General features: G+C 41.5%; 1 protein-coding gene across 1 annotated transcript; it reads right to left on the bottom strand.

The window, feature by feature from the left end:
* Positions 1 to 2,876: 2,876 nt before the first annotated feature.
* On the bottom strand, positions 2,877 to 45,479 carry TMPRSS7 (transmembrane serine protease 7). Its single transcript, XM_065423198.1, has 15 exons — positions 45,412 to 45,479; positions 43,252 to 43,445; positions 42,053 to 42,091; positions 39,354 to 39,582; positions 35,730 to 35,860; positions 33,445 to 33,557; positions 28,882 to 28,988; positions 15,963 to 16,099; positions 14,882 to 14,989; positions 10,849 to 10,959; positions 9,701 to 9,817; positions 7,499 to 7,676; positions 6,131 to 6,399; positions 5,348 to 5,484; positions 2,877 to 3,047 (listed from the first exon to the last, which is right to left on the bottom strand). Exons 1-15 carry the CDS (start codon positions 45,477 to 45,479, stop codon positions 2,877 to 2,879), a joined length of 2,109 nt encoding a protein of 702 aa, XP_065279270.1.
* Between the last annotated feature and the right edge of the window lie 7,438 nt (positions 45,480 to 52,917).

Below are 52,917 nucleotides of genomic sequence, written 5' to 3'. Positions count from 1 at the left end.
TCCCCTGGAATGATGGCTGAAGCATGAAGTGAACATATGAATCTTTAGTGCATCTGGAATGTAAATATCTTGACACCGGCTACAATAGTACCATGAGAATTCCTGTTCTCACTTTCAGTTGTCGTTGTAAACAAGAAGCAGGCAGCAGCATCTCATGCAAATGTAAACAAACCTGTTTGTCTGAGCGATTGGCTGAACAAGAAGTAGGATTGCGTGGACCTGCAGACTCTAAAATTTTACATTGTTTTATTTTTGAATGCCTTTTTTTGTACATCATTTTACATTTGTAAGTTCAACTTTCACGATAAAGAGATTGCACTACAGTACTTGTATTAGGTGAATTGAAAAATACTATTTCTTTTGTTTTTTTACAGTGCAAATACTTGTAATCAATAATAAATATAGAGTGATCACTGTACACTTTGTATTCTGTGTTGTAATTGAAATAAATATATTTGAAAATGTAGAAAACATCCAAAAATATGTAAATAAATGGTGTTCTATTATTGTTTAACAGTACGATTAATCACAATTATTTTTTTAATCGCACAATTAATTTTTTTAATCACTTGACAGCCCTAGTATTTATGTCTTTGCAGGACTAGAACCTTAGATTTCAAGTTGAACGCTGGAGCTAGTTGCAATTTATCCTCAATGAAATTGCTCAAAATTCAGCCTTTTCAAAAATGGACTCAAATGTTTTAAACTTTTTTTTAAAAAAATTATTTATTTTACAGTTTTTCAACAAACTTTACGTGAAATGTTTTTTTCTGGCAGCTGTCCCAAAAATATTTCTCCCTGCCCCCATTTTTTCAAGTTTGAGTTTTTTCCTTCTATTTTTATATTGCCTGTTTTGATCCGTCAGCTTAGTGAAATTTTCCTCTCCTCACCCCAAAGCTAACAAGTTTAATTTTAGAAAGTTTCCCCACTTACCAACCCCTTCCTTCTCCCCCTTCAGTCATTTAAAAATATTCTGTGAGAAATTTGGACCATTATGGGAAACAGAATAAACATAGTTTCAAATTTGCCACAACATTTATTTTTCATTCTGCAGCCAGGTCTAGTAACTATGCCCCATATCAGAATATATAAAACTTGTTTTGACAAAGACAATTATTATTATTATTATTAATAAATAATAATATATACTTTATTATTAATTATTATTAAGCACTGCAATAGTGTCTAGAGGCCAGGGCTCATTAGTGCTAAGCACTGTACAAATACATAACAATTCATCACTGATGAAAATATTGGCCTATAGATTAGTATCAAATGTAACCAATCCATATATAAATTGGTACAAGCATATTTTGAGATCTAAACCTTCAGACTGTCTTAACTGGTAATACTCACAGTAGTAATCATTATTTCGTATGGTGGTAGTATCATCCTCTAAGTAGACTATCTACAAATTAAGTATTGGTGTCAGAATCCAACCTAAAGTCAAAATGATGAGCAGTAGATTTTAGCAGGTCTAAAATGGTTCTAGGATTTGAGTCTTCACCCTCAATATTTTAAACATCTTTTTAGTACATGCTACATCTAGATGTCTGACACTTGCAGTGTAAATTCAGGATAAAACCCTCAGATTCCATTAGATTGTATCCATAACACTTTTTATTCATTCTTGACAAATATTTGTAGTAGCAATTGTGTTCTCAAGAGCTTTTAGAGAGAGAAAAAGTGTCAGATACATGTACAAACACAGGCACACGAGCATTTTTGCAGGGTGGGTTTTTCAGCTGTTTTGAAACTGCAGTTCTCAGCCAGCAGAGCAGAAGGACCTATTTCTCCAAATCAATTAGTATACTTGTTCCGTCGATAGGTAGTCACCAGTAGATGGCCAATGAGAACCCTGGAAAGTGGAGGAAAGTGGCTTTTGGAATTCAGACTCCTGACAGAAGGCACCCTTACTGCTGATTGTTTAGACTATTACCAGGTAATATTGGAGAAGTGGGATGAACAAGGAAAAGACTCACAGGTCACAAGAAAGGCTGGATTGATTTCCTTAGGCTGCTTATTGGCCTGGTTTTTGTTTTTGCATTCTTGAAGAGAAATACAGCTGCTGCCATGGGACCCAAATCTTCCGCTTGTTTGCACGAGGGCTGGTTCTTGCTCACCCGCTCAGAGTCAAACTGATTGCCACCTGTGGGATCAGGAAGGAGTTTTCCTCCAGGTCAGACTGGAAATGACCTTGGGTTGTCTTTTTTTTTTTTTTTTTTTTTGCCTTCCTCTGCAGTGTGTGGTCCTGGGTCACTTGCCAGGATTATCTGGTTATATCTCACTTAATCATTTCCCTGCCATTGCAGGGGCCTCAAGCACTGGTGCACCTTGGTCCCTCCTAGTCTCTGCCTGTGGCACATAATAGTCTAGTCTCCTGTGGGCTGTAATACTTCCATCTCATTTTGGTTGCTGAGTTAGCGGCTGGGTGCTGTTGGTGGCCTGTGATACACAGGAAGTCAGAGTAGATGATCTGGTGGCTCCCTTCTGGCCTTCAACTGTATGACTCTTCTGCCAAAACTGCACAATTGTTGTGACTTGCATGGTCATTTCCCATTGCAGTCATTGCTCTGTCCATAATTGTTTTGAAAAGTTGACAGTTATTTGTCCTAGCATACCTGTGGTCTACCTTAAACATCCCTTGCACTAGGCTTTCCAGACATGCAAAATACAATCTCACCCTCCATCTGAACAGATGCCCTGTATTCTCTATTTCAGTAAATAGAATGTGTGGACATTTTGAAGCTAAGGCATCTGTGTGATCTCTGATGCATGCAAAAAAATTGAACATCCACCAACTGTTTATTAATATGATTTTAATGGAGATAATCCAGATACAATATACTTTTTGTTGCCATTTGACCATTTCCAGATTACAAAACCAAAGGCACATATCTGTGAATCCACGGAGAAAACTTTGACACCCTTGTGTATACACCAGGGAAATTTGGTCTTCCACAGCCATAACCCCAGCTAACAATGCCAGTCAAAAACCACTTTCCATCACCGTTGCTTCGACATGACAGGGGTCCTCCAGAATCACCCTAAGAAAATAATATTTTAGTTTAGATATTCTATGGTAAAGAGTAATAAAACCTGGGCAAAATTCCACAGTATATACTTGGGCAACACTCCATGGAGCTCAGTGTAAGTTTTGCTTAATGACAGAAAAACTTGGCCCATTAGGTCTGATTAGGAATAAAAAAAATAAATTCAATTAAATACAGTGTAGATCATACTTATCCATTTGTATCACCTATACTATTATGTGTTTAATATTGCTGTCATCTAACATGCACTGGATATGATTTTAGAGTTCTATAGAGGCTTTTTTTTTTATTTTATTTTTTTGCCAAAACTAGGGGTACCTACATTTGCTATTGGAAAGTATTATCTTTATTAATGGATTTAATGCAATACATTTTAGAATTCAATATCATCCTTGCTACTTAGAACAAAGACCAAATTCTGCCCTCTAATATATGCACATGTCCCATTATCTTCTATCATACCAGCAGCTACATGCATGCATCTGAGGAGCAAAAATCAGGCCCTACACGAATAGTTCAACAATAACATTCCACAAATAGCTTGTTTAGCTCCAAAATAAAATATGAAAAAGCATTTAAATGGGAACAGGACTGGACCTTTAAGTCAAATACAAATAGAAAAAATGTGGAGCTCCTGAGTGAGAGATAGCCAAGCATATTTGTTTTAAATTGTGTTTCTCCCTTTCTATGACACTGTACAGTTTAACAGGCTTCAGAATGAAGAAAATGTGTATGGACAAATAATAAAGCATTTGAAAATAGGGGAGTATAATAAAGAAATTTGCTGTGAACTATAGTAACCCTTATAAAGCACAAGGCAACTATGATGCTATAAAAGACAACCCAGTAGCAGTATTCTCTTCATCACTAGGATACTCTGGTAACAGTACTATTTGCAAAATTTCATAGAAATAAATGATCCGTGGTATAGTTCCCCCACATTCATGATACAAATCTAAAGTCAACATTATGATTCAAGTCTCTTCTGCTTTGAGAATTTACCCCACATCGGGCAACTGGGAGCTAATCAACAAAGCTCCATCAGGGTAATTACTAGAGCTGGTAAAAAACTGTCCAAGAGAAAAGCTGATTTGGCTAAATCAATATGTTTCACAGACGTGTACTGAATTCATCCAATATTTTGAAGGAAACAATTTAAATGTTGTGTTTCAACTTCACTGTTTGGAATTTTTTCTTATACAATACACTAATAAAAAAGAAGTCAAAATCAAAGATTTTGATAAGGTCATTTCAATGTTACCAAAACAAAAGTTCAGAAATTTCAACCTTTTTTTTTGTCCCAATTTGGAAATTCCAAGTTTTGACTAGATCTAAGAATCACAAAAACCAGACAGCTACAATTTGCACCAGTGGTGCTTACTCCAGTTTTCAATAGGACAAGGCATCAATGCTGCAACTTGTGGCTTTCCTTGAGTATGTTTGATCACCCACCCACACACATAGCTGCAGTAGTGTTAACTCCTGATTGGTGGATTGGGGCAAATTCCTTATGTAAGCAAGGCCTTAAATAATTTTTTTTTCTATCACTTTCCAACACTAGCAAAAGGACAGGACAGGATTATGGATCAGTCCCACTTCCATCCTGGCCAGGACAGGATTTAAAAACACTCAGATTCTGGCCCTCAAGTTTTAAAAGAGCAGATATACTCAGCTTAGTGACCGAGCAAAGTGATTGTACAAATGGCATTACTGAATTCCATGTTTATTGCCTCTCAGTGACTCCACATCAAGTATGCTATTCACTTGTAAAATTATGCTTGCTTGCTTGCTTGCTAGCACTTCAGCTGTCAACCTTGTAATCTCAACCTGGCATCCAAGAGTCAGGCCAGGTTCACGCTTTCTTTTAAGTCTTCATCTGTTTGAAGGCAGTATTTATCCTGAGACTCTGTGATCCTGACTTGCATTTGTGTGGCCCATTGGCCCTGTAACTGAAACTTAGTAAACAGTGCTATTGATGCACACAAAGAAGTAGGTCTCAGCTTCTTCTTTGCTGTGTTGGTTTTGTAGTACTAACCAGAGTAATAATATTTCCTTTCCCACCACTGCCAACACATTTAATGCTAGTGAAGTCAGCACACAGATGGCAGATCTGCTGATAAAGAGGTTTTTTGCACAGCTGTTTTTCAGAGCAGAACTATACATACATCAAGACAGTTAACCATTGATAAAATGTTAGCCTGTAGTTCTTTACCACTTATAATGCAACAATGAAAGATCAAAGATAATGATTTAATTTGAGCTGTATATAAAAAACAAAACAAAACACCACCTACTTTGCAGCCATCTTTCATCCCAGACATTACCCCCGCACATAGCATCCGGGCTGTGATAATCCCATATGTGGAATGACACAATGTTTGGTCAACAATTTCTACCTCCGCTTTCTGCAGAATTGCTGAACCCTGGTTATCTGGAAAACATATTGAAAGAAAGCCAACCTGATTTAATAGACTTGAAAAATACTGCTCATGTATTTGACAGTTAGTGCGTCTGTTCCCTGCCTAACAGTTTAACTTCTGTTGCTCCAGATCTAGACAATTATTTCAATGCAACCCATGAAGATAATGTGTTGTTCAATACAAATGTAAGTTCAATACAACTTGTGTTAAACAATTAAGTTCCTTTCTTTTAAAATGTACATTCTCCTAACACCATACAAAGATTAGTTCCATGCGAGTTTAATCCAAACTACATGAGCACATGAGATTTTTAGTTCTACCTGGGTCTATAGAAACTCTAGCCAATTGAGTTCTCCAAGCAGGATGTCAAGTTACCATCAGAACTAACCATCTTAGGGTCTGGAGTTAACCTCCCTAGCAGCTTAACCCCTTGAGACAGGAAGAACAGAACAAACACACTACAGGGCAGTAGGCAATAAGGAATCCTGCCCCATCCCCCCATTTGAGTGTAGTCCTTCTTAATGCAGGAAAGAGTGAAGACTAACTAGACACAAGTCAAATTCAACCTTGGAGTGAGCCAGTACAATGTCACTCGAGTCAATGGAGATACGACAGAACTTAGTTTGGCCCTATGAGTGAATGAAAGTAGGAGCTCACTTGCTTCTTGCCTTTGACCCCAGCCTGTTATCCAGCACTTCTCGCCACTGTGTGTTTTATGTGAAAGTGGAGGTATGCAGATCGGCTGAATGACGTGTTTCATTGTGTCAGGCCATGGCATGCTTAGCTGTAGCAGTGCAACATCATAGTCATAGTTTCTGCTGTTATAGTATTCGTGAACGATGATTCTTCTCACCGCAGACACAAACTTGGCATTCCCTTGAGTGCGCATGCCTAAGTGCGCAGTCCAAGTTCGAGGATCGGATAGCCTAATTGACAATGGATTAATGTACAATCAATCTTCAAGATAAACTCTTGGAAACATCTTCAGGACACAATGCCCAGGAAAACCCTGGTGTTGAATTATAAAATGGCAATTTTTAAACCCAAAAGAAGAAAACCAAAACCACAAAATATGGAACTAATAGAATACATGCTGGTATCACGTTTTACCCAAAATGCTTTTGCTGCAGCTTCCAATTCCCTTTTTAAGTTTCCTTGTTGTCTTACCTACACAGTAATTCTTTGGGACAAGGACCTTGTTCTCACACCTCCCTGTAAAGGCGTCTAACTTGCTGTTAGCAGCACATTGTTAGTAATACTACCTTGTGGATACCTGCATCTAAGGCCTTTTCTACACTGGTGGCACCATATAGGGTATGTGTACTTACACACTACAGTGAAAAGCGGGCTGTGTCCACACTGTGGTGTGTAGGTAGCTACATGTGGCTCTGATAGTGGGGAGGCAGCAAGACACTAGACTGCTAAAGGTTGGACAGTGGACAGGAGAGGCCCTGCTTGGGCGTGTAGAAAGCTGCATAGGGTATATAGCACAAGGTTCTGGCATGGCTTTTCCCGCCTAAGCAGAGCCTCACCGTCTACGCTATTATTTATAATCATGCTGTGAGGGCACGCGGTGTACGTACCCAACACGCCACCAAAACTTAATTTAGACTATATGAAATGAAAGGTAAATTTGAAAACTGAACACCCCCCCCACACACACATCATTAGGATTTCTGTATATGTGAAGTGCAGGGGATACTGGTTAAAGCCCCTCATTATTTAATTCATAGTATTAAATGAACTGAAATCAAGTGACAGTGTTCAGTTAACTCACCCTGTGCCATATCTACCAGAAACCACCACATTCAGAGGTACTGAAAATGCTTCAGGTGCATTAAGTGCAGGGCCGCCCAGAGGATTCAGGGGGCCTGGGGCAAAGCAATTTTGGGGGCCCCTTCCATAAAAAAAAAAGGTGAAATACTATAGAATACTATATTCTCGTGGGGGCCCCTGTGGGGCCCGGGGCAAATTGCGACACCCCCCCCCCCGGGCAGCCCTGATTAAGTGGATGTCATTGTTTACCTGTTTCCTTGAAAACAATGAGCTGCCGACAGAAGCCATTCCCTAGAGATCACCGATGCCCCACAATAAGCAACTCCAACAAAATGGAGGCTGACTTGCCAGGGCCATTCACCTTCTTGTGCATCAGAGCCTCCTATGATTCGATGGTAGATATCGCTGATTTTACTGCTGCCGCAGCCTTTAAAAGAAGATTGGTAAATGTATTATTTCTATGACACTAGCACCCATCATGTGCAAGGATGCTTCCCAAATGGAGGAAGAAAGAATCCTTCTCCCCACTATCTTCTTCAACAAAGGCATTTTGAAATGCATTTCACTGAAAGGCTCTGAACTGAAAACCCTGGAGACAGGAGGTCCTAGATTTATCTTGCCTATTCATGGAAAGAAAAGATGGTCTTGTGGTTACTGCACCAGACTGGGGAGTTCTGGGGTCTCTTCCTAGCTTTGCCACAGACTTCCGGAGCAATTGTGAGCCAGTCACTCACTCTCTGTGCCTCAATTCACCATCTGCAAAGCGGAGATAACCCTTCCTTACCTCGCAGAGATGTTGGGAGAATAAATTTACTGTGGGTGGGTTTCAATATATAAACTAGACGGGGGGGGGGGACAGATACCATTCCTACCCCCCTCTCGTGTGCCTGAACCTGAGCTGGAGGCATCCCTTGTGGAGGAGCTACACTGCATTACTGAACTACTCTAATTGTTGCCCTTCTCTTGAAACTGTGAAGAAAGCAGCAGTTGAGTGGCAGCCACAGTGTGGGGTTTATGACTTGAATACCTATCCACTCAGGAATGGATTGGGGCCGAAAAAGTTTGTTTATTTCACACAGACTACACATGGAGTGGTCAATAACCTGGAGTCTGAAATCACTGTTGCCAGCTCCTGTAAATTTATGAATACAACAATTTTGGCCCCTGCTACTGGCAGTCTCACAATGACATGAAAAGCTCCACACATCATGTGACTTAGGATACAAGGGAGAAAGATCTCCCCCCAAGGCCCTGTTATCTAGAAGACGTTGCACTAAACTACAAATCCATATACCATGAGCTCTCATCCCAGTTCTTCCATTGACGACTGTTAATGTTTCTAAGCATTTCACCACCTCTATTATGAGCCAAGATTCTACCTTCTCATCATGCCAACATAAGATTTTTATTATTATTGATTACATGTATTGCAGTAGCACCTCGGATCCCAATCACAGCACTGTTGTAGGCACAGTACTAACCTAACATGGAACGTTCCCTGCCAAAGAAAGGGAGCCTACACTAAGTAATGGAAGAGCAATACAATAAATGAAATAAACAGATGTCACTTAGATGGCACAGATCTTCAGTATAGAGCATCTCTTTTTTCATGCTTTGATCCGCATTAAAATAGTTCATGTTGCCACTTAAGTTCCAAATGGTGCTGATTAACACTTGACCTTAAAAGCGGCAGGTTACACTTCTCAGAGCGATTTGTCTAATACCAGCTGCAAATTCAGGCAGATATTATTCCATTGGTTTAATCACTATATTCCATGCTGTACTTTTTTCTGTGCATAGAGGACTGTTATCCTGTGATGTCAGCCATGCATCTTTCATTAGCACACAGCTCATAGTAAAAAAGTTAGATTTTAAGTTATCTTGAAAAGTTACAGTTTATCCTTGGCGGCTATCCCTTCTTCTTCCGAATCTACCATGATCCTCAGGAAAATACAAATCACCGATGGTTTGCTGAAGCATCCTTCCTCTTAATAGGATTTGATCATCATGTAACAGGAACAATATCCTCTAAATAAGTGACTGAGGAAGCTGGGGCACCAATTAAAAAACTCTGTGCAGTCTTGACAAAATTTTAACTAGAATAGATCTGATTCTTTGACTGGCTACCCAACTTCACTCTGCAACTCGCCCTGCTCTCTAGCCCCACAGACAAGAATCTATTTTAAACCTGAACATTAAAAGCACACGCACACAAAAGTTTGTGTTGTGAGGAGCCTTAACTCTAACGCTAAAAAAACAAGGAAATTCCATAACAACACAAATCAGATCCAATATCACCTGATTTCCAAGCTTCAACTTATTATCAATGTATTAAACACATTCTGAACACACTTACCACTGAGTAGAAAGTGTATGTACTTTAAATAGGAAAAAATTTAATTTAAATATAAAAAGCTAAAATTTGAAGATTAATATTTGAGAGAGACTTACTGCAATTACTTTCATCACTTCCATCAAGACAGTCCGCTGTCCCATCACACTTTGCATTTTGCTTTCTAATGCAAATATTATCTCTGCACTTGAAAGTATGGTTGGCACAAGGAATACCTGAAACAGGAAACAAAAAGGAACCATATACTTCTGGACTGTCAATCCAGCAGCTTGGACTAAGAAATTGTCTCCACTTAAAGGGTTGGCCGAACCCCCACTACCAGGCCGGCTCTAGGCACTTTTCAAGGGGCCCCTTTTTTTTTTTTTTTTTGCTTGGGGTGGCAAAAAACCTGGAGCCGGCCCTGCCCACTACAAAAAAACCCTATTAGATATTCAGCTTGTACTGGCAAAAACTGAACAGAGTAAGCTATACTAGCAAAAGAAATTTTTTCTGGTATAAGCAGCATCTCCAATAAGGCTTTTGGAGACATAGCTACATTGGGAGGTGTGGGGTTTTTTGGGTTTTTTCCCCATGCTCCTAACCAGCAGTTATGCTGTAAGTATAGGCAAGGCCTAAGTGTAGACTGGAAAAAAATGAAAGTCATTAGCAAAGACGTCAATGCTTTTATTACAACAGCGTAAGTTAACCATAGCAACTCAATAAGGGAAGCTTTAATAATCATATTTTAGATAAGGAGTATTCCAACCTCTGTGTCCTTCATATCTTTTCCTATTCCTTCTTGGGTCACATTAAATAAACAAAATACTTGTTTCTTGCCAACTCAGAAATATCCTATGAAATTTCACATGGCTAGAATAAAAGTTAAATAGGCCTAAAACATGGCTAGCCTGAAAAAAACATTTTTGTAGCATTTCCTCCATTTTGGTCTTTTGGTGTCTTGCTGTTCTGCGAAATATCTGTTCCTCAAACAAAACTATGCACGTCTGATTCCTAATAAGACTTATCTCTTACATAGCTCTTTACAGGCATTTAGTCCTAAGAGCAGCCTCAGAGGTTTGTTGGGCTTTTTTACAAGCATCTCAAGAAGCTAAGCATCGTTTCAGGCCTACACAAGAACAATTGTCTAAGGATATTCATGTTAGAGCTTGACTATGCCCCTTTAGAGTAACTCATTTGGGCCAGATATTCCAACTAGAGTTGGGTAAGTGATGGAGAGGAAACATACTTGACCAAAAAGTAACCATACTTTTGGTGCAGTTCTGCTCATCTCTGCCATCCTCACAGTCATGTATTCCATTGCAGGCAAGTGAAGTATACTGCATCAAGAAGCTGGCATTACAGTTCTCTTTGGGCACAGCTAGAGTAGGAAGAAAGCAGGAGATCAGCAATGCAAATATCGTGGCTAAATTTGGAGGGCTGTGTATAGTTCTATTAATACCACCGCTGCCACCATCTAAAAGATTTATACATCTTCCTCTATCACCAGGTACTTTACAAAGGTAAGTATTATTACTGTCTTATGCATGAGGAAACCAAAGAGAAGAACACTAAGTAAATTACCCAAGGTCACAAAACTAGTCAGTGACAGATTCAGAAATTAAATCCACATCTGTTGTAATTATTGAGCCCACAAATGTATCCTAATTGTGATCTCACCTGTAAAAATTGAGTGTAAATTCATAAGATGTCACAATAACCTCTAACAACAAATGGTGATACGAAAAGATACAAAAGGGAAACAGAAAGACTGAATTAGTCCAACCAAAAAGGCCTCCTGAGATAACTCAAGGACTGTGTTATGATCATGCCTGTACAACAAGGAAAGTATGGAACAGGATATTAGTGAATCAATATTAGTGTGTTGGAAACTAAGCCTAGTTGGTGGCCAAAACAACGAGAGGATGGGCTATTCCATCCATTGCTGCTTTGGGGCTCCTTAAAGGAGACGACTTTGGGGAGAAGTCATCATGGTTGCCACCCCACCATCTCCTGGGACACCAGACCTTTGTCAACCTAATCTGAAAAATGTCCTGACCAGACTGGGCCAGAGAGAGGAACCTAGATAACATTGCCACCTCCTCTGGCTCCACCTGAATCCCAATCACCACTTGAGATGAAATGAGATTGGATTTTAACAAGAACAAACAGCTCCAGCCAATCACAACTAATTTCTTCTCTTTCCCCCCAAAAGGACAGATATTAACATCGTTAATACCATCTAAGAGACTGTCAAATAAGAGCATTTTCCTTCTAAAGCCTCTCTCTAGCTAGAGAGAAAGGGAACAAGCAATATTATTAAAATTAAAGTCTTAATACTTTACATTTCAAATGCTGTAACTATTTTTCCTTCTTTTCTTTCTCTTTAATAAAAAAGTTTAAAGGATTTTTAATCATGTGTTATCATGGCACTAAGCAGGCTGAGGTCTCGATATACCAAACCCCAAACCTTGTTTAACACTGTTTAAAGCTGCACGGTTTCAGAAGCATAGTCAACTCTTTGGGCCTGTATATTCCATCTCAATTAATACAGTACACATAAGAACATAAGAACATAAGAAAGGCCGTACTGGGTCAGACCAAAGGTCCATCTAGCCCAGTATCTGTCTACCGACAGTGGCCAATGCCAGGTGCCCCAGAGGGAGTGAACCTAACAGGCAATGATCAAGTGATCTCTCTCCTGCCATCCATCTCCATCCTCTGACGAACAGAGGCTAGGGACACCATTCTTACCCATCCTGGCTAATAGCCATTTATGGACTTAGCCACCATGAATTTATCCAGTCCCCTTCTAAACATTGTTATAGTCCTAGCCTTCACAACCTCCTCAGTAAGGAGTTCCACAAGTTGACTGTGCGCTGCGTGAAGAAGAACTTCCTTTTATTTGTTTTAAACCTGCTGCCTATTAATTTCTTTTGGTGACCCCTAGTTCTTGTATTATGGGAATAAGTAAATAACTTTTCCTTATCCACTTTCTCAACATCACTCATGATTTTATATACCTCTATCATGTCCCCCCTTAGTCTTCTCTTTTCCAAACTGAAGAGTCCTAGCCTCTTTAATCTTTCCTCATATGGGACCCTCTCTAAACCCTTAATAATTTTAGTTGCTCTTTTCTGAACCTTTTCTAGTGCTAGAATATCTTTTTTGAGGTGAGGAGACCACATCTGTACACAGTATTCGAGATGTGGGCGAACCATGGATTTATATAAGGGCAATAATATATTCTCAGTCTTATTCTCTATCCCCTTTTTAATGATTCCTAACATCCTGTTTGCTTTTTTGACCGCCTCTGCACACTGCGTGGACATCTTTAGAGAACTATCCACGATGACGCCAAGATCTTTTTCCTGACTCGTTGTAGCTAAATTAGCCCCCATCATGTTGTATGTATAGTTGGGGTTATTTTTTCCAATGTGCATTACTTTACATTTATCCACATTAAATTTCATTTGCCATTTTGTTGCCCAATCACTTAGTTTTGTGAGATCTTTTTGAAGTTCTTCACAATCTGCTTTGGTCTTAACTATCTTGAGTAGTTTAGTATCATCTGCAAACTTTGCCACCTCACTGTTTACCCCTTTCTCCAGATCATTTATGAATAAATTGAATAGGATAGGTCCTAGGACTGACCCTTGGGGAACACCACTAGTTACCCCTCTCCATTCTGAGAATTTACCATTAATTCCTACCCTTTGTTCCCTGTCCTTTAACCAGTTCTCAATCCATGAAAGGACCTTCCCTTTTATCCCATGACAGCTTAATTTACGTAAGAGCCTTTGGTGAGGGACCTTGTCAAAGGCTTTCTGGAAATCTAAGTACACTATGTCCACCGGATCCCCCTTGTCCACATGTTTGTTGACCCCTTCAAAGAACTCTAATAGATTAGTAAGACACGATTTCCCTTTACAGAAACCATGTTGACTATTGCTCAAGAGTTTATGTTTTTCTATGTGTCTGACAATTTTGTTCTTTACTATTGTTTCAACTAATTTGCCCGGTACCGACGTTAGACTTACCGGTCTGTAATTGCCGGGATCACCCCTAGAGCCCTTTTTAAATATTGGCGTTACATTAGCTAACTTCCAGTCATTGGGTACCGAAGCCGATTTAAAGGACAGGTTACAAACCTTAGTTAATAGTTCCGCAACTTCACATTTGAGTTCTTTCAGAACTCTTGGGTGAATGCCATCTGGTCCCGGTGACTTGTTAATGTTGAGTTTATCAATTAATTCCAAAACCTCCTCTAGTGATACTTCAATCTGTGACAGTTCCTCAGATTTGTCACCTACAAAAGCCAGCTCAGGTTTGGGAATCTCCCTAACATCCTCAGCCGTGAAGACTGAAGCAAAGAATCCATTTAGTTTCTCCGCAATGACTTTATCATCTTTAAGCGCTCCTTTTGTATTTTCATCATCAAGGGGCCCCACTGGTTGTTTAGCAGGCTTCCTGCTTCTGATGTACTTAAAAAACATTTTGTTATTACCTTTGGAGTTTTTGGCTAGCCGTTCTTCAAACTCCTCTTTGGCTTTTCTTATTACACTCTTGCACTTAAGTTGGCAGTGTTTGTGCTCCTTTCTATTTGCCTCACTAGGATTTGACTTCCACTTTTTAAAGGAAGTCTTTTTATCTCTCACTGCTTCTTTTACATGGTTGTTAAGCCACGGTGGCTCTTTTTTAGTTCTTTTACTGTTTTTCTTAATTTGGGGTATACATTGAAGTTGAGCCTCTATTATGGTGTCTTTAAAAAGGGCCCACGCAATTTACACCCTATTGATTTTAACTGTAACTGGTTATTTCCAATCTGATGTTCAGCCATCCCTTCCACTATAGTCTTCAGATAATGGATCCTTAATGCCTGAAGGTTAGTGCACTAACCCACTATATAGCCTGTCCCCATCAGCACCCATTAATATGCATTTAGAATAAAGTTGCATTGCTAAAATGAAGAGAATGAGGAAGCAGGTAGGACATAGAATGTTTTAATTTAACAACGTCATCCTCCGGAGGAAAATAAACATGACTTGTTTCAGTTATTTTTGGATAACTGATTGACCTTTATCCCCTGGCTCTTTAGTATCACCATCTTGTCTGTAGCAAATAAATCAAGGCTCACAAATTTTTCACATTTGTTTAAGCAACCAAATCTGAATTTATCTTAGGCCTACAAAAACAGGCTGGAAATCTCAAGTTTTCTAGTACTCTCTTCTTTAAATTCCAACAGAAAAAATATTAACACATTCTTTGGGTTTCCATTTGCAAAATGATAAGCAAATACTAACCACAAAAGAGTTCATCGCTTTCATCAAAGCAGTCATTTATGCCATCACAACGCTGAGCCTGCTCAATGCATAGGCCAGTGGAACATTTGAAGTACTCGGCTGGACACGCTGAAGGCAAAATGGATAATCTATAAATTCTCTGCTTCCAAATATTTGTAATTCACAACATGAACGTAACGCCATTAAAATATTGTAAGGAAACAAAGTAAAATATGTTAAAAAATATTGTTAGCTGTGTTATTACTGCCATCTTAACTTATTGGAAAGCATTTAATGTTAGCCATACTCTTACACCCTACTCTTCACTCAACTTTCACCACAGAATCAAGAATGGCCTGATTCTTTTTTTTAAAATTCAATTCCTTTCTGACTCCCATTTCTGTTTATGCATTTCAAATGCAAATGTCACTGCAGTATGGACCAGTCCAGTTCCAATGTAGAAGATGGGCATAAGAAAGTGTAGAGTATAAGATTTATACACACAGTCCCCCTCAATTAAACATATCTCAGTTAGGATTTTTTCCTATTATATCCTCATGTATTTCCCCCTCCCCCAAATACATATTTTCTTGTTATGCTGCCCAATAAATATTCCTTATGTTTTCACACCAACTACCTACAACTTCTGCTGTTCATAGCTGGCTCTTTAGTTATGATTGCTGCATGGCAGAGTATGTAAACTCATAGAAAAAACTGTATGGGCAGAGTTTGTTAATTGGTGCACTGTTTGACTGGAGCAGCAGCAGCAAAGTAACATAGCAGAGACATGCATTAACAATGGGTTTGGGTGGGGGTGGGGAAGTGACAGAATGGCAAATTTAACTGACATTTTAGATCACTGAACCAGTTAACAAATTTCAGAGTAGGTCATTGACTTAATTTAGGTTTAAAGTCTTTTACTTAAGGTTAGTGAATAAACCGGATTTCCTTGAAATATTTATTCTCAAGTTAATTCACAGTTTCTCACGAAATCCAAAACTCATTTGTCATGAATCTTAATAAAACTAAACTTGTGGTAAATATTTTAATTCAAAAAGGGATTTTATAAACATGCACAGAAAAAAATTGAAAACCATCTTACGTTGGCTGATGTTGTAGCTGCCATATTCCACCAGAAGCGGCTGCTCTGAAAGCTTGGAACTACACTGAAGCTCAATGTTAACTACAGAGCTTGCAACGTGGAAAACTGTTTGGTGATCAATGTAGTAACCACAGTACCTAAAAATGAGTGATGATAACGTTAGTTAAAAAGCTGCTTTTCCACTAAAGTGCTTCACATACTATTTAAGTACAACATCGCCGAAGTGCAGCCACCTGGTATACAGTGTAATTGCCTAACATATTTTAGCCTAGGAGACAAGGGCAAATGAGAAGTGTGATGTTATCCCTCAGATCAGATGAGGCTTTTTTTTTTAGGGGAGGGGGGAGAATAGGTCTCATCTGAAAAACAATTGCACAATAAGCTACATAAATCAATTTACTTCCCACTGAACTACAAAGGGGGAAAATCGAACCTACTGCACTATTGCCAACCTCAAGCATTCAAAAAAATTATGGGACTGACTTAAAAATTATGAGACTTTATTTAAATAACACATTCAGGATTTTTGCATTATAGGTTCTGAGCCCTTAGGCTCTCACTGCATGCCTTCAAGCTGTTTCCTGCAGGAGTGAGAGCTAGAAACTTAATTTTCTTTAATGAATACTGAGATTTTTGCCTGTAGTCTCTTGACTCCAGGAGCTGGGGCTTGAACATATACACCAAAAATCCCAAGACTCATGATAAAATCATGAGAGTTGGCAACACTGCTACTGGGATTTGAACCTAAGATTTCAGTAAGCCCATGATTTCAGACAGGGTACGGTGATTCGGTGTGCAGCCAAAGTGCTCAGGCACCAAGGGGACAATGGAGGGAAACGGAAATCATCATAAACCATCTACACAAAGCTCCCATCACTGCAGGAACAGGCTTTAATGGATAAAGTGAACTAAAAATGTTAACACTCCAGATTTAAGGAGTCTCTATGCATCTGAAGAAGTGAGGTTTTTACCCACGAAAGCTTATGCACAAATAAATCTGTTAGTCTTTAAGGTGCCACCAGACTCCTTGTTGTTTTTGTAGATACAGACTAACACGGCTACCCCCTGATACTTGACTCCAAATTTAAGGTAGAAATGAGGAAACTATGGCAACTGTGTTAAACTGCTGACCCAGAAGATACATGGAAGCATTCATCTTCATTGGAACATAATTCTTAACATGGAATACAGCACTCTCACTGCATTTGTTGCTATGTCCAGAAGCATCGCCACCTGGCAATTAGGTTTTTACGTTCCAGAAATATTTTTTTCCCTATTGAAACTGCTGGGGGGAAATGAAAAGCTCAGCATCATGGGTTGACTGGGGTAGGGAGAGAGAGCTGCTTTCTCAAATCTTAGTATAATTTTACTACGCCTAGCCTTCTCCTTGTCAGTTTGACTAGTACCATTTGCAAAAGAAAACTTAATAGCAACAGGCGGCTCCCTAAGTCCCCAATGTATTGATCATAGAATCATAGGACTGGAAGGGACCTCGAGAGGTCATCTAGTCCAGTCCCCTGCACTCATGGCAGGACTAAGGGTATGTCTACACTACGAGAGTAGTTCGATTTTACTTAAATCGAATATGTGGAATCGATATTACCAAGTCGAACGTGTGTGTCCACACTAAGGACAGTAATTCGACTTTGTGAGTCCACACTAACGGGGCAAGCGTCGACATTGGAAGCGGTGCACTGTGGGCAGCTATCCCACAGTTCCCGCAGTCCCCGCTGCCCATTGGAATTCTGGGTCGAGCCCCCAATGCCTTCTGGGGAAAAAAATGTGTCAAGGGTGGTTTTGGGTAACTGTCGTCATCCAACCGTCACTCCCGCCCTCCCTCCCTGAAAGCGCCGGCAGGAAATCAGTTCGCGCACTTTTCTGGTCAGTGACAGCGCGGACGCCACAGCACTACGAGCATGGAGCCCGCTGCGACCATCGCTGCAGTTATGGCCGTTATCAACACCTTGCACCTTATCATCCACCTTTCCCAGAGGCAGATGCTGAGAAATCGGGCGAGGAGGCTACAGCAGCGCGGTGAGGACCTGAATTCTGAGAGTGGCACAGACCTGTAACAAAGCACAGGACCCCGCGCCGAGGACATCATGGTGGCAATGGGTCATGTTGATGTTGTGGAACGGCGATTCTGGGCCCGGGAAACAAGCACGGACTGGTGGGACCGCATAGTGCTGCAGGTCTGGGATGAATCACAGTGGCTGCGAAACTTTCGCATGCGGAAGGGGACTTTCCTGGAACTTTATGAGTTGCTGTCCCCTGCCCTGAAGCGCAAGGACACCCGGATGCGAGCAGCCCTGAGTGTCCAGAAGCGAGTGGCCATAGCCCTCTGGAAGCTTGCAACGCCGGACAGCTACCGGTCAGTCACGAACCACTTTGGCGTGGGCAAATCTACCGTGGGGGTTGTTGTGATGCAAGTAGCCAACGCAATCGTTGAGCTACTGCTCTCAAAGGTAGTGACCCTGGGAAACGTGGAGGTCATCATAGATGGCTTCGCCGCGAGGGATTCCCAAACTGCGGTGGGGCTATAGATGGAACTCACATCCCTATCCTGGGACCGGACCACCAGGCCAGCCAGTACATTAACCGAAAGGGCTACTTTTCAATGGTGCTGCAAGCACTGGTGGACCATAGGGGACATTTTACAAACATCAACGTCGGATGGCCGGGCAAGGTTCATGACGCTCGTGTTTTCAGGAACTCTGGTCTGTTTAGACGGCTGCAGGAAGGTATTTACTTCCCGGACCACAAAATAACTCTTGGGGATGTGGAGATGCCTATAGTCATCCTCGGGGACCCAGCCTACCCGCTAATGCCCTGGCTCATGAAGCCCTATACAGGCGCCCTGGACACTGAAAAAGAACTCTTCAACTACCGGCTGAGCAAGTGCAGAATGGTGGTGGAGTGTGCTTTTGGACGTCTCAAGGGGAGATGGAGAACCTTACTGACTTGCTCTGATCTCAGCGAAACCAATATCCCCATTGTTATAGCAGCTTGCTGTGTGCTCCACAATCTGTGTGAGAGCAAGGGGGAGACCTTTATGGCGGAGTGGGAGGTTGAGGCAAATAGCCTGGCTGCTGATTACGCCCAGCCAGACAGCCGGGCGATTAGAAGAGCCCAGCGAGACGCGCTGTGCATCCGGGAGGCTTTGAAAGCTAGGTTCCTGAGTGAGCAGGGTAACCTGTGACTATTAAGTTTGTTTACAGAGAAGCTGAACCTGCCCCCGTTTCTTTACCCAGTAAATGTTCACTATCCTCTCCAGTTACATACCCCGTTCACCCCGTTCCCCCCCTTCCAACACACGTTTAAAAATAAAATCACTTGAAATTTGTTAATGAACACCGTTTTCTTTATTACTGTTTTCGCGGTAAAGTGTTGAACCTGGGACGCAGACTGTGGTGGGGAGCGGGTGTAGTGTAGTGATGCAAAGGACGCTTCTAAACTCGAGGAATGACAGGCTCCGCACTGGTGGACTGGTTGTTTCAACGGAGCCTGCCACCCCTCCTGTTCGGGACTCTGTGTGTGGGGGCTATGTGACTTTGTGGCAGTGGGAGGACGGTTACAGATCCCCTGCTGCGTGGCTCTGTGATCCAGGATAAGGACCGCTGCATAAGATCTCTAACTGCCCTCCCCCGCCACAAAGTCACATAGCCCCCCCCACCCCACAGAACATGAAAACCACCTCCCAGACTGACCAGGGTAACTAGTGAATGCAATGTGTGTGTGCCCTGCTGTTGAACCTGCCCCCGCGTCTGTACCCTGGTAAAGGTGACTGTCCTGCCCAATTACCAACCCCCTTCCCCCCCTTCAAACAGACTCTCCTCTAAAAGAACATGATGGAAACAGTAATTAACAGAAACGTATTTTTTATTAGCAACTACCCATGAAACTGGGGGATGAAACTGGGACGGGGGCTTGGGTGAGGCGGGAAGGAAAGGACTTATCAAATTTTGGGGAATGAGAGCCTTCTGGTACTTGAGCAGTCTGCAGGGGTGGAGTGAGAGTTTTCACGGACTCTGCCGCCCCTCCTTCTTGGGACTTTGGGTGAGGGGGGTATGGGACTTTGTGGCGGGGGAGGGCGGTTAGAGATAGACTGCAGCGGGGCTCTGTCCTCCTGCCTCCAGTCCTGCAGAACATCCACAAGGCGCCGGATCATGTCCGTTTGCTCCCTTATTAGTCCAAGCAGCGTTTGAGTCGCCTGCTGGTCTTCCTGCCGCCACCTCTCCTCCCGTTCCATGTGTGATCAGTGGATTTGGGACAAAGTTCTCCTTCCACTGGGTCTGCTGGGCTGCCTGGGCTCAGGAGCAGCCCATAAGTTCCAAGAACATGTCCTCCCGTGTCCTCTTCTTCCTACGCCTAATCTGCGCTAGCCTCTGGGAGTGTGAGGCCAGGGTAGTTCGGGAGACAGTCGCAGCTGTGGGATGGGGAAAAGGGAGTGAATTCCTCAGAAAGATAAATTTTTGGGTGAACAAAGAACATAGTCTTTCTCTGTGAACAAGACCATGCACAGCACCGATCACATGCGCACTCAGGACAAGGTCGAATTTTCGGCCTTCGCATTCAGTGCCTGGGGTCTTGCAGTGCAGATCAGACAAGCGGGACAGGACAGCGGAATTTGGGTAACAGGCTGACATGGTAAGCCGTAGACTTGTGGCTGCTTAAAACTTTAATAATAGCAATGGCCTCCTTTCACATTCAAAGCAATGCCAGTCCCTGCTGCCAGCAATCCGTCAAGCATGAACTCTGCCCCTGTCCCACCCCCTCGCGGCTGTCCCAGGGAAAGATCCCTGTATGCTGCTCCTCTCCCGCCTCCACCACGTGGCTGTAAACCGCCGGTTACAGTTCTGTAAAGGAACAGGCAAGCAGTCCCAATACTAACATTCCCCTACCTAATTCAAAGCAGGTCACCATGAGCGACATCACTCTGATGAGGATTTCAGAGACCGAGAAAGAAAGGATGCTTCGGGAAAGCCTGCAAAAACCAGGGCCGTATGCCGCCATGCTCTGCAAGGCAATGATCCCAGAGTACTTGATTGTCTCCTGGCGCGGAAACGTTTCCTACCACGGAGGACCCAATAAGGCCGCTCTCCCCAGGAACCTGATGCAAAGGCTTTCCAATTACCTCCAGGAGAGCTTCGTGGAGATGTCCCAGGAGGATATCTGCTCTATCCCCGGACATATAGACCGGATTTTACTGTAGCTGCACTGGCAGGGACTAAACAGTAGAGCGCCTAGGGCAAAACAATCATGCTAAACCGGACATTGTTAGATTTTTTTTCAGTAGTTGCACTGCCAAGGACTGAAACGTTAAGCGCCAAGGCAAAGTAATCATGAAAAACCCATTGTTAATATTGTTAATATTCCTTTTCTGTTAAAAATAAATGTTTACATGTTTAAAACACTTACTGACTGATCCTTCCCCTGATTCTGTGTCCGGGTTAACGCCTGGGGATGGTTGGTAGGGGATCTCTGTAAGGGTGATGAAGAGATCCTGGCTGTCGGGGAAATCAGCGTTGTAAGCGCTGTCGACTGCCTCGTCCTCCTCATCTCCTTCCTCATCTAACACGTCCGAGGAACCGGCCGTCGACAATATCCCATCCTCAGAGTCCACGGTCAGTGGTGGGGTAGTGGTGGCGGCCGCACCTAGGATGGAATGCAGTGCCTCGTAGAAACGGGATTTCTGGGGCTGGGATCCGGAGCGTCCGTTTGCCTCTTTGGTCTTCTGGTAGCCTTGTCTCAGCTCCTTGATTTTCACGCAGCACTGCGTTGCATCCCGGCTGTATCCTCTCTCTGCCATGGCTTTAGAGATCTTCTCGTAGATCTTTGCATTCCGTCTTTTCAATCGCAGCTCGGAAAGCACGGACTCATCGCCCCACACAGCGATCAGATCCAAGACTTCCCGATCAGTCCATGCTGGGGCCCTCTTTCTATTCTGAGATTGCATGGCCATCTCTGCTGGAGAGCTCTGCATCGTTGCCAGTGCTGCTGAGCTCGCCACGATGTCCAAACAGGAAATGAGATTCAAACTGCCCAGACAGGAAAAGGAATTCAAATTTTCCCGGGGCTTTTCCTGTGTGGCTGGTCAGAGCATCCGAGCTCGGACTGCTGTCCAGAGCGTCAACAGAGTGGTGCACTGTGGGATAGCTCCCGGAGCTATTACCGTTGATTTCCATCCACACCTAGCCTAATTCGACATGGCCATGTCGAATTTAGCGCTACTCCCCTCGTTGGGGAGGAGTACAGAAGTCGAATTTAAGAGACCTCTATGTCGAACTAAATAGCTTTGTGGTGTGGACGGGTGCAGAGTTAATCCGATGTAACGGTGCTAAATTCGACATAAACTCCTAGTGTAGACCAGGCCTTAGTATTATCTAGACCAGGGATAGGCAACTTATGGCACTGGCACTCACACTGCCCAGGTCTTGGCCACCAGTCCGGGGGGCTCTACATTCTAATTTAATTTTAAATGAAGCTTCTTAAATATTTTTAAAACCTTATTTACTTTACATACAATAGTTTAGTTATATATTATAGAAAGAGGCCTTCTAAAAACGTTAAAATATTATCTAGACCATCCCTGACAGGTGTTTGTCCAACCTGCTCTTAAAAATCTCCAATGATGGAGATTCCACAACCTCCCTAGGCAATTTATTCCAGTGCTTAACCACTCTGACGGTTAGGAAGGTTTTCCTAATGTCCAACCTAAACCTCCCTTGCTGCAATTTAAGCCCATTGCTTGTTGTCCTATCCTCAGAGGTTAAGAACAACAATTCTTCTCCCTCGTGATAGCATCTGAAACATTCCACTGCATGTACAGTAGAAGGGTTTGGAAAATATAACAGGACCAAAATCTGAAACAGAATCTAACCATTTAGGGAGATTTTTTATGAGCTGGGTGTAGTGCAGGTAGCTATGAGAGGTGACTAGTTTGTATTGCACCTTTAACTTTCTAGCAGTCTTCCTGCCAGCAAGGGCAGATGCCATTCTGAGAGGTAGAGCTGATGCAGTGCGTTACATGTGCTGTCTCGTGGAGACTTACTCTGTTTTGCTCTTTCTGTTAGTGTGAAATAATTCAAACTGGAACTAGATTATAGTTCTGTTCGTGGCAAAATAAATACTGGAACCCAAAAACTTCACCATGAAAAGTTTTTGAAAATATTAAGGAAATGTTACATTGAAAGTATGTTTGGTATAGACACGACAAGCGAACTGGTGGAAAGAAGTTCTCCAAATGGTCTTCTGGTGACCAGCCTAAGTGGTCCCCATGTCCTCATAAAAATGTAGCATTCCAGCTGCCCTCTGATTCCTAAGGAGAAGGCAGCAAACAGTCAGAAGGATAAAGGAGGAACTGGATGTTTTGAGAGAAAGGGTACCAGGGAAAAAATAAGTTACCTGGCAAGCAAACACCAAGCCCACATCAACTATTAATATTCAAGGGCTTTTCCCTTTGAAAGCAAAGTCTTTAAACAAGTGGACTGAATGAAAGGTGGAGAACTGCCTTGGGTGCACATCTAGTTTAAGCTGCCATCTTGGCAAACAGCTTCTCTGGATTTCTGCCTAGATGCCACTTACTGAATCTGAGAAAGCTAAATTGCCCATAGATGCCAAGAAACACTTAAGCCAGCCCATCCACCTGCATTTCTATGGCATCTTTCATCAAAAGATGCCACAGAGACTGCACATGATCTGTAGACACTGCCATAAAACAATATTTATATTTAGTGTGTATATTTAAAAATATAAATAATAAAAGAATGCCATCCATCAGCCTTTTAGACTCATTTTAAAAATAGAGTAAGCTTTTGAAAGTGGAAAAAATTCTGAGCAACATTTAAGCACTGAGGCTGGTCTAGAATTTGACAGTAATAAAGGAAAAGTTCCCCAAACTAACAGTTTATCATGAGGAATAATCTGTCAGCTTTAAGGCCTTATCTACACTGGCAAAATACCCATCATTATCAAGAGATGATAGCAATGGAAGCAGTTGAATTGATGCTGAACACCTTTATTTTGCAAGCATAGCCAAGAGCAGAACTGTTTCAAAAACAACTTTGGTTAACACCTACTAAACTCGAGGAAGGATCAGATGAATTATTGGATTTGAGGCACTGTCTGATAAGGACTGATTTGTAGGCTGGAACTAGAAGTTACATTTTATTCATTCTGTTTATTATGATAGTTCTGTTGTATTAATTTAGATTTAATATCTGGGCCACAGGTGTTTAATGTTGGACAGTGACTGGGTTATGTAAACACTTTTAAACAAGGTTTGGTATTTAGAGACCTCAGCCGGCTTAATACGATGTCATACACACCGTTAATAATTTTAACCTTTTATTAAAGATACAGAAAAAAGAAAGACTGGTGTTAACATTCACTTGCAACCCCACTGCTTGAAAAATGCCAGGACAGGACATAGTCTTACTTTGAGACCTGGCAAACTTCTAACAGCATTGGGCCTTTTAGGGCACTGCTTTTAGTTGTCACTTTCTAATCACAGGCTTACAGCAGTGTTACAGAATACACAGTTTGGCCAGCTAAGCCAGACACTTATTAGACAGAAGGAAAAGGGAGAGAGATAGTCAAGAGATGAAAGAAGGTAGGGAAGGAAAAGGACATATTTAGGTGGGAAGGTGGAGGAAAGGGGGCAAAGTCTCACATCTCAGGTAGTGTTTGGGATTTAGCTAAAGCCAGTATTGATGGGGATGTCATGGGGGTCCCCCTCTGGCCAGGATATTTCTCAGGATGACGAAGGTCCAGGAGGTGTCAAGAGATGGTGGGATGGCAGCCATAATGGCAAAGTTTGCTCTAGTAGCCAAAGTCTCTTTAAGAACCTCAAAAGGGAGCGATGGGTAGAATTCCCCATCCTTATTATTTTGTCCACCAATTAGGCCTAGTTTCTGACACACCAATTTTTATTCACTGATCTCCAGTCCCTCAACTCCAGGTATGATCTTAACACTGTCCTTGAGTTATATCAGTCGGCCTTTTTGTTTGACACAATTCAGTCAGTCTCTGTTTCGTACCTTTTCCCCTGCATCACCATTTATCATTACAAGTTACTGTGACATCTTATGAACTTACACCTCACTTTTTACATTTGAGCTTACAATTAGGGTAAATTTCTAGGCCCCGTTATCACAACAGGACCGGAACCCCATTGTGCTAGATGCTGTACAAACAGATAAGAGTATATTCAATACAGAAGGTAGCAGAGAAGTTAATCAGTCCACTTCTCATGAGAATTCAAGGAACTAATGGACATTAACTGATGTCTGTGTGCACCACAACCATCTGCTGTAAAGAATGGGAAAACTTGTTCCTGTGTTTCTGTGAGGGACTTTGGTGCAATAAAGCTACCATGCAAAGCAAAATTAAAGTACTTCTGACAGATGAAGGAGATTCTGCTCCAGCAGCACATGGAGAGAGGTGTATGGCTTTTTAAATGGCATAAGAACAGCTATGCAAAGCGTTCGTTGTAAAACCCCAAACCATGTTCACACAGGTAAGTGGAAGGGAGCTTGTGCAAGTGCATTGTTGACCAAGCTCCCCAGTTCTGTTCCCCTACTACTAGGAGCAGAGACTTCCTGCATTTTGTCAGGGCCAATAGGAGTGCATGTGGTTCATTTGCCACATGCCTGCTAACACTCCCACAGCAAGAAAGGGCCTGCCAGAGTGCGCACACAGCAGGAGGTTTATTAGACATCTGATTCCCCCCTACTAGCTAGCAGAGACCTGCTCCATACCTCAGCTTCCTTCAACACAAGGGAGCCCCACTCCGCACCCAACACACCTCCGTAGCGAAGAAACCAGCTCCATACTTGACCACCTGCTCCCAAAGCCAGGAGAGACTGTCTCCTCTCACCCACACAGGATGACCTGCCAGTGACTACTTCTGATGGGACGCACAATGAGGTGCTGAAGCAGGAGTATTTTTTTAAAACAGTCCCTTGTGGAAATTTTTTACAGCTTATCACAGTATGTGGAATTCTTCCAGTGGTGTTTTCACACACAGAAACATTAACAAGAAGACATCTATTTTTAGAAGCCTGTAAAAACTTTAGCAAAATCAGTTCTCAGAATGTGTGCGCTCTCTGGGTAGGCAGAAGCTTTTGGAGCTCACTGAATAGACAGCGAAAGTCATACAGTAGGACTTGTGGGTCCCTGACTGGCTAAACCTGTCCCCATGTAATCAGAACAGACAACTGTAGTAATTTTGGGGTGGGGGGTCCCAGTTATCACAGCTTCAGTATATTCCAAGGCCTTACTCCAATCCTCAAAACCATGCGAGTCTCCAGCAGTGTTTTAACTAGGTTCACCCAACATAGCTAACCCGGTCATTAGAACTGGTCAGAACTGGACTATTTTGACCCAACAAAAACTTGCATTGAGAAACTGAAAGAACTGAAATTTTTTTGGCAAAACACCCCAAGGTTTCTATGCAAGCAGACACTTGCTGCAAAAGTTTGTTTAGTTAAACATCTGGTTTTCCTTTGAAAAGCAGTTTCAATGGAAAATTTGACCCAGCCCTAGCTGTAATATCACCGGGTTACTAAGATCAGGAATATGGTCCCAGTCCTCACATTTGAAAATTAAACCACTACAATAAAGTTACCATGGTCCATACTTAAAAAAAAAATCCTATGAATCAGAGGGCAAACAGCTGGACCATAATTATTTTAAAAGAGGTTCTTCATGGAGAGATTCCCACTAATAAAGCCCCACCCCAGCTTCATTTTCAGATATCACATTGGATATGAAATCATCCCAGAAGTTTTCTAACATCCTAAATCCTTCAAGGTACTGTGACAATCTGTATCCCTATGTTCACCCTTTTAACAAATTTTGCACAAAGTATGCCTTGTGAGGTATCATTTGAAAACTCATACTTTGCTGATCATTACTGTCCTGTAAAATGTGTGACAACATTGTATGTAAAGTTATAAGATTCTACTCTATGACATTGCTGAGACATGTTCCAAGTTTCGAAAAGCAGGCACAAACCAGTTCCTCAGAGACAAAAGGCAAACTGATGCCTCAGGTGTCGACAAAATCAAATCAACTATCACCTGGTTAAGAGACCATTCTTTGGCAGGAAAAAAGGATGTGGGCAAGAAATCTACATTTTGGCAAGGAAATAGTTAGAGGTTCTTGTCCCCACAGACTTTGTCTCCTGAACCTCAGCTGGAGGTGATTTTCAAAGAAAAAGAGAACTATAAGAAAGGGGAACAGATGCCCCAAAATACTCCCCCCTTTCTCTCTGCTCATAGCACCAGCACCTCCTGAAGGACAAGGCAAGTAACACTGAACTGGGGGAGGGATCCTGGCTGAAAGGAATCCAGCCAGCAAGACTGCTGAAGCATGTGGTGAGAGAGACCTTTGCTTTGAATTAATTTAGCTTAAGTTAGATATTAGTTTGTGGTTTACTTTTTATTTTCTAGTAACCAATTCTGACTTTTGCACCTCATTACTTGTAATCTTTCTGTAGTTAATAAACTTGTTTTACTTTTTTATCTAAACCTGTGTGCTCAAACTGAAGTGTTTGGGAAACTCCATTTGAGATAACAGGATGTGTGCATATATCATTTTCTATTAATAAAATGATGGGCTTTCTAGGAGCTTGTGTTGTCTGGGAGAGGGCTGGGCAGTACAAGACACACATTTCTGAGGGAAAGTTTGGGATTGGGAATTTGCTGGTGTTGCTCTGCAGTGTAATTCAAGAGTGGCTGGGCATAAAACTCATACTGAATATCTGGGAGTGATTTACATGCTAGAGGCTGTGTGTGAGCAGACCAAGAGTGGTTACTCTCACAGCAAAGCAGTGTAAAAGGCACCCCAGTCTGGAGAATTGAGGGGACACAGCTGTTCAACAGTCCAGATTGTACCCTGGGGAATTTCACAGGTACCCTATAACTAGTTCAGGAAAAAAATGAAGTCCTCTGGATATCCATTTGATATGGGAAATACTTAGTGTCCATGTAGTCCAGTAACTAGCTTCCATCAAAAGTCAATGCAAGAAGCTTCAGAAGGAGGTTGAGCCTCTCATTTAAATACTTAAATGTATAGGATTATAACAATGGGAAGGCATTTTTCCCTTGTTCTAGCTAATGAGTTTTTCATATCCTCAAGTAGGCCCAAACTTGGACTAGTTTCCAAAGCAGGTTCAGAAGTTAAAGTTTGAGTTAACAGCTAATTGGATTCGATGTTCCAGTAAAGCAAGATTGTGGGGGGAAAACCCAACAAGTAAAGGGTGAAGGGAAGGGTGGGGAAAAAAAAAAAAAAAAAGACTACAACAGAGTGAAAAAAGGATGCAAAGAGCCTGTGGGGAAAACTAAAGAATCAGCAATATTCTAATGACAGGTACATAGTAAATGTACCACACACAGGGCACCCAACTATGCCAGTTTAGCACTTTGGGTGGGGTGGTGGATGGAGATAGAGACAGAAGAACCACGCCTTCCCTAATAAAGTCCCCATGATACCTGATATGCTTTCACTAGACTCCAATTAGACTCAATATCTCTTGTGAGCAATCATGAAATTAAGTTACAGGTTAAGAAGTTGTACAAAAAATTCAGTTTGATTAACCCAGTGAACCCAAAGCTATTTTGCATGGTTCACGGGACATCCATCTTCATCACATTCTCCCATTCCTCTCTCTTACATGAGGAGAGAGAGAGAGCGCCCTTCTCTTCAACCTAGCTGTTCTTTTAATTAGAAAAATATCTGATTTTAGGTTTATAGTTATACAAATCATCCAAATAAAGGGGCATGTTACAAATGCTATGCTTGTTTATGAATCTCTCTTCTTCCCCCTTTTTCTAAGCATTACTAACCCAGATGCCTCAGTAGCGTGAATGAGTTTACTGACAATTCCTAGTTTAATAACCCATGTGGAAATACTTACATGTGTTCATTAATTCTCCACCATCCCCGCTCACAGCCCTTGATGCTCTTCTCACTGATAGTGTAGTTATGAAACTTCAGTGCTATACCCAGGCTCTTCTGAGGAGTCTGTAGCGAACAAGCAAGAAGGCTGGTAAAAACATTTTGTGCACACAGAGAATTAAAATCTTTAGATTTGTCTTAACAATTATTATGCTCTCGGGATACCAAGGTACAGGAGAGCACTGGCTTGCACAGAGCAACAAAGAGCACCTGAGCAGGCCTGATGGTTTTTCAGCTGCCAGCAAAAGCTTAGGTTAGCAGAGGCTAAGTGCAGCTGCAGGCTTTCCATCCCTCATAAGCAAACAATCCTTTCATCTCCTGACTATATATGGAATGCGGCTTTCAAACTGAGATCAAAGGCCTCTGGCTATTCCAACTTCATTAGTGCAGGGGCAGACAGCCATGGCTGACTGACAGCTAAGACACTGAGGTACATCTGTGTCAGTTCTCCAAGGTTATGGTTTATTTTATTCCATATCATGCTTTTTGGTAGCACATTGCATCTAGAGGATTTCAAAGCATTTTAAAACCCAGATTAAGCCTAAGGATATCACAGACACATGTAATCAACAGAGGTTCCATTTTACAGGAACAGAAGACAAGTGACTAGAAGCTAGTAGTCATCATCTCATCCTGATCCTTTACTGATGAGAGAAGTATAATTTGGCCACACGCACAGCATTTGCACAATATGCACTGACAGTGCTAGAGTTAGTTCCTACATACCAAAAAGCAATTCCTGTGTATGTTGTGAAAGGCCTTTTGAGTTAAGAATAGCAGGGGACAAGGTAAAAGCTTTTTAGAATGTCCTTTAAACAGTCTGGAGCTAGTTAGCTATAGCCCCAGTTCTTCTCCCTCCATACTCGATCATTCCAAATTTTCTTCTGCCTAGTCTCCAACAATACAACAGCCACTCAATCCATTCCCTTTATCTCTTATTCCTTGCCTGGTTCTCTAGCTCCCTTACTCATCCCCTCCTAGTTATGTATGTATGCAGTTCTTTTTCACTATTCACCATGCAGTACTTCATTTTATTTGCTTTCTCACTTTTTGCTGACTTCAGTTTGAACATTCTAACATACACATAAAAACACCACTTTAACTCCTACCTTTTAAGTGAGTTTGTCCTTCCCTTCCCCCCCCCCCCCCCCCGCCAACTCCTTGAGTGTGATTGATGGCTCTTTCTGATGCTTTGATTTCCTCTCCTTTAGCTCACTTTAGGTTTCCATCCCTTTCCACTCTACCAATACTGCATTTACCAAAGTTACCAGTTGTTCCCACACTTTCTATAGAGGCTCACATCTCTCCTCTGCCTAAGTATCCTAACAGCTCAAGACCAATGTGGAAAAATCTTAACTCCTATTCCCTACTTTAAACTTCCCAACTCCCTCCCGTCACCATGAAAAAACACCACTATCCTCCTCAATATACATGTTTGAAAGCTTTTGTTTGGTTTTTACTCTTTCCTCCCACATCAAAACTATTAAGTCCTGCTGGATTTCCTCCACTCTATCTCTATAGAGTCCAACTTCTCTCCATCCCTACTTCCAAAAAGCTATATCTATATTTTGACTCGTTCACCTCCCATTTTCAGTTTATGCTTTGCTTTCCACCTCAACCCTGCTCCCAACCCACTCAAAATCCTACCACCAAAAAAAGAACAGCTACTCCCCATTCTGAATCTCTTCACCTTACTTCCTCATCAAATTCCAAATATTTTTCACCACTTTTAATATACTATTGCTGTGTAGCTCACTGCTCTTAGTTATTCCTTTTACGCCCCTCCTGCTATCTACACTGACTGGCTCTTTGTTTGTTCCCTAATACCTTAACAAGTTCCAAGGGTACAAAGCAAGTTAAACAGAGTTGTTGAGCTTCCATTTTCCAGAGGGGACCAGGATACATCACAGAACGCAAAGGAAGGGACTTCCAAGCTGGAGATTATTCTCTAGTTCTCTGCTAAAGCACAGAGTCTGGTGTCCCTGCAGCTCTCATGATAGAACTCTCTTTTGTCCTCCAGATAAACTCCTCCCCACATTCATGCTTGACAACAGTTAGGCTGCTGGTGTGCCGAGACCACTGCCTATCATGTTGACCAATATTGTCTCATTGATTCCTTGTGCTGCCCAGTTTGTCTGTATCCATCTTCTGGCTGATCCTTAGATTGTAAACTCTTTGGGGCAGGGGCCATTTTCTAGTTGTGTTTGTGCAGCGCCTCGCACAATAGGGCCCTGGTCTATGACCGGGACTGCTAGGCACTACCACAAAAATAATGAGAGTTAAAATGAAAAAAAAGTTCTAAAATACTTAGAAAAGTGATCAAAGTTTTCCCCAAAAATTGTGGAAATTGGTCTGTCTCCACAGTGAAACAAGTGGAAAATTTTGAATTTCTTTTTTTTTATTTTAAACCAGCTGTTTTCCTTGTAATATCCTGAGCCCAACACTTCCTATACTAAGATCCTGTTTTCAGTTGCTTATAACTTCAAACCTAAACTGTTTGGGCTGAAGTTTTCTGTGCTAGAAGTCTGATACAGGCTAAATATTTCTGGCAAAATATTTCAGCTGTTTCTGAGAACAAAAACTAGGGCAAAATGTTTTGCCCGTGTTAAAAAACTGGCAACCAGAACTGGGTGAAAATGTTTTTGCCCATATTTTAAAGACCGAAAAATGCAATTTCAGTAGAAACAAAACTATTAGTGAATTTACTGAATAGTTTTGACCAAACCAAAAAAATCAAAATGTATCAGTAATGTTGAAATGTAGTGTTACATTTCAGTATTACAAAAACATTTCCATTTTTCAGGCTGGAGTCACAAAGTGGGGGGCGGAGAGGGAAAAGGAGGTGGTGGTTCCACTGGCCTCCTTATAACCTTTAGCCCAGGGGATAGGGCACTAGCTGTGGATGTGGGAGACCTGGATTCAATTGCCCCCTCTACCTGAGGTGGAAAAGGGATATTATCTTGTGTTTCCCACATTTGAGAAGAGTGCCTTAGTCACTGAGCTACGAGATAGTCTGGCATGGGTGTCTCTATTCTATTCTACACAGGTTTTTATATCGTGCTCATGATGGTAGTATTTGAGCACCTTCCAGTTGTGAGTTAAGCAAGGAGACTGCACATCTATCATGTGGTGTTTGTTCCCTCAGGCTATGTCTACGCTTTGAGCTATGGTCGTAATTCCCAGCTTGAGGAAAGATACCAAGGCTAGTTCCGACAGAACTAATGCGCTAAAAATAGAGCATAGCCACGGTGACATGCTACCCTGAGTACATGTGTCAGACAGCAAGTACTCAGGGTGGCTGGCCCCTCATACTGCCACAGCTACACTCTTTTGAGTGCACTAGCTCTGATGGAGCTAGTGCAGGTACGTCTTCTCAAGCTGGGAATTACACCCCACCTCAAAGCGTAGACATTCCCACACTCTCCTGTTGAAGCAGGTCCACTTTGTATAAATTATTAATGTCACTGGAGCAGGGACTTGAATATGGGTCTCCCCCATCCCAGATGACTGCTGTAACCCCCAGGCTACAGACTCAGTCTCTTTTCCCAGTGCAATGACTATTCACTGACATCACAAATAACTAGGACTTGTCACTATCAATCCTGAGAAGTATAATGCACGAAGAGTGCCTGCAGATCCATGGATATGAGAGGAGAACACAGAGGCATTCAAAGTGATATTACTACAGTTCAATGTGTACACAAGACCCCACTTTTATTAAATGAACATCCAAAAAGGTACCAAGTATTTTACATTAGTTATCTGCATTTATCAGCCACCTCTTCAACACAAGTAGAGACTGTGCAGAATCAGTCTGAGATGTTTTAGAAGACTGGCTGAACTGTTTGGAGTTGAGATGCTCAGAAGGCAAACTCTGTCTACACACAGCCCATGTACTGGTGTCACTGCACTTCACGCTGTTTTGAGCCACTTTACATTTGTATACATTAGCACCAGGGGCCAGATTTTCCAAAAGAGCTGAGCTTCCCTTTAGGCAGCAAAGTGAGTGTTGGGTGCCAGGGTGTTGAAAAATCTTACCTTGAGCGTTAAAATGAGAGGTGCTGAACTCTGGTGGAAAATGTGAGACCAGCTGCGTGAATGCTGAACACTTACAATCCAGCCCCACATCTCAGATGAATGACGGCAGACAGAACACACTTTCTGTTACACAAGGGACTTCACACATGCACATGTTAAATTATTTACGTCAACGCATTTTATGAATAATTCTTGTTAACAAATAAATCTAATTTAATCTTTCATGGGACGCCTCCTGGCTTTTCAAGTAAAATTTGCAGCCACTGTTACTGCAGACCCACTTGTCTATTTCAAGATGCTACTTTCTGTTGGGTGTTTCAGTGGTTACTTTCTACAGGTCCCAGTGCATTGCATGTATTCAGCAATAACCATTCTATAAGATGACTACCCCATTTCTCAGAAAGCACGTCACTACCTAGCAAAAACCTAAGGATTCTGTTGCCTAAATTATGCAAAATGCCTAAAGAAGAAGAAAAGACATTACCTGAAAGTTCCATGTACAAATGCATTTTGGAGGATAGTAGCTTGGATAATATGGACTCATAATTCGCCCCTCAAAGCCAGTTTTCTCTTTTGTCAATATCGTTTTTCCACATTCTAAAAAAAGAAATATTTTGGTGGGGTTTCACATTATTTTAAATATCCCAGTTTTGTAGCCTGTTGGATAAGTGTCTACGTTAGTTGCCGTCCTTTGGCTCCACAACAGGACAACTCAAGTGTTATGTTCTGGCCCACCCACAAAAGATCAGAGGCCAGAGCTGTACAAAAATAGCAGCAACAGAGTGGCACTGAAAATGCAGACACCGAACTGGCAAGCTCCAAGAATGCTGCCTCAGAAAATCCACTCCATGTCTCTCCCAAAACAGGAAAGTCACCAGATCATATTAACTGTTCGGTCCTCCACAGCTGCCAACTAACAACCTCAAGCCAACACACCGCAGCTCAAAAGTAGAGGTGGCTCACAGAAGCCATTTCTTCCATTTTACAAGACCTTCTTCAGACTCATGAGCCGTATTTTGGATTTGTTTAAAAAAAAAAAGAAAAAAAAAAAACCCCACACACAGTGAGTTTGTGTCGGAAAGTTTACTTTTTAAAAGTTTAATCACACTCAGTTACATGGATCTAAAATATTACCAAGTAGTATATTTGCAACCAAAAAACATCAGCATTGTAGTAGTGCATGAGAATCTGTTTTATAAAGCCAGAAAGGACCATTGCAATTATATTGTCTGACCGCCTATATAACACAGGCGTTAAGAACTTCTCAAAATAATTTCTGTTTGAACTAAAGCATATCTTGATTTCAAAAATTGATATTGAAGGAGAATCCACCAGGACCCTCAGTAAGTTGTTCCAATGGTGAAATATCTTCAATATTAAAAATTTGCACTTATTTTCACTCTAAGTTAGTCTAGCTTCAGTTTCCAGCCATTGGACTAAGTTCTACCTTCATCTGCTAGATTGCAGAGCCCTTTTTCATCAAATTTCTGTTCCCCAAGCAAGTACTTTTAGCCCGATGAAGTCACCTCTTAATCTCAAAGAGAAATTGAAAAGAAATGGACTAATCACAAAGGTCTAAAACGTGATTGTCAATATTCATTGCCCAAACAGAGAAATTTAAAATGTAAACAAGATATGAAGAGTTAAACAACAAAACTCAGCTTTAATGCTGAATACTTGAGTACTCAAGACCTTCAGCCTCAGTACTGCCAGTCAGACTTCAGCCTGTAGGAACAGCTGCATAAGTAGCTAAAGCAGTGACCCAGGAATGCTAATGATCTCAGAGACTGGACTTGCTCTGCCCTGTGCTGATTGGCTATTTGTTTCAGCCCCTCCCTCACCATCTCTTCACCTCACTCCACACCTGCCCCTGCAACATCCCCTCTCCTTTCAGTTTCCTTTCCATGTAACTTATCCCCTCCCTTACTCCCCCAAACCCATACCCCACAAGCCAAGAATAAAATTGTGGCACCAACATGATGTTTGCCCCCATCATATCATTCACTCTACTTGTCCATTATACCCTTTCCCCTACCCTGTGTCTGTCCCATTGAGATTATGAGCTCTTTGGTGGCAGAGACGGTCTAGTGCACTGTATTTGTACAGCACATAGCAAAATGGGGCCCCATTCCCGGCTGCATCTTAAGCACTCCTCTTATAAACATGATTCATTAAAACAACAACAACATGTCCAAACACAGGATTTGTTTATGTTTATAAATGGACAGTGGCCCTTCAGTTGGTCAAAAATCTGCAGCAACTTCTTGTCCCACCCATAGTACTACATTGTGATCACAAAAAGCTGCCTGTAGTAAATAACATCTTCTTAACAAGAAGCTGCGGGAGGAATATTTTACACTTGTGTTAACTGAGTGACTGTCTATAAATAAGGTGCACAACACCTCCATCTACTGGCATATTGGAGTATAGGACTGGTGATTAGTTTGAAATACAAGTTCAGTCAAGTTGTTTTTAAATGTACTTCCATGACTGCATCATTTAACAATAGCTAATCCAAACAAACATGATTACAGGAAGGGGAAAAAATAGGGAAATTTTATCATGCTGGGAGTCAACATGATAAAAACAATTCAGAAGAGAAACAAGTGGGTACTGAAAAACATGAGAGAGATCGAGATGATATAGGAGTAGAAGAGAAAGAAGGACTAAAAGAAGCTGACCAGGAGTTATCCAAATTCATTAAGTCAGTCTATGGGGTTGGAGTGGCATCTCCATGAAAAATACAAATTCATTTAAATAATAACTTACTTTCTTGTGTAATGACCTCAAAGTACCCATGAACTTCCTTCAGTTGCTGTATTTGTGTTGACTTAAACGTTACCAGCATCAGGTTATTTGTGGAAACAAATGACATTAATGAGATGGTTGGTTCACAAATTCTAAGGGGAAAAAAGTGACAGCACCCACATGAATAGTATTGTATTAAATGCACATTAATCTTGTTATTAAATGTGCAAAGTTTCCATGGGACAACCAAGTTTCTAAAGCCATCTTCCATCCAAACTCTACTTTAAAAGCACTGACCTTCCCTTCTAGAAGGACATGTGATTTCATACTATTTTCAGGTCAGCAAACAGTGAAGCTAAGCTCATGGTTTGCTACTATTGCTTTTGGGTGGGGGGAGGGGAGCTGTTTTGAGGTTTTCCATTTTAATACTGAAAATAAACCACACAAGTATGTCTGATCAGCTGCACCATATTATTCTTTTTAGTTATAAAAGGACACTCCTCAGAGAGAGAAATCCGGCCCTGTCAGATCTGGTGGCATTTCAAAGAGCAACACACACATTTGATTCCCACAACTCCCAGTGACGCACATGCCCTTCCATATTCTAGTCTTACTCACATTTCCAGCTCTCAAAACTTGCTTCCACAATAAATATAATTGCCCAAGTCTGCTGTTCTATGGAACTCAAAGCTGAATGAGTCATTCAGAGACGTGACAGCACTCATCTCAGCTGCAGCCATAAACAAAGATAGTGGGAAAGTTTCCTAAATGTCTTTTTCTTTTCTTATTCCTTAAACATCCCAGCTCTCCTTCCTCTCTCATCATCGTTTGATTCAGCTCCCCACCTCTCCTGTTCAATGGTTTCTTCAGCTGCTTGACCATTTTGCCACCAAATGTCTCAGTCATTTATGCCATCACCAGACATTCTCCACAACAGTTCCTCCCCCTTCTTCCTCACCCCCTGACTGACTGAGAGGGTAGGAACATGTCACTTAATCCTAAAGTCTCTTCCTTTTCCTCCCTTAGGCAGTGTTGACATTTTTGATTCCCTCTGGATTTTTAAAGACACAAAGAGCAGAATGGCTCAAATTAAGTTCTTATCTATCCAAGTAGGTTAGATATTCTGCCACAGAAATAAGATTTTTTTTTTAATTCATATTGACACTAGTGAAATGTTTGCCAAGATAATAATATTTTAAGAACCGGGTATGAAAGAAGCCAGTATATTGAACTAGCCTTATGAAACAAAGATAAAATTTGCTGAATTAAGTTAAACCTCATTGACCTGAAGCCTAGAGTAGGTGCCCTTGCAGGCCCATGAGCAGGGGGGAGAGTACAGGTACCATTTGTGATGCTGGCAGGCCAAATGCCAACTCTTGCCCAGGCTACAGGCATGAGCTCAGAACTGACAACCTCGTAGTTGGAGACCAGGCCAGGTCACCTGTATGTGAGTTTTGCTCAAAATAGGTATTAGTCTCTAAAGAATGTATTTAGTGTTTAGACTCCATGAAATGCTTGTATGTTGCTGCATGTATCAATCTCACTTATAATATAGACATTATAAGGTAATATTTAAGTGTTTGCTCTGAAACTGTAAACCCCCACAATCAGGAGAGAAGCATTACCAAAGTGTGAAATACTAGTTTGCCACAGGAGCTGTTATCTCCTGCCCAACTAAAGAAGGCCCATAGACACCAGACAAACCATTGCAGAACATCAGTGGACAAATCTGTCTATTCAAATTATGTCTGTCTGTCTATTCTGTTGATTGCTCCCCACCCCCGCAACCCAGGAAGAGGAGACATGCATGTGAACTCAACCCATCATCATAAACTCTGGGGGAAGAGAATAAAAAAATCTCTGACAAGAGGAAACTGCATCTTTTTGGTTGTTGGCTGAAGGGCCAGAGATTCTAAACTGAACTCAAAGATCCCCACGGGCTGCTTCCTGGGTCTGCCCTGAAAGACACTTTGTATAGACAGATCGTTACAACTCTGTCACTGTTAGGATTTAGATAGTAACTCACTAGTGTGTGTATGTTTGCTTGCTTTAACCCAGGGATCAGCAACCTTTGGCATGCGGCCCGCCAGGGTAAGCCCCATGGTGGGCTGGGCCGATTTGTTTGCCTGCCATGTCCTCAGGTTTGGCCGATTGCGGCTCCCACTGGCTGCGGTTCGCCGCTCCAGGCCAATGGGGACTGCGGAAAGCGGCGGCCAGCACATCCCTAGGCCCGCGCTGCTTCTCGCTGCCCCCATTGGCCTGGAGCCGCGATCGGCTGAACCTGCGGACGCAGCAGGTAAACAAATCAGCCCAGCCCGCCAGGGGGCTTACCCTGGCAGGCCACAGGTTGCCAATCCCTGCTTTAACCTGTAAATAAGTCAGTCCTTTGTTCTAGTTAATAAACCTTTAGATAATTTATTACAGAACTGGCTACAGGTATTATCTTTGGTGTAGAATCTTCTAGAGTACCAACTGATCTGGGGTAAGTGATTGGTCTCTTGGGACTGGAAGCAACCTGAATGTGGTGTGATTTTTTGTTTAAGTGGCCGTTTATAAACACTAAGTCCAGTTTGTCTGAGTGGCAAGATAAACTGGAGAAGTCTAAGGGGACTGTCTGTGACTCCATGGTAAGACTGCTATAGTGATCCAGACGTTCACATTTGATGTATTCACAGTTCACTTACAGAAAAGACTAACAAGGATGTTGCCACTAATAGTGGTCTGGTAGCCCGTATGAACTGAGCCAGTGATCTCAGTAAAGTTTCCAGTGGATGGATGTCCAGAATACAAAACCCAGCTCTCTTGTTCACCCTCTTGCTGGGCAGGAAAAGGGATTTAAAGGGCTACAAAACTAAGCTTTCCATCTGTACATGGTGTTCCCTCCAGGTCAGAGTTGAATCACTTGAGCAGGGTGGAAGAAGCTGTCACTGCCCATATAATTCCGGTACTCTATATTAATTATTATTATTATTATTCCAGTAGTATCCAGTGGACCCAATCAGGGCACAAGAACCCATTGTGCTAGGTACAATACAAACACAGAACAAAAATATCTGTCTGTCCCTCCAAAAAAGAACCCAGATCCTTCATTCACCAACTCTCTCCAGCTATAAAAATTCACAGAACTCAAACTTTTAAATAAGTTATAAACTGTACAATCCTTAAAATACAAATATTACTTGCACTTGAAAGCCATGGGCCAGCTGAGAAAAGCACCGTGCAATGGAGCTGGAGTAGTGTCAGCAGAACCAGGCTAGCAGTTTTTAGAGCAGTGCAAAGTTATCAGTTTTCACACATGAAAGGAGAGTTTCTTGACGTCTCCTAATTTGTTCAAAGGATACATTTTGAAAGTTCTTCCAGTCTACTCATGCTTCCTGAAAGGAAATGGGAAATTCTGCCCAATAACAAGCTGCATATTTTCACACTTTTGCATCTAAGTTTAATATTTATCATTTTCCAAATGCCTTTTAATTAGCAAGACCTGTTTTTCCACTCACTTCTTCATGTAAGATAATTAAGTTCATGATTATCATTTGTACAAAAACCAAAATTTAGTGAGGACTTAAACTAAAAAGTAAAATCACAAAAAAACCTCATGAAAAGCTTGCAGAACCAAAGAATTCTCATTGAAATATATATACATACCGGTAGAGTATCTTACTTTTGATTGGCATCAAGGAGTCATAAATGGTCAGTGAGTCAGTGATGCAGTTATCTGCTTCAATGTGAATAGATGCTATTGAGAGACGAATTAGATGGCCCACTAATGCAATCAGTTTGAAATAACAAATCATCCTCCCGGAGGTAGCAGTGATGTCCAGTGGAAAGTGCTGATGCAGACGATCTGCATATAGATCATATATGCAATTTGTTCCTGTAGAAATACCACATTTTCAACATGAATATTGACTCACTGCACCTGATCAAGGAGAGTGAAACAAGATGGGCATATGTAACAAGTGTATTCATAATGGTTCTTGTGAATAGAATATGCCAATATATCCCACGGGCTTTTACCGCCTCATTTATTCACAAGTCTATGATTAAAGACAGTTATAGTGACAAGAAAATTGAGAGAGAATAAAAGCATGGTGCATGCCAGTATGAATAAATATTTGAAGGAGCATTTGCACTGGAAGTACTGTCATTTTGAAAACCTGCTATTTGCAAAATACATTTGACTTATACAAGGGTTCACAGGTCAACAGAAAGAAGAGGTAAATTCTAATTGTTCATTGTGAAAAGTTTGCCCTGCCACATGGCAGAAATCCAGGTGATTTCTGGTCTCCACTATGCACCATTGATTTCTAAGCTTCAGAACATCCAAAGTGCACTGCTGTAGCGCTGTCATTAAGGTTTCTGAACTGAAGCGTCCATCTGGTTAGATATTGCTCTTCTACGTGTTAAAAAGAAACAAGCTAACACTTCTGCCGGCAAGTCTACAGCGCAAATAGTGCAAATTATTAGGGTTTAGTGCAACATTCCCAGGAAAGCCCCAAACCACATACAACTTGTCTGGTTTCAGTTTATGACAAAAATCGAAATTTGAACAAAGCTCATTGGAAAGTACCACTGAAGTGCAAACCTTAATTTAAGTTAAGATGAGCCAGTTTATGTTACTGTGAAGTCCTTAGTTTCAATTCAAAAAGCTTTGGGATTTTCAATTTATTCATACCTGAAACTCTTAGCACAATTCTTTGGAAGGAAAGAGGGGGAAGGTGTGAATGCAAAAGAATTGGACCCACACAAGGTAATTACCTCAATCTTTACAAATTAAAAGGGTAAATTTTCCTCAGCTCAGATAGTTACCCCCTTGAAACACCAATGAAAATATTACTGGAATATTTGTAAATGCATCTGTGGGTGAACCCAAAAGCAGCTGTATTACTATGTTGCAATTGGCAAACCAAATTAAATATTTCTCTTAACATGATGAGTAGCAGCAAGCTCCTAACAAAGTTGCCAACAAGTCGTCTTTCCAGAAGTGTAAATTATTAGAGATGAGAAACTAATCAGTAGTGAGTCAATGCAGGAAAAAGCAGATATTTCTGAGGTTTTCAAATGTACGTGAATATTCTTGAAATATTTATTCACATCAGTGATTGAATGGCATAAATAAGTGTCACATACCTTCAACATAAACTCAATTTCTCTCTCACATAGTTGATTTTTTTTTTCAGAATTAGTGCAGTTATTAGTCACCAAAAATCAGTTTTTGATTCATAACAGGTGTTCATTCCACCCCCTCCCCACAGTACAAGATCAGCTTTGCTGACAACTAATTTTTATTAATTTAATTTGACTACAGTAATGTTGTGGGTTATTTTAGTAATTGTGAAAGTAAATCATTTCGATAACTAACTGAAGTCAGGCATGAAACAAGATAGCACCAGTGCAAGTTTTCCTAAACCACTCTGGCAAATCTCAATGTTCACCTGCAGCCCCATGGTATTCCAGTATCAAGCTTCTTTTAAATACCAATTACCAACTGCTCTCACATACACAGTGAGTGTATCACGTGGACAAAGGAAGACTAGAACGTGATGTCATCTTTTTCATTCATGGGGTTTAGGAGAGAGAATCTCAAACATCTGTTTGTATCAAATGGTCCTCTTTTTCCTTCTCCCCTCCCCCTTTCCCCATCTAGAGGAGCCACATACAGGACTAAATTAATGCAAGATCTGATCTTCATGTTATTGCCACTACCATGGAGTTGGAACACACATCTTGTACTATTTCAGTCCCATAAATAGCTCCTTTACATATTTAAAAAAGCCTGTAGAAAGAACCACTGTAGACCCCGTGCCAACTGCTGCTATAGCCTAGAATGAATCCAAGAAACAATCAAGTACATGAACATTTTAGCAAATAAGATCTGAGTTTCAAGTAACTCTGATTTATGGCGAGAGTGTGAAACCAAGTGGGGATCTGCATGGTGTCAACCCATAAGGTCAGGAAAAACTAAGCAGTTTTGAGCAACTTTTGCTTTAAGTCATGGGATTCATTCAGACACTAAACGCATTATGTAATTTCAGAGGGAACAAAGTGGAGGAAGATAATACACCCCAAAAACCTATGCCTCTGGAGCGTCACACAGATGTAGTTACAAAGCATATATTGATACTGGTTTGTGATGTCTATCAAAATACTACCAAACAATATTTTCAGAGACAGATTCTGTGCTTGGGCACAAGCCGGACTCCCCATTGACTGCAATGGCAGCTCCACACATACATGCCATGGCTGAATTTTATCCTTGTAGAACAAAACTGAGCAAATGCACATCTCATTACAAGTGAAAAACAGTGAATATTGAAACAAAACAAAACAAAACCCAGAATTACCTGTTCCAGTTGTTGATGAATAATCTGATCGTAGCCCAGCTGCACTGGAAAAGAAACTAAAGTGAACCTGCTCATATTTTACATGGAATTTAAAAATCCAGCATTTAAATCTAGCCAAATCCATATAAACTTCGTAATGAATACACTTTACATATTTCAGCTATCAGTTTCATAATACTCTGCTGAGAGTGTCTGACCCCTGAATAGTCTGAGCAGAGAAAAAAAGCAGTGAGAATTCTGTGGAATAAATTCATATAAGTTTAGTAATTCCAGCTCTCACACTTTTAAGGGAGATTCAACACTAAGAAAATCCCATCCATCCTATAACCTGCCCAATTGCTGACCATCAGAAACCCTATCTGCTTCTCAGGCTACATACCTGCAGAGTGTGCTATCTGGCCACTATGGAAGCAGAACACCGAGTTTTGTATTAGATTTTAGGGGCCACACCGCTCGACTAGCACATGTTGTAATCTGATTTGGGGCATCGTCATCAGCAAATGCACTGAATGACGCATCATTTGTGTCCTCGTCCTCACCGAAATCTTAAGGTGCCTAACTGCGTGAGCTGTTGAACACTCAACTGCTACTGAAGGCAGTAGGAATTGAGTGTGCTCAGCACCCTCAAGATTAGGCCCTTAATACAGGATAGGACCTTCCTGGTCATCAGTCACGTACGATTTTTTTCAGTAAGCCACAGAGCAACCAGGGAGGAGTGCGTGGTGAGGATAAGACTCCTCTAGGTAAGAAGTCTCTCACCGCCTCCCACAATCAGGGCAGGAGCCATGCACAGTTCCCTTTCTAGGCAAACATAGATGAGAAAGGTCCTCATCTACAAAAGCATGGTCCTTTGCCTTTGTTCTTAAATACAACCCTTAGATTAAAGGCAGAGATTGAACTAAGGTTAGTGTGAGGACTGGGATGTGTGTCACACAAAATCAGGAAGTTCACTGTTATGGTGCCAACAACATTAAACTGAATTCAAACCTTCCCAAACTTGAGGAGCCGTAGGATTCAGCGCCTCAGTTCATCTTCCATCTGAAATGGGAACTCAATGTAGCTTTTTGCTTTTATCGTAAATTAATAGTGGGGCTGGGGATAGGAGACCTGGTAGTTTTATAACAGTTGCTATTCTAGGAAAACAGACTTCTAATACATAAAGTAATTCATTAAGGATGCAGACATGTACAAATACTGACCACTCAACACAATGGAGTCCATGTCGACTGCAAGCCCTTGAAGGCTCCCCACTGAGGTCCGGTTGATGATACTTGTCTGAATAGAGTCCTTTAAAATGGCAGCCACACAGTCCTCACAGAACACTTGGCCTTTAGCCTGTGGTACCACAAATACGATCCAGAAATGAATAAGAAGGCCTCCATTGTTGTTGTTACTGAAATTAAATGTACATATAGAGTCTGTCATATTGCAATGTTCCTCTGATTGGACATTTACATGGGCTTCTGGATAGTGATTTAGAAGAGTACGATTCCCATTTTACATCTGGGTACATTGTTTTGACACACTGGGCCTTCTCACTGTCTCTTCAGAAGACACGATTTAAGATTATAAACGATTAGAGTAACTTTCAGAGGGCCCCCACTTTCTATTCAGGCAAATAGAAATCTTTCCACCTGATTTGGAGTTGGCTTGGTTCCCTAAGGAATGAAGTAGGAATGAAGGAAAGACCATTTCTCCAATAATGTTATCCTTGAACAACCACTTTGCAGTATCCTAAAACAGTTTCTACTACTATTTAATCCTATCTTTAGGTTTCAAAATAGCACTGAGCCTCTATCTTCTGCCTGCTCCCCTGGCTAAAGTCTGGTCTACATTTTAAAGTTATATCAGTATAATTATGTGGCTGTGGTGTGGTTTTACCACCAATTTAGCTAAACTGATACAAGCCCAAGCGTGGACAGAGTTATACTGGTAGAAAGGTACCTTACCTGTATAGTTAAACTTGGTCTATATATTAAAAAGTTTTGCTGACACAGCTGTGTCAGTTAAAAATAAATAAATAAAAATGAATACACTCTTATCACACCCCAAACAGCTAAAGCTATTCCAGCAAAAGCCCTAGTGTAGATGGAGATATTCTGACAAAAGGAGTCATTTTGTCGGCATAGAATGTTTTTTTCTGGGAACTGGTATAATCGGTAAAACAACTCTTTTGCTGGAATAAGCTGAACCTGCACTAGAGAGAGAGTTTGCTTGTACGGCTATACTGGCAGACTCTTTTCAGTGTAGGCAAGGTCTCATTCTCCTTCCAGTACAGGAATAGCTACACCAATATAAAACATCATTATAGCAATGTAACTGCATCCACACTAAGGGTTTGTCTACACTACAAAATTATGTCGATCTAAGTTACGTACAACCACCACAGTTATTAAATGGCTTTTGCATGTCCACACTATGCTCCTGGTGTCAGCAGGAACGCTTTACCAATTTAATTCTCAGCATGGGGCATTATGGGAAGGCTTCTGAAAGCCATCAAGTTGATGTAAGCAACGCAGTGTCTACACTGGCACTGCATTGACCTAACCAGATCAACCCAAGCGCTACACCTCTCGCAGAGCTGGAGTTAAATCGACGTAGCAGGGCATGACATTTTAATGTAGACGCTTACAGTTTTAGGTCAACGTAAACTGCCTTGCTTTGGTTTAACTCTGTAGCACAGACCAGAGCTAAGGGGTTGTTCTGCTTTAAAACTACACCAATAGACAAACCATTCATTTATTTCATTCAACTGGTACAAATCCCCAGGTGGACACCAGTTCAGTTTAACAGACGCTTATTTCAAGTTAGCTTAAACCAATTTCTAACAGTCAAACTAAACTAAAGTAAGCTTAGTTCAAATGGATATAAAACAGTGTATACACACTCTTTTGCATTGGTTAACTAAATCAATAGGGTAAATTCACCTCTTTAGTTTCAAGTGGCAACCAAGATTTTAGTTCATGATTGTTTCACCTCCCCCCAAGCCTGCCCACAAGTTCCAAACCATCAATCTTTGTCTACACAGAAATTTGCACTGGTGTAATTAAACCTGTTTAGACACCTTTATGCGCTTAAGACTGCTTGTACTGCATTAGCTAACCCCTAGCCAGATTTAAATCAATTTAAGTGTAACCACACACGAAGTGGCGCTGGTTTAACTAAGGGTCTGAGTTTAAACAGATTTAGTTTTATCCCTGCAACTGTGTGCATGGACCAGGCAGAGCCAAAATAACTCCGAGTGAGAGTTTCACACAAAATTAAGTTTGTATGGTGAGCTACACTCCCCAGGATTACGGCGTTCAAGCATCATCATCACACCTGACAAAGACATGCACACGCACTGCACTGAGTTTTACCTGACATCGGAAACAATGGACTGTTTATAAAATTTGGAGAAAGCGGAGGTTGTGTAAACCAAGTTCATCTGGAAGAGAAAAAAACATTACGTGGATGAAAAAGTTAGTGTTTCTACAAGTCAACAGATCTTAAGGAGAACGGGCACATGCTCAGTATTCTAAACATGTATTTAACTATGTGTAGCCATGACTTAACTGCACCTTCCATGCACTTTAGCAGCATAGAGTAAAGAAGGTTATTTTCTCGTCTAATAAATTTTTTATATAAAAATATTAGCTTATTAACATATTTCCTTTCTACTCCAGTGAAAAAGACAAACCAATTATTTAATGTTGTTAGGGCCAAATTCTGCCCCTCAGATAAGTGTGGTTTGGCTTAGAACAATGGTTCTCAACCAGGAGTACACACATACTCCTAGATGAGTGGGTCCACCAACTCATCTAGGTATTTGTCTGGTTTTACAACAGGCTACCTAAAAAGCACTAGCGACGTCAGTACAAACTAAAATTTTGTACAATGACTTGTTTATATTGTACTTACATTTCAGTGTATAGTATATAGAGCAATATTTATATTCCAATCAATTTATTTTATAATTATATGGTAAAAATGAGAAAATAAGCCATTTTTCAGTAACAGTGCGCTGTGATACTTGTGTATTTTTAGGTCTGATTTTGTAAGCAAGTAGATTACGTGAGGTGAAACTTGGGGGTATGCAAGACAAATCAGACTCCTGAAAGGGGTACAGTAGCCAGCAAAGGTTGAGAACCACTGTCTTAGAATGTTCCAAAATAGAGTTAAAACTTGGTTTTGCTACTGTATTGTTGGAAGAAGCATACTACATTTTGCCACTAGGTGGCATATGCCTCAAGTAGTTTTGAGCCACTTTTGATTCCTGTAGACAGCATTTAATTCAGCATGGACATGAGTGGCTAGACACTGTGGCCATTTCTTTTGGAGGAAGATATAAGCTACAAAATCAAGGAGGGACTGATATTTGGTTTGTGCCCAATTTATAACGTTAAATGTAAGGAACTAAATAATAATGTCAGGAAACACTAATTAAAAACCTGTAAATCAAAGGGAATTGTGAATGTTCAATACCTCTCCAGATTAGGCTTGAAGTGATTTATTAACAATTAGGTCTTTTCACTGAGGGGGAGGAAGGTAACTTGATGAGTTTCCCCTATTTCACTGTCTCTCTTATGAAAGCCATATATTGCAGTGACCTTTGAGCCAGAATGGAAGGTCAAAGGGGCATCATTTCAAAAACATTCTACAGAATACAGGGGCAAAAGAACTTCCCCTCCCTACTCGGTGTGTCACATTAGACTATTCCATTTTATTTTCTCTTTGTTTACATGAACGATTCCCTTCTCAAGCAGATAAGATTCAGGTGAAAAAGCAGCAGTCATCACATGGCCTCTAAAATCACATTCTTTTCCTTTTAAAAAGCCCTATTTCTCCTACCCTCCCCAAAATTAAATTCTGTGGAATGGTAAAGATCAGAACTGGGTGTGACAAGGGGATGAAGGCCACTTATAAGAGTGAGACACAAACAGAGCTCACTCCTGGACTTAGAACCTCCAATAATCAAGCGGGGTTTGTAACTTTTTTCCCCCCCAGGCGTGTCTACACTCAAACACCTAGGGTGATCAGATGTCCCGATTTTATAGGTTCAGTCCTGGTGTTTGGGTCTTTTTCTTATATAGGCTCCTATTACCCCCCACCCTATCCCAATTTTTCACTTTTGCTGTCTGGTCACTCTACAAATACCCCACCAAAAACACGTGAAACAGAACAAGGAAGTTTAACTTACCCACTTGCAAGTATTTTCTGAGCCAGATCCTATAGTTACCCTCCTCCCCATCATGCTGCTACTTATTACAGAGGTGCAGTACATCCATATATATATGGAAATAAGTTGCCAGTAGATAGAGCTCCAGAGCACGTAAGAGTTGCTGGGTTTTGCAGGAACAAGAATACTAGTGATGCACTTCAAATGGCTTCCAATGACTGCTCTTTTCAGTTTTGCCAACTCTCAACATTTTATCATTAGTCTCTCACTATATTTAGTTGACAATCCATAGCTCTTATATGAACGCATAGCCGTTTCATTTTTTAAAGTTTCTGATCCTCCTGGTTGCAGGAAAAACTGCAATACGTTAACAAAAAGGCTGAAACATCAGAAAGCAAATAAAAAAAGACCTAGCAGTTACTCTTCAAAATCTCCTGATTTGTTGCAGCCTGATTCGTGATTGCTGAATGCTTGTGGCTGACAATACTGCCATCTCTGAACACTAGACTTCTCCCTCTCTAAATCTTCACCATTTTCCTAAAACAACTGCCTTCATGTCTCCATTTTCCTCTGAGTCACAAACTCTTGTGTTTGACCATTTTCCCTGAGTTCAGCAGTTCTACCGTACTATGGAATGCTCTGCATGCTGCTCCTGCTGTGTCTGACTGGAGCAAAGCATTTTGGGAAGAATAATGCTTCTTCAAAACAGGCAAGCATTAGGAGGAAATTAAATGCATTCAAGAGTTCTAAAGACATTATTGATGCTGCAGGCCAGGAAACAGGCAACAGATATCAAGTCTTCATATTCAATATCTCAAGCTTAATATTAGATGGCAGTTCATTTCTGAAGAGTGACCCTAAAAAAGGGGTTTATGGGGTTCCATGCTGGTTTCTTTTCAGTGTCCCCCATATCAAATGCATCCATTAATGGATGCAGGACTGTATGAAAGGTTTGTAAACTTAAATAGACCCATCCTGAGTTTAATTTGTGACAAACAAGACTCAAAAGCAACCAGTCCTTTCCTTCCTTCCACATGGCTGGTGAAACAAAGGCAGATAGGAGACTAAGGGAGTTGGCCAGCTGATATTCTACATAGAACCACTCACTATGGGAGGAAAATGGCATGTCACCAACACCACCGCTAGCTCTTCCTCTGCCTGTGGGATCCTACACCAGACATCTTGATCCTAGAGGCTTCCACCTAGGCCCTGGTTTTGACTTGCTGGGTGTGTGGCCTGCACGTCCCCACTGACGAAAGCCAGGCAGAGGGAACCATCGGGTGTGGGAGGGGTCTGTCAATGCCATCCCTCAGGAAGCAAGTAAGCCAGCTGCAGGAAGAGGTGGCTCGTCTTTGTAACATCCAGGAGCACAAGGACTACAGCGACAGGATGTGTGTGGAAACATCTGGGATGGAACATGATAACTGACTACAGATGACAATAGTGACACCAGAGGAGGAGGAGGAAGAATTGGCTGCTCTATAGGATGGAGACTGGCTGCTGGCCACTTCGGGCAGTGGACAGCACTCCACCCACTTCCAGGCCCTCTGTCCATCAAGGTAAGCTGTGCTGGCAACAGGGGGAGAGGAACAGACCCCAGTGGCAGAGGAGAAGCCACCCGCCCCCAAGGCTGGGAGGCCCTTGGCCACTAAACCCAAAAGGATGAGATGTAGGGTGCAGTTGGTCGGGGGCTCTCTTCTGAGGGGGATGGAGACATTCATCTGCCAACCAGACACAGTGTCCCAGGACGTGTGTTATCTGCCTGGGGACCATGTCAGAGAGGTCACAGAGAGGTTACTGAAACTCATCCATCCTTCTGACCATACATCATGCTAGTCCCATCCATGTGGGAACTACTGAGGCTGCCAGGTATGACCCTGAGCAGATCAGAAGTGGCTACAGGGCTCTGGGAACAAGGGTGAAAGGCACAGGTTGTGTTCTCGTCCATCCTCCCAGTTGAGGGTAAGGGCCCAGGCAGGGACAGGTGCATCCTGGAGATGAATGCATGGCTGCACGGATGTTGTCAATGGGAGGACTTTGGCTTCCTTGACCATGAGATGCTGTTCCCAGAAGGTGGTCTACTGGGAAGGGATGGGGTCCACCTGACCAAGAAGGGGAAGAACATCACTGCACACTCGCCAATCTAAGGAGGAAGTCTTTAAACTAGGTTCAAAAGAAGCAGGTTACAAAACCCCACAGGTAAGTGTGTGTATGTTTATATTATATAAATATAAATAAAAGATATATTAGCTACCTATATGTGAATACAATGAGTATGGGGAACAAAAAGGAAGAACTGGAAGTTAGTACACAAGCTAAATTAAGACTTAATTGGCATCAGACTTGGTGGGATAAGTTTCATGACTGGAATATTGGTATAGAGGGGTATAGCTTGTTCAGATAGGACAGGCACAGTAAAAAGGGAGGAGCTGTTGCATTATACATTAATATATACACTTGTTCTGAAGTCCAGAAGAAGGTGAGAGGCAGACCAGTTGAGAGTCTCTGGATAAAGATGAAAAGGGGTAAAAAACAAAAAGGGGGTGATGTTTGTGACACTGGCAGACAGGGGCCAGCTCATGCCAAGGCCTCACTGAACACTGACAAATGCATAGCTAGAAATCAGTCTGGCTCATCTATTTTAACAATACTAACACACAGGTATTAGATTTATAAAATGTGTTTAGACCTGATGAAAAGCTTGTGAGTTGCTGAATGCATTAATCTCACTTATAATAAATATTGCTTCATAACATGAGCTATAGATAAGTGTTTTGCTCTATAACTATAAAAGTGTTTGCGATGAAACCAGAAACTCACACTGTCAGGAGAGAAGCATTACCAAGTGTGAAATACTAGTTTACCATGAGAGGTGTCATCTCTTGCCCAACAACAGAAGGCCCATAGACATCAGACAAGCCATTGTGGAACATCAGTGGACAAAAGATGTTGTGGATTGTTCCCCCCATACCATGAAGAGGAGATGTGCACAAACATCAGCTTTAGCTCTGGGAAAAGAGGATAAAAATCCCTGTCAAGAAGAAATTGTATCGTTATCCTTCTTGGAATTTGGAGACAGCAATATTTCTTAGCATAAGCAAGGGATCCCCAACCTGCATATGTCGTTTAGGACTAAGGAGTTTGCATATTACAACAGCTTCTATTACTTTTGGAACCTAAGACTATAACTCACTTGTGTGTGACTCTTTATCTGCTTTAATCTTGTAAATATAGTTCTTTTATTTCTTTTTCCTAGTTAATAAAGCTTTAGTTAGTTTATCATAGGAATGTCTATCAGCAATGTCTTTGATTTGAGATCTAGGGTGCACTTGACCTGGGTTAAGTGACTTGTCCCTTGGGACTAGGAGTAAGCTGAATATTGTTGTGATTTTTGGTACAAGGGCCCATCCCATCACAAAGGCAGACTTGCCTGGGTGGCAAGACAGACTGGAGTGTGCAACAGGATTGTCTGTGACTCCATTTTAAGGCTGTTGCAATGCTTGAGGAGTTCACACTTGATACTTGGCTAGTGAAATCTAAGTATAGAATTTAGAGACAGTTTGAGGTTTGTACCCTGGTTTGTAACAGTCTCCCCTGAGATTGATACTCATAGTCATGAGCCACTCCAGACACTGTCACAATAAGGGTCTACTATAGACCACCAAATCAGGAAGGGGTAGAGGATGTGGGATTTCTAGAACAAACAACAGAAATCATCAAAACACAAGACCTGGTAGTAAGGGGGTGGGGTACTAAATACCCAGACATCTGTTAGAAAAAGTAATATGGGGGAGAGGGGAGAAAACACAAAATTTAAATAAGTTCTTGGAATGTATGGGGACAGCTTGTTGTTTCAGAAAGTAGAGGGAGTAACCATGGGAACTGCCGTTTTAGACCTGATTTGGTAGTGATTCTGGAAGGCAATTTGGGTAAAAGTGATAATGAAATGATGATTTCATGAGTTCAAGGAAACAAAAGAATGAGCAGCAAAATAAGAACAATGCACATCAAAAATGCAGACAGACACAGAACTGGTAAATAAGTTTCTATGGGAACAAAATGTGAGGGAAAAAGGAGTTCAGGCGAGGTGGCAGTTTCTCAAGGAGACACTATTACAGGCACAACTGCAAGCTATACTGATACGAAGAAAAGATAGGAAGAATAAGAACAGACCAATATGGCTCCATCAGGAGCTTTTTAACAATGGGAAAAATCAAAAAGGAATACTACAGAAAGTGGAAACATGGATAAATTGCTAAGGAGGAGTGCAAAAGAATAGCTCGAGCAGATAGGGATAAAATCAGAAAGATTAAGGCACACAATGAGTTAAACCTAGCAAGGGACATAAAAGACAATAAGAAGAGTTTCTTTAAATACATTAGGAGCAAGAGAAAGATGCAGGAAAGAGTAGGTCCTCTACTTAGTGGGGAAGAAGAGCTAATAACTGATGATATCAAGAAGGCAAAGATGTTTAATGCCTATTTTGCCTCAGTCTTCCCCCCCCCCCCCAAAAAGGTAAACGTTGAACCAGATGCTAATATTAATCGTGTTGAGTAACAAGGAAGGAAGGAATTCAAGCCAAAACAGGGAAAGAACAGGTTAAAGTTAGATGCATTCAGTCAGCAGGGCCTGAAGAAATTCATCCTAGAGTACTTAAAGAACTACCTGAAGCAATCTTGGAACGGATAGCAATTATCTTTGAGAACTCTCAGAGGACGGTGAGACCCCAGAGAACTGGAGACGGGCAGACATAGTACCTATCTTTAAAAGGGGAACAAAGAGGACCTGGAAATGTATAGACTAGTCAGCTTAACTTCAATACCCAGAAAGATACTGGAACACGAATTATTAAACAATAATATGTAAGCACCTAAAGGATAATAAGGTTTTAATGAATAGACATCATGGATTTGTCAAGAACAATTCCTGACACAAGGAAGAAAGGAGAGCAGCAGAATACGGACCCTGGACTTCAGAAAAGCAGACTTTGACTCCCTCAGGGAACAGATGGGCAGGATCCCCTGGGAGAATAACATGAAGGGCAAAGGGGTCCAGGAGAGCTGGCTGTATTTTAAAGAATCCTTATTGCGGTTGCAGGAAAAAAACATCCCGATGTGTAGAAAGAATAGTAAATATGGCAGGCGACCAGCTTGGCTAAACAGTGAAATCCTTGCTGAACTTAAACGCAAAAAAGAAGCTTACAAGAAGTGGAAGATTGGACAAATGACCAGGGAGGAGTATAAAACTATTGCTCAGGCATGCAGGAATGAAATCAGGAAGGCCAAATCACACTTGGAGTTGCAGCTAGCAAGAGATGTTAAGAGTAACAAGAAAGGTTTCTTCAGGTATGTTAGCAACAAGAAGAAAGTCAAGGAAAGTGTGGGCCCCTTACTGAATGTGGGAGGCAACCTAGTGACCGAGGATGTGGAAAAAGCTAATGTACTCAATGATTTTTTTGCCTCTGTCTTCACAAACAAGGTCAGCTCCCAGACTGCTGCACTGGGCAGCACAATATGGGGAGAAGGTGACCAGCCCTATGTGGAGAAAGAAGTGGTTCGGGACTATTTAGAAAAACTGGATGTGCACAAGTCCATGGGGCCGGATGCGCTGCATCCGAGGGTGCTAAAGGAGTTGGCGGATGAGATTGCAGAGCCATTAGCCATTATTTTTGAAAACTCATGGCGATCGGGGGAGGTCCCGGATGACT

The sequence above is a fragment of the Emys orbicularis genome, chromosome 1 (genome assembly GCF_028017835.1).
Source record: "Emys orbicularis isolate rEmyOrb1 chromosome 1, rEmyOrb1.hap1, whole genome shotgun sequence".
Taxonomy (NCBI): Eukaryota; Metazoa; Chordata; order Testudines; family Emydidae; genus Emys; species Emys orbicularis.
The sequence above is the reverse complement of the archived record's forward strand: the minus strand, read 5'-3'. Positions and strand labels throughout refer to the sequence as shown.

Excerpts from the sequence above, each read along its gene's own strand:
- TMPRSS7 (XM_065423198.1), bottom strand. The coding sequence starts at position 45,479 with ATGAACTTGGTTTACACAACCTCCGCTTTCTCCAAATTTTATAAACAG. Across the intron at positions 42,092-43,251 it reads GGACTCCATTGTGTTGAGTG|CTGGGCTACGATCAGATTAT; the intron begins GTCAGTATTTGT and ends TTTCCAGTGCAG. Across the intron at positions 5,485-6,130 it reads GGGTCAAAGGCAAGAAGCAA|ATAACCAGGGTTCAGCAATT; the intron begins GTGAGCTCCTAC and ends TATGTTTTCCAG.